This window comes from Falco biarmicus, chromosome 9 (genome assembly GCF_023638135.1).
Source record: "Falco biarmicus isolate bFalBia1 chromosome 9, bFalBia1.pri, whole genome shotgun sequence".
NCBI classification, from domain to species: domain Eukaryota; kingdom Metazoa; phylum Chordata; class Aves; order Falconiformes; family Falconidae; genus Falco; species Falco biarmicus.
The window spans coordinates 16,428,875-16,499,488 of record NC_079296.1 but is presented as its reverse complement, the minus strand read 5'-3'; the positions used below and the strand labels follow the sequence as shown (position 1 = coordinate 16,499,488).

At 47.7% G+C, this 70,614-nt stretch overlaps 1 protein-coding gene across 1 annotated transcript; it reads left to right on the top strand.

The window, feature by feature from the left end:
- Positions 1-19,504: 19,504 nt before the first annotated feature.
- LOC130154895 (golgin subfamily A member 2-like) lies at positions 19,505-48,828 on the top strand. The gene is made up of 6 exons (XM_056351577.1): positions 19,505-19,658; positions 20,207-20,265; positions 28,608-28,749; positions 30,070-30,132; positions 48,562-48,606; positions 48,703-48,828. The coding sequence occupies exons 2-6, from the start codon at positions 20,222-20,224 to the stop codon at positions 48,745-48,747; spliced, it is 339 nt and encodes a 112-aa protein (XP_056207552.1). The 5' UTR covers positions 19,505-19,658; positions 20,207-20,221; the 3' UTR covers positions 48,748-48,828.
- The last annotated feature ends 21,786 nt before the right edge of the window (positions 48,829-70,614 follow it).

Genomic DNA, 70,614 nt, shown 5'->3' with positions numbered 1-70,614 from the left:
GATCTGCCGGGTTCGGTTTGGCGGTTTTCCCTCCCCCTGGCCTCCCCCACACCCTTTTTTGGGTTTTTTTGGTCTCATGTTACTTATTTCCCCGGCCGCGGCGTGGGCGGCGTATGTGAAAGTCCTTGCGAGGGGAAAGTGTCCTGGAGCGGTTCGGGCTTCCATTTTGGAGTTCTGCCAATAACGGGTCCTTCTTTCCCCACCTGGAGGCCGAGGCGCGGCCCGGCCCGGCCCGGCGGGGGGGCGGAGGGCGGGCTGCGGGCTGGGGAAACGGGCAGTTGACCGAACTGCCTGGGGCTCGCTTGCCTGGGGGCTTCACCCTGCTGGAGCACGAACGATTCGGCTCGGAAGACCCAGCCGAATTCAAGCGAATGGCTTATCAGACTAGCTTCTCCGGGGTGAAGCGGGTGCGATTGAAAAATCCGTTGTAGGTTGCTTCTCCCCTTAGTTCACAGTGACTACGCTGCTTGTATTAACGTGGCGTTTGTCTGTAAGGACTGTAATGTTCCTTCTCAAAGTGTTTCACAGAGTGGGAGACCTTACTGTCAGGTGTTGATGTTTCACTTGACATTCAGATTTAATTGCCCTTTATTCATTTTTCCTTAATGCTCTTAGTTAGAACCCTAAAAAAACCCCACCCCAAGATACTTCTTTTCATCTCCTTGTAGTTGCAGGATGGAGTATCAAGTCGTTTCCCAAAAACTCTTAGCTGTATACAAAAGTTGAACACTCATTGCATTAGATCTTAGGTTAGCCTTTTCTGGACGTGTTTTGATTTTTATTTTTCTTCCGCCGGAGCGACAAACTCATTGAAGAGCATTTCTCTTGGTCTTTTTAGCCAGTGGAGTTGGGGCTGGGGGGTTGACATCATTCTCACGGAAGGCATATTCTGTTTGGATTTCAGATCATTATTATTATTATTTTTCACAGCTGAAGGAGTATCAGCAGAAGAAGAGCCCTGGAGCAGCTGCAGGAGCTAAGAAAAAACGCAAAACTAAAGACGACGGTCGGCCCGAGACTCCCACGGGCGATGACCAGCAGCCTCCAGAGAATGTGAGTGCCTCGGTCTTTGTCCCAGCTCATTTGCTACCTCCTTGCTCTTTGGTTTTTCTGAACAGCTGCCCTGAGGAAGCTGTCTAGTTACTCCTGCCAACCCGTTTTACAACAGGCAATGAAACTTGCGCAGGGGATGCACAGTCTGGCAAGTTCCAGTGCTGGGTTTAAATAGGTTTAGGCAGGAAGTCAGATCCTTTGAGTCAAGCATTTACAGGCTTTAGCGTCTTCATGTTGCCAGGCTTCTGAAGAGGAAAGGGCAGGAACTATGCCAATAAGTCACAGAAACGTGTTCAGGCACAAACATAAAACCCCAGCCTTTTTAAACCAATTCTTTTCAGGCAGTTTATTTAAATGTAAGGCTTGATCAAATTGGGATAGAAGCTCAGGGAAGTCAAATTTGGTAGCCCAGAGTTGTCTTCCGCTGTTGCTGTGGCAAAGCTCTGATTTTCGTTTCACTTGCTTCTTTTTGGTAGCTTATTTTCCTACCATTGCTTCAGTTCAGTTGTCATAAAGTAACTCGTATTTACTACATACCTGTGCGTCTTTTATCAATAAACGTAACTATAGTAATCACCAGCGGTACCAGGTAGATGCAGTGAAACCCGCAAGACGGAACAGAGTTCACTCCGATTTGCCTTTGGTATTCCTTTTCTCCTTTTTTTGTGTGATAATACAGCAGCCGTTCTGTCCAGCAGACAGAGTGAAAAGCTGAAAGTCCCTCCAGCTGGACCTTGTACGTGTAGGTTGCGTACCGGTAGAACCCGAGTGACGTGACATACTGTTAGCTCTGAGGGTGCTGGGTGTGCCTGTCTAGCACCAGAAAGCATGTATTTTGATTGGGGTTTTGCTCTTGTCACGGGGATTATTTTCAGTGAATGCTCGTAAGCTCAGTTTAAGTTAGATCTCAGAGAAAGAGGCTGGTTTCACACTGGAGGGTGAGGTGAAGATGGGTGGTCCGGTGCTGTTGCTGAGCTGGCATTTGGTCTTGCAGTGCAGGCCTACCTGCATCTGCAGTTTTAGTCCTGTTCTGAAAAAGGAGAATTATGTTCCTTCTTGTTTTCCCAGTTTTTTCCCCGCTCTCGTTTTCTTGGCACGGAGAGATACATTTTGATCTGATTGGCTGTTATGTGGACCGTTGTGCCTGGGGTTTCAGAAATCATTTGAAAACTAATCTTTAATTGCAATATGTCATGACAGATTTCTTTTTCCAGTTGCCGTCTTGTAAAAATCCTGCATCAGGAGAATGCTGTTCAGAAGCTCACTTGGCGCTAATAGGGCAGAAAAGCTGATTGTTGGCATGAGCTTCTGCTGCCATTGGTGTCTTAACGCGAGGCAGACCCTTCCCGTCTCAGCCACTTCAGCTTTCTTGGCTGTGAAACACAGAAATCTCCTTTCCTCCCTCTTTTTTTCTTTTTTTTTTTTTTTTTCCATTGGACATCACCGTGAGTCGGAGCACTTTAGGGTTGCAACATGGATCATAAGTGGCAGGTTACTGTCAGGGGAAAGGCTATGCAGAAGTGGCGTGTTAACATTTTGCCATGACTTTTTGATTTTTGTTGGCAGTTGTCAAATCAGGCAGGGAGTCTGGATGCAAAGCAGCAGTTGCAGGTGGCACTGGAGGAGAAGGCAGGCCTGGAAACCCAGGTTGCTCAGGGGTTGTACGAAATGACATTCAAATCTTCATGTCTGTAAAGAAACTTGTGTGGCAGAAGAATGCAGCCTGAGCTTTGTGTTAACACTGGTTTCTTCAGGCTTTATCCCTGAAGCAGTCACTGCCAAATTTATTTAGCCAATACGATTTTCTTTGTGTTTAATTTTGTTTTGAACAGCTCTCGGAGTCCGTTCACCAGCTCCAGGCAGAAAGAGAGCAGTATGTAGAGAAAGTGAAGGTGTGGAGCATTTGGCAGCAGCAGGTGCAGCAGCTCTCTGAACAGGTAACACCAGGGGCAGCATCACAGCTGCTTTAGACAAACACAGGCAGGAGTGAATGCACCATGAACGTTGTTTTAACTTTCATGGTGTGGCCTTGCAGGTCCATGCAATGGCAGACGAGAAGGAGGAGCATGTGGCCTGCGGAGATGATGACGTGGACTCCTGAGTTCGACCAGAAGACCTTTTATTAGTCCAGAACCCACGCTTATAATATCCTCGTTTGCTGTTCACGCGCCCCATACTAAAATATCCTTGGTTAATCAATACTGTTCACGCACTTCTTGGCCACGTATAATTGGTCAATTACTAAGCTGCAAATGCACTGAACTTCTTGCGGTTTTTTTCTCTCTTCTTTCTTATCTCTGCGGGTTTCATGTTCTCAGCCAGCCAGCCGCCGAGATGTGGCATCGCGCATCCGCTCTGGCCTTGCTTCATACCCCGTCTTCCTTCCAGGCGTTCAGCCAACCTTATCGTACTTTCTCTCTTCTTTAGCCTTCAAGGCCCTTCACAGGCATCGTGGCCTCCAGCACTGGCCATAAAGCTCTCTACACTTCCCCCGTCTTTATTTTGAACAGAAACAACATTAGAGGTTAAACTACTTTTGAATCATAGGTCTTACACAGTTCGGCATACAGGGAAAAATGGTCAATAAAACTACAATTACCAATAGCAATATTCCTCCGCGTGTTGTGAAGTCCTGCAACCATCTGGTGGTTCCCCAAGACTTGAAAAGATTCCGCAACCAATCTCCCAATAGTTCCTGCTGTAAGCCCTGTGACATGTCGTTCAGTTTTTGTAACTGACTGTGAATCGACGCGGAACAGCCCGGAAGGTTCGTACAACACATTCCTTAGCGCTGTGCACTGTAGGCTACTGCAGAGGAACGAAGCTGGGTTAATCAGCACTGACAATGTACAGCTGTGGGCTGGCTTCAGGGGCGGTGGGTTGGCTGGTGTAGACAAGGTGCAGCTGTGGCTGGTTCTGTGAAGCGGTTGGGCAGCCGAGGAAGAAGCAGAGAGGGTGAGCGTGCCCTGGATGAGGCGAGACTAGAAGGCAGCAGAGGGACTGCCATGGAGAGTGTGATGGTAAAAGACCTGGCTGCAGCTGGCTCCTTTGGAGAGTGCTGCGACAGGCCACTCTCTGCTGTTCACTTGCCTTCTACAGGTGAGATCACATCCCTCCTTTCTTTCTGTCTCATCCTGGTTTCTTCTCGTGCTCCCTCAAAGTTATGTGACTCTTTGCTGCAGGTTCTCAGCTGCACGTTATCGATGTCGAAACAACCCACTGTCTCTGTTCTCTACAATTCACCCCTGTTTGTGGTTTTTGGTTTTGTTTCTTTGCTGGGTTTTTGGGTTTTTTTTTTTGGTAAAAGGTTGCTTTACCATGTTATGGAGTTGTCATCCTTTTTCTTTTGTTTTCTGTCTCATGACTTAATTACCAGTTTTAGCCTTCTTTTATGTGTACGTTCGTACATTTCAGTCGGGTTCACAAAATGTTAAACTTGTTATCGGTGCATTTCCTACAGAGGTCAACATACAGGTTTATGATTATTTACAAGAACATGCAATAAGCTATGGAAGTGTTATGAAAATATTTTTCAGAAACTTCTAATCAAATAAACGAGCATGAGAAATTGTGTTTAACTTGTAAATTCTGTACGTAAGCTGTTAAGAAACATTTTCTCTCCTAAAATGAAAAGATAAAACCTACTTAAGAGCTCTTGAAATCTTGCCCTTGGGTGAGTGTTCCGCTGTGCCTCCATTCTAAAGCATGGAAGTGGAAGTTGCGTAGAGCAAAGTTTCACTTTAAATAACTGCTCGACTGTTATTGCTGCTTTTCAAAGAACCTGGGAGCACACAATGAAGACTTGGAACTAAGCAAACAGCTGAATGGACACCTCTAGATTGTTACTGGAATTAAATGCAGAAGTTAACTATAAAAGTTTCTCAAAATGTTCTGGTTGCTTTGTGTTGGTGGTTTATATCTAGATAGGTATAGAAAACTATACACAAACAGGGAAATAAAAAAATGCTTAAAAAATAAGGAAAGATAAGAGTATACAGTATTTACAGCTTAGTCACTTTTTTTTTTTAAATTGTAGAGAAACTATTACCTGAACATGCAGTACATCCACAACTCTGAATTAATACCGGTTTTGTAGTGTGATATAGTCCTGTATGAACCATAAATCAACTACGTGTTAAATCACTCTTCTCCATCACTGTTGTCACGATCTTTGAGCTTCGTAGCATTGCCTAGGTCACAATCCTTTAGCTTAGGGAACTTCGGCAGGTGAAAATGCAAACATCTATTTCTAATACAAGTTTGCAGAATGCGGTTTAGCCACAAGACACTTTATGGAGAGATATTACGTTGTATGGTGTATAATCTATGAGAAGTGGGAAAATGGTGTTCCTGAAAGAAAACGCTTCACTAGATCGTTACTTTGGAACGGGTTTTGCACCTGCTATACTGCAAGAATCCCCTAAGCAGTGATGTATCTTTGTGGACTTTGAGATATCTGTGTGATTAGGTTTAAACTTAACACGCAACCTGATTTCAAGTACAACTCTAGGCACAAGCGTGGGAAAGAGCATGCTGTCAGGACACAATCTTTCTCGCTTACAAGGTATCAAAGGGTATGTTACTCAAGTTAAAGTCTAACTTCTACGACAACTTCATTTCCACCAAAGGAGCTGCAGTTACGTACGCAAACTACTGCAGCTCAACTGAAGTTTCCCTGCTGCAACAGGGTACAGAATGCTTTTCCCACCGACCTTAAAGGTTGTGGTGGTGGGGATGAAGGTGTGACAGATACTTCTAACCCAAAACAAATGTTCAGCTGTGTTAAATTCACCTGTACACAAAGAACACGTTATTCCTTCTGAGGCAACAGCTGAGGATTTGAACAGTCTCTTTTCACCTTGAGCTGTTCCCAGTTTAGAGGTTATGAAAAAAAGAAATAACTCAAAAGGTATTCTGTCAATATGCTGATGCAGTTGCATGCTAAATTCTGGTCACACTGAAATAGAGTTATGTTCTAGCATTCATATATAGGTAGCACTCCATTACAACTTATGAACAAATTCAGAAGTTCATCTTATCTCACATTTCTTGGAATTCGATCAGGTTGCAGTCTTATTAAAGTCACTGTGGTTTTTGTTTTGTTTTGGTTTGGTTTGGTTTTTTAATGCAACCAGAGACACTTGACCATAACAGAGAAGCCCGTATTGACATCTCTGAGCCCGGACACAAACCACAGCTGCACGTACCACCAGGCTCAGGGCAGAAATCATTCACGCAGTTGCATAGCTATGTACCGCTACACGCATGCAGACACCTATTTGTCAGTAGATAACCGTGTTCGTCTTTCCTCCTCTCCTTCACAATACCTAGCTGTTCTCTCATCTCTCGTTAGGTCAGCCATTCCCTATTTTCCTCTCCTGTATATCTCTTCAGACGTTCTCTATCCTCCTCTTTTTTGCTTGTGAATTGCGACAAGGCAAAGGTTGTGTGTAGCTGGGTGCCCGTGACCTGATTTATGTCACACTCAGCTAAACGCTGAATACAGGACAAAAAGGCATAGGAGACGTAAGGCAAACATCAATACGGGGGTTAAGGCGATTATAATAAATCCTGGACTACTTTTGATCCACGGCCCAAAGTTTCCCAGCCGTGAGAAGAGACCAAAGGCCTCCCACCCCTGGCTCTGCTGCGGATCTTTGTTTTAAGTTTTGTATGCTTTTGTGGATTGATTCATGGTGGTCACTCAGACTGACGTAACGCAACCTATCAAAGCCTCCACACCCTTGTCCCTGCGCTAATAATAAAAATCAATAGCAACTCGGTTCTGTAGCAACATACGACGGACAGAATCGACACCTGTTAATAAGCCAGGAAAAATAAGAAATAGTATTGTAGCATTACTTTCTTTAGCAAGCCAGCAGCCTTATTTACGAAGCCAGTTAAGAGCGTGCACTATTCTTACAGAAGAGATTAGAGAAGCAAAAACGTGTCACGCTGCATTCCAGAACTCAACCTGGGAGTTACAGTCTGCTGTGAGTTCTGGGTTATAACCATTTGACACGTGTTGGGGTTGCGCCTGTGCAAGGGCTGCGATGCCCATGTTCACTTTTCATTGGCATTATCACAGCTAATTGTTTTAAAAGCAACCCTTGAGCTTCCTCATGCTCGACTTGTTGTTGCAAACTATTCTGAAGCCGATCAATAAAGTTAGTCTATGACTCTCTAGGACCCTGCAAGACCGTGGCGAAGGACGCACTAGAGGCTCGCCCAGACTCCCGTATCCCCCTACCCGGACTGCCTTCGTAGCCATCTCCTCCATCTGCAAATAGCTGTCCCTGGGATGCCTTGCCTGAGTCACAGGATCGGTCGGCACAATTATTTACTCCAGCCAACGGCTCACAGTTCACAGCAGTTCCCCGATTAAGCTTTTCAATCGAGGCCACTACACATAGCTCGCAAAAACCAGATAACCACATGCACTGCGTCGGTGTGCATACCACACAAAGCAATGACTTCCAATAATCACGTGGTGTGAGTGTATAAGGCTCTGCCATCACTCCAAGAAGGGACACAGCAAATGTGTTATGGATCCCCCCTTCCCGCACGGCTTTGCTTAACCCTTTAACAGCCTCGTATTGCACAGGCTGCCACTCTGCAGGTTGATTTGGCTGACAAAATAGTGAACGTGCCATGGCGCCTCCCAAATGCCCTCGCTTAAGCGCTTCCCGCCTGCATTGCTGCCACCGATCCCTCAGACCCCCTTTCACCCTCCCCGAACATACAGCCAGTGCATCAGGGGGAGGAGGAAAAAGGTCTAGCTCCTCTTCCGGGTCTATAGGACCTGGGTCCAAAGGTTTATCGGTGTCAATGGAATCATTGTCCGAGTTGTCCTGTTCCCGCGCTCGGTCCTGTGCTGTGAGGGTCGCTGCAATCAGTGACAGGAGCTCTGGGGGCAGAGGAGGTGTGGAGGGAATCGCCATCGCTGGCGGTGTGTTGAGAAGAGCCGCGCTGTCGGGGGGATTTACAGCCTCCCCTGGTTTAGCACCGTTAGTAGAATTAGCCCACGCTTGGCAAAAGAGGAGTCAGAATTTGCCAGCAAGGCGCTAAACACATGCCTGCCACGGAGTCCCCCTCCACGGCAGCATCAGACAATCGCCTGCCGACTGCTTGCCAGGCAGGAATTTTCCAGGTGCCATCAGGTGGAAAGTCCAGCACTTTGTCACGGATCCATTCTAGCAGAGTCACTAGCTGCGGACCCATCATCACGTTCTCTAACAAAATTTGTGTAAAAGGAGAATATAGTGCATTTTGCGTGACAGTTTTCCGTAGTTCCTTAATCATTTCCCAGTGAAATGCCTGATACTGGCCTGGGTGTCTATCTTGTAATATCACGGGAAACGCGTGCACTCCCTCTTTCATACTTTCCAAGCGCACTCTCCTCCACCCCTCTGTAACGCGTCTGCCGATAGCATTTTCATCATCGCCGCTGCTCCCCTTATTACCGCTCTGCCGCACCACTCGCTTCCTCCTTACTTTTGACTGTTCCTGTTTTAGCCGCAAGAACGAAATGTGCTGCTCCAGTTCCTCCAGGCTGTAGCCTCTGTAGCAGTAAAGGTAATTCGGCACCTACCCATTACTGGGTAGCGCTGCCACACCGTCACCATTGAGAGTCCTCAGAAAACATTTGAGTAATAGATGTTCCAGTTGTCTCAGAATAGAGGTTAAGAATTTGCTCCCAGGTTCACGCACTGTTTTATAGGCTCTTCAATAAGTGAATTCCTGAGAAATGTGACAGCTGCTTTATTCAGACAGGACAGTTCAATACAACTTCACCTTTTGCCATTCACCACAGAAATGATACAGAACCTCTAGATACCTGAGCAGTTAAGTACAAAAATGCAGAATACCCAGACTCACCCAGATGTGATCATAAAACAAAACCAACCCCCAAGCCACCACAAATTCAGCCTTCTTCCCTTGCTGCTTCCGAGGGTTTTTTCTTTTCTTTCAAAGCAGCTGTTACATTGCACGTTTGCATGCCCTCGCTTCCTCTATTATTCAGTAACCAAACAGCCCCTGGATGCTGGAGAGAAGCAAGGTCTCCACGGGAAGAGTCTTCACATCAACCTGAATTACGGCCTTTCCAACAAACGAAAAAAAATAAATACTGTCCCATCAGACAGGAGACAAAATTATCCAAAGTCCTACATCCCTTTCCCACAAGCAGGACACAGCTGACAGATTCAACAGCTTTCACGTTGTAAAGCTGCTCGGAAATAAGGCTGTTCATGCACGCGCTGTTGCAATTCCACACACAGCTTCTGAGGCCACCTTCTGTCCGTTCTGAACCAATACCACACCAAACCGTCACGGCCCAGTAAGTGTCAGCTTTGCAGGACGGGGCAATCTTCAGGTTCAATACTAGTCGCTAAGCTCCAGATCGTATGTATTCAGGGTAGAGCTGCTTTGTAGTAACCCCTCGGATAACAGCTGGAAAAGAAAGACCGCTATTTTCATTACAGAAGTATCAGACCAGTCAGAAAAGTTGTGTTTTCCTCCCAGTAGCCCCTAACTCTCTCACAGAACCTCCCATAGCTAAGGAACCAACCTAAGGTTTTGCAGCTGCGCTCTCTGCTTGTCTCAACACTCTTTTAAAGTATATGAAGAGCAAAACTGACAAAAATTGGTAAGACTGAACAAAGTTTGGCAGTACATAACACAGACTAAAATAGCAGTAGATGACAATTCTTTCGCATGTTCGGTTCTAAACACATCCTGCGAAAATAACGACAGAAGTGTTTGTGCCTGCACAAGTGGCTGGGCAATGAAAGCCCTAGAATTCAAGAATCTTTAAAACAAGCTCTGCCTTCGTGGCGTAGTACCTTCTCTCTCTCTGTCTACATGAAAACATTGACTGAGTTGTTCATCAACAGTTTTCCCCTTCCTTACCCAGTTTGCCCAGCAGCATCTGCCCAGCATCTTTAATATCATTGTACTCATGGAGCGAGCAGAGAAATGTGCTGCTCCAATTCCTCCAGGCTGTAGCCTCTGTAGCAATAAAAGCAGAAAAGGTCAAAAATGCCGCACGGCGAGTGTTGCCCCTACTGACCCAGCACAGCAAGGAGATTTGAGACGCTCAAGCCTGGCACTACCCAAAGCAGAATCCGAAGGCAGCAAGTACAGTTGCTGCAAGTCATCAACACGAAAGCTACAAATGAGCAGACCCTCATTTTGAGTGGGTTTTTTTTTGCTGCATCGACTTACAAAAAAACCCCAACCCACCCGAATTCTCAGAATCAAGTAGGAACAGGAATAGGCTGTGGTGAATTCAGTTTGTATCTGTATCTCTAATCTGTAGCTAGTGAAAAAAAAAGGCGTGGTGGTAAAGCAAAAAAGCTTTGGGAACAGCCTTTGTTGCTCTGCTGTTTCCATTCTCTGTACTACACGTGACCTTAGAAAATAACACTCCTTTGCAACAAATAACCCACAGAGATACCCTCTCTTTAAAAACCAAGCAGCAACTTGATCTCAAAAGAGCTGCTAATAAGCAGCTGCCACAGTAGGTCATAAGAAACCACAGTTAAAGCAGTTGCACTACCCTGTAAGCGGCACCCATCTCTTTCCAGGCCCTTCGCTTGCCTGGGAAACACCTCTGCTGCTTGAACACCAACGTTTAACCCACTCGCTTCAGACAGGAAATAAGTAGACACTTGATCGGGATGGAACAAACAAGGAAACCGTTTCATCCGGGGCTAAACCGGGCAGGTCATACAAGCCACAATCTCAATTTTAATTCTCACATGAACAAGGCCTTCTGGTAGCATGATGTGTCATAGCATCACGACGGTTAAAACCATTCATTCCCAGTTCACAGGTAATTTGCCTCAGCAACACCTGGGGTAAAGTTAAAATGCTCCTGTCCCAGCTCCTAGTGAAACCTGGGTTTGCTTTACCAAATAAAGTGGAAAGAATTCTCCCTTAACGGGTCCCATAAATCAAAACAACGCTGTAATCAACGTTGCACAACACCACGATAAAAACGGTGGCGTAAGAGGACGACTTTTAGCTCTAAGCCCTAGACCGTATTTTTTTTTTTAAACAAAACCAACTGAGGCATCACAGCGGACACTGAGCTGGCCAAGGACGTACTCGGACAAGAATTGTGCAGTTTCCTGGTCTAGAGCAAGGTCTTTCTGCTTCAGCTCTTCGATTTCATACTGCAGGGCTTCTTGGCTGGTTCCATTAGGTCGGCAGGACGCGGGACGGGGCATCTGTAGAGCACAGGAGACATTTCACGCTACCTCAGCCCAGGGGAAGATGCTGCGGTGCTGGGGGGCACTAACCAGAAAATCCTCTTATGTGTCTGTCAGTGGATAAAAGAGGAGAAAAAAGGGAAAACGTGTCTCCTGGGCAGGGAGGGGGGAAGCTCAGGTAAAAGACTGATGGGTTTCTGTAACGTTGCCCCCGCCCCCCATCATATTCTACGGCGTTTTGTAGATTTACAGCGTCAGGTGACAATAAGACCGTAACCCCCACAATTTCGGTGTTCAGAGGCGCTGCCAGGACGAGGCAGCGCCGGGGGGCGAGGCCGGCAGCTCCGCCCCAAGAAAACACACCCCCCGGCCGTGCCGTGCCGTGCCGGGCCGTGCCGGGCCACAGACGGCGGCCGGGGCAGCCCTGGAGCAGGGCCCGCTCCCCCGAGCCCGCGCAGGGCCTCACCGCGGACCTGCAGCCGGCCGCGCCGCTCCGCCGGCCGCCACCGGAGGCCCTGGCAGAGCAGAGCGGCGCCGCGTCAGGGGCCGGGCCGCGCCGCCTCAGCGCAGGCACGGCCCGCGGCGGGGGCGGGGAGCGGCTGGTACCGAAATCTCGGAATGAAAAACTTGCCGACCCCGATGTGAGGGAGATAAGCAGACACTTCTTTATGGACGGCCGGGTGCGTGAGTGAGTCCTCTCCCGACCAACGCACACCGGGCTTCGACATCATACAGCTCATCTAGGACTGAGTCATGCATATGCCGTAAGTATTCATGCATGAACATACTGTTTCCCCAAAATCATTAACAGACTCTCGCTTCGTATGTTAATCAGCTTCTCAGTCCTTCGCGCCTGCGCAAATCCTTCCAAGAACTGTGGGCAGGGGTCTGCGGGACGTGGGCAGTGGTCTCTGGGAGGAAGGCCGTAGGTCTTCCTCATGGGGTACTTTTCACCTTTTGCCTGGTATGTGATGGTCTTGCAAGTCTGCAGTGTTCTTGTCGGTCCGAGCTAATGGATGTCCTTGTCGACCATCTGGTCCTTCTGCTTGTTTCTTTTACTCGCTCCCTCTAGATAACTTATAAACAGGCCCCTTGTCAGAGAAAGTTAGAGAAACGGACTCCTTCTTTCGCTAGCTCTTTCATTAATTATTTCGTTCAAACTATGGTTCCATGACCTGATTACTAGACCTACATTCTTTGCGTATTTATTAAAATATATTAAAATACATTTACCCGTAACTGATTGTCCCCATTCCATGCCATTTCTTTATATCACTATTATTAAAGTTCACGGTTTCTTGGCAGGTAGCTACGAGTTGTTTCATTCGGTTGCTCTCAGTCCTTGGCCGTGGTACAGGGCTGTACAGAGGATTCCACAGCAGCTTGTGTGGTGCAGCTGCTAGTTCCACTAAAATATATTTCTTATTCCTCTACAGTTCTATGAAAATGATTTTATAAAATCAAATAAGGTTAGTTAATTGTAACCGTTAGCAAATCTGTAACACGGGGACCCGGCTCCTACCGGCCGGGCCCGGGCCGCGGCGGGGCGGGCGCGCTGCGACCCGCGCTCGGCGGGACCCGCTCGGCCAGGGCTGCCGCCTCCCGCCGGGCCGGCCGGGTGCGCGCGGGGCCGGCCGGGAGCGGCAGGCGCGGGCGCGCCGCGGGGCACGCTGGGAAGTGGAGTCTCCCAGCGACAGGGCCCACTGTGCCGTCAGCGCCGGGGAACAAACGTCTCCGGGAAGCTGCAGGTGAGCTCTGGGTGGGGCACGCCGGGCAGCCAGGTGTCACCCGAGCAGCGGGCGGTGCGGGCTGTCACCCGAGCAGCGGGCGGTGCGGGCTGTCACCCGAGCAGCGGGCGGTGCGGGCTCCAACACGGGGAGCAGGCACTGCAAGGTGGCACCTGCTCCTCCAGTCCCTGCAGTAAAAGCAGAGCCACCGGGCCCGGCAACCTCGAGGCGATGGAGCCCGGCCGCGAGCCCTGGCCGGTGGAGCCCGGCCACGAGCCACAGCCCGGCGCCGGTCCGGAGCCGGTGGAGCCCGGCCATGAGGCGGGGCCCGGCGATGAGCCGAGCACGTCGCGGCACGGCGATGGGCCGGGCCTCCAGGGCGGCAGCGCAGGCTGGGCGGGCCCTGGCTGCTGCCGCCGGCGGTGGGCGAAGCCAAGGCGGCCCAGGCGCGGGGCGGCCGTGGCGGACGGCAGCGGGCAGAGCTGGCTGGCGGCGGGCAAGGAGAAGGTGAGGGGCGGCGGGGGTCGGGGCGGGCCGGGCCGGCGGTGCCGTGGGTCCGCCGGGTTCGGTTTGGCGGTTTTCCCTCCCCCTGGCCTCCCCCACACCCTTTTTTGGGGGGTTTTGGTCTCATTTTACTTAGTTCCCCGGCCGCGGCGTGGGCGGCGTATGTGAAAGTCCTTGCGAGGGGAAAGTGTCCTGGAGCGGTTCGGGCTTCCATTTTGGAGTTCGGCCAATAACGGGGCCTTCTTTCCCCACCTGGAGGCCGAGGCGCGGCCAAAGCCAAAGCCGTGTCTGATCATGCGGTGCTGTCACGCAGCCCTGGGTGTGCCCAGAGCTGCTGCTTTGAGCTGCGTGCTCCTGGCCAGCCGGAGGATGCCGGTTTCTTTGGCTGCCTTCGATTGACACTTTCTCTCTGTCCTTTTCTGAGCCGTTCCCCCTTTTCTTTCACCTCCTTCAGATTCAGAACATTCTGAAGGTGCCGGTGTCGGACCTGAAGCGCTCCAATGGGGTAGCCATACCCTCATTGGACAGGAGGAAGGTGAGGCAGTGCTCGTGTCCCTCGCAGTGACTCGCTCTCCCTACTGCATGCTTCAGGTTCTGTTTACGCTGGCCTCGATTTCTTGGGTGGAGCCTTGTCCTGACATAGCCCCTGTCAGTTGCTTGAGTTTTGTTGCTGTTTTTATTATCATGGAGCTAGTTGATACCATGCGTTGCCATTGCTCGTAAAGTGCTTGCGCCCTTCTGGTTTGTGTTGAACTGAACGTGTGAAAAAGTGAACCTTGTCAAAACCTCTTCCGCGAGACAGCTGAGCTTTGAGGAAAAGGAGGAGTGTGGGGTGAGGCGATAAACTAACTGAGCTGCTGAGGGCAAGTGCAGTAGGGAGAGGCAGTGTTTTCTTAGTCTGTATTTCTCCCGCTGTGCGTGTCGTTGCTGTATTCCCTAGGGCCTTGCTTCTGAAGGGCATGACTCTGCTGATCTCCAGGCAAGCAGCTGCCCTGAGGAAGCTGTCTAGTTACTCCTGCCAACCCGTTTTACAACAGGCGATGAAACTTGCGCAGGGGATGTACAGTCTGGCAAGTTCCAGTGCTGGGTTTAAATAGGTTTAGGCAGGAAGTCGGATCCTTTGAGTCAAGCGTTTACAGGCTTTAGCATCTTCACGTTGCCAGGCTTCTGAAGAGGAAAGGGCAGGAACTATGCCGATAAGCAATAGAAACGTGTTCAGGCACAAACATAAAACCCCAGCCTTTTTAAAACAATTCTTTTCAGGCAGTTTATTTAAACGGAAGGCTTGATCAAATTGTGATAGAAGCTCAGGGAAGTCAAATTTGGTAGCCCAGAGTTGTCTTCCGCTGTTGCTGTGGCAAAGCTCTGATTTTCGTTTCACTTGCATCATTTTGGTAGCTTATTTTCCTACCATTGTTTCAGTTCAGTTGTCATAAAGTAACTCCTATTTACTACATATCCGTGCGTCTCTTATCAATAAACGTAACTATAGTAATCACCAGCGGTACCAGTTAGATGCAGTGAAACCTGTAAGATGGAATGGAGTTCACTCTGATTTGCCTTTGTATTCCTTTTGTCCTGTTAATTCTCTTGATATTTGATGTGGAGCTTTAAGCAGTCAGCTCAAGAAAACACTCCTGGATCTCAGCGGTGTCTGCAGTCATCCTACTGAACAATATGATATTTAAGCATTGAGAAGCAAAAAATCCTGGTTTAGAACGTAAACTTTCAGCAGTGGGAAGAAAAGCTGAGTGGGATGAATGGACAGCATGTATGCATGGAAAGATGTATTCTTGCTTTAGTGGGAAAGAATGGGAAATCAACCTGCATCATTGACATTAGCTTGTCGCAGAGGGAGTCTGCATCTCTCCTTACCCAGAAAAGGATGTTTTCTCTGTGTGGTACTTTGGAGTGAAAGGCGCTATAAGGAGCATTATTGTGATAGTCAGTTCTTCCTTAGTAGTGACTTGTTTCCGTGGGGAATAAAACTGGCTGACTTGACTGCTTTGCTTGTAGTCTACATCATATGTGAATGGAGAAAGTGCTGTTTCTTCCACAAATATTAAGGAAACGGAAGGAGGTTGTTCTCAGTGTCCCCGTCCCCCCCCGCCCCCTTTCTTATTTGCTACTGTTGATAACTTACTGGGACTCTGCTTTCGGCAGTGTTAGCGAGACCTAATTGAATGCACAGTTCTCGTTCACTGCTGTCTAGTGTTGTCTTGTGCTATCATCGGGTAGTTGTGATCAACACTGGGAGGCAGGTATCGGAGGTGTTTCCAGTTTGGGGACTGCGGATAATCTGGCTTCCGTGCAGCTGCCGTTCTTATTTCTGAGTCACTGTTGGGTCAAAATGAAGCCTTGGCAGAATGGATAAAATGTGTTGATGTCTCAGCTGCTTTTGTTGAAACGGTAGATTTTTGTTTTGTTTGGAGAATCTGATTATCACAGTTCGATAGGATTTATTTTTCTGTCCTCTTTAATTCCTGCTTTTTTTCCTCCCCTCCTCCTCTTCTGCTCCTTCCTTTTTCTCCTGTCTGCATGTGCCCATCAGACACGTTACCGGGAGCTGGCAGTAGCCCTGGATTCCAGCAATCTTAACGAACAAGCAGTTCGTTACACAGATAGAGGAACTGGTAAGAAACAACCCAACCAACCAGTCTGACATGGTCCTCGCTGCTCCTCCAAGCTCTTTGGGTGTCTGCAAAGTTATGGGTTCTCTCCTAGTGCCACAAGGAAGGCTGCTTACACGGCACTCTGTAGGGAACAAAATGAGCTGCACGGAAAACCTGTTAAGGGGCTCAAAGTCTAAGGCCGCTGGTGAATGTATTGGCTCAACTGAGGAACAAGAAACGGAGTTTTGTTGTTTCCATTTAAGTGTGCTCTGCTGATCTCATCAGGCTTTCCCTGGATGATAAGCATCCTGATAAAACAGCTATTTCTGCGCCTGGTCCGAATCCTTGAAACACACAACTCTGGTGCTGGCAGCAGTGTGAAAACCTGTTTCTGCAGGTGGTGCTGCTGGTCTAACGATATCGGCAGAGTGGGAGCAGTAGGCCTGAGAGGGTCTGGGGCTGGTTTCTGATCATATCCTCAGCTTCTCTTGGCGCGATGAGTGAACTGCTTTGTCCTGTGGCCTGCATGGATTCCCGCTGCAGCTTTTCAGCCTTCAGCTTTAACACTGCAAGAAATGCAGCCAAGTGGACTTGTTTCAGTCTGACAAGAGCCTTTCTTGTGTGAAATGCTTTTCCCCATTTTGTTCCTCTGTAAAAGTACACTTTTTGCAAAGTTCAGCATTTCCCAGTGTACCCCGTGACCCCCCCTTGTTGTTTTCCTTTGGGCTTTGGGTTATTTTTGTTCCATTCTGTTTCTTTTTGTGTTTTAGCTGGGCTGCAGAGGAACTTGGCATAGTGCATTGCCCACCCAAGATTCTCCTTGTTTGCCTGCTTTTACGCTGGCCTGCAACTGTGTAGGGCCTTTGCTGCATTTGTGGTCTTGCCTTTGCTTTTGCTGGTTATGTTGTGCATGGGCATTGCTAGAACCAAAACCTCTCGCTCATCGCTCTTCCATCTGTAGTCACCTTTCAAAATGCATTGAAGTAGTAGCAGCAGTAGTAAAGAAAGAGCTTGGACAATGCTCATTCTTTGGGAAGGCAAAAAAGCCCTGCTTATGTAGTTAGTTACGAGGCATCTGTGAAGAAGCTGTCAGGGAGACAACAAGCAAATAGCAAACACAGCAGCACAGTTGTGTGGCGGCCTGGGTAGGCAGCTGCCACCTTTGTCTCCTTCACTTCCTATCTAAAGGTGCATTACCTACGGACAACAAATCTCCAAATACTTCACCGCTAAGATGGAAATGGGCTAGGACAGAATTACCCCTTCTCTTTGTATCTGGCTTCAGCCCTCCCATACCACCTCCTGCAGAAGTCTGCCAACACAAGTGCGGCTCTGCGTGACTTAAGGCCAGCTCTTCAGTGGAAGAAAGGTCTGAGGTCTCAGGTCAAGGAAAAGACTATGTTTTTCTTTGGGGTTATTGGTTGGTTGTTTTTTTTATTTATTGGTGGTGTTTTTTAAAAAAACCCCAGCATTTCTGGCGATCATCCCAATACACCAGGATTACTGCCATCAGTTGCACAGATGTGGGGGTGCGAGTTTAACTGAAGGTGGTAGATGCTCAGATGTAGACATGGAGGGGTTTCAGCAGCGGTGTTGGAGAACAACTGTGGCAATCTACTGAGCGATGAAAAAGATGCCTGGCATATGAAGTACATTAGTGAAGGCAGCTCCAGATCTCGTATTTTTAATAGCTAAGATGAACTTCCTAGTCCTCTACAGAAAGGACTACAGAAAGTGGAAATTCTGTTTGCGTGAATTGGGCATGTATCCTACTTTGCTGAAGTGAAAATGTGTTTCAGATGTATGAGAGTATTTTCTCTGGTGCATCACTTTTCTTCCACAGAAAGAGCAGAGCCAGGAGGCAGTGGATCAGCTGGAGAAGGTAAAGTGTGTCCTCTTTTTGGACAGGCAGAAAAATAGTATCTCTTCCTTGGCGGCGCAGAGAGTATAGTGGGCTGTGGCCCAGGCACGTGTGGTCTTGTCTTATGTTAGATTCAGTTTCATTTGTAGCGTAGGGTTGAATGATTTGACTTCATGAGTTAGGCCTGCCTGGCAGGTAGCGTTCTTATTTTGACACAAGCGAACGTTTAAATACTCAAGTATTAGAGGAGTGTGGTGGAGGCAGGAGAATACAAGTCCTTGCCAGTAGCTTGCTTCCAAGCACTACCGTTTTTATGCTAGCAGCGATTGTGCTATGCTGTTACTGCCAATCTAGGATGGATAAATAGTGAAGGCGTTCAAATAACGCAAGGCTGAAGTATGTCTTTAAAAGGCTGCTGTCGTTTCGATGCTGCAAGTCCTACCAATGTATCACTGCTTTTTTAGTTTGACACAAAACAAGGGTTACCTATCTACATTTTTGTGCTAAATAGGCATCATTTCTTTATACAGGAAAAGGAGTTGGAAAATACGTTTTCTGAAGAGCAAGCTGCACTGAGGAAGCTACGGGTAAGGAAGAGCCTCCATTACAGTAACACCACCTGCCTTCTGCTGTTCTCTGGATTACTGACCATTCATAGTCTTTACCCGGGAAGCCGCGAGCGCGTTCCTTCAGGAAAACTGGGAGTCAGCCCGACTGTGCTTAACTGCACGAGCTCTTTCCCTTTACTGAGTTAGCCTTTTGTGGCAACAGTGATGTTGCAATTACAAGCAAAGAAGTTTCGTGCTGAGCCGATTTTCCTTTCCCAAAGGTTCGTATCCAGACTATTGGAATTCTAGCTTCTGAGAAGTCTGAGTTGCAGGCGGCCCTTGCACATACTCGAGAAGCTGCAGGGGAGAAATCAGGTAATTGACTGTGGGCACTCCAGCTCAAGCTGTTGGTCAAAGTGTGAATTTCAAGCCAGAGGCATGACAGTTGCTGGCAGCCAGCTCACAGCAGTGGCCGACTCCTCGGTGGGCAATACTTGGCACCATCGCTGCCTCTGTCGCCAGAGCTGCCCCCAAGTGGGAGCATGTTGATCCCATGGCAGTTGAGGTTCTTTTGTGCATCGCTAAAGCCTTGTCAGCCCTGTTCAGCCCCAGTGACTACCCCAGGCTGTTCCTTTCTGACTTTCTTCTGATCCTTTTAAAACTTAGTTCCCTTTTTGCCACCCTCCCTCCCACACAGCTATCGCGTAAAGGTAGGTTTTACCCGAGCCCTTCATTCTGCACCAAGTTTGAGCGACTTCTTCTATTAGAAAGAAAGATCCCAACCAACATATTGCCTATTCTGCAGAGGAAGTTTCGTCATCTCCCTCAAAGTGAGGATGGTAGTTACAGAGAGCTTTACTGCCCAGAGCTGCTAGTGAGCCACCTGTAGAGCCAGGGGCGGAACCAGGTCTGCTGACTTGCAAAGCTCTGTGCTGCCTTAAGAGCTTGTTGACAAAGTAGAAAGTGCTGTTTAGCAGTTCCAAAAAGCTCTTTGTGGTCCAGCCTCAACTCACTCTGTTCTGACTTGTTCAGGAGAAGCCGAGAGCCTTGCTGCTCGTTTACGTTCATCTCACCAGAGGGTAGTGGAGCTGGAACGTACTTTGGCCTCCGTCTCTCTGCAGCAAAAACAGGCAGAGAAGGTAAGAGTCACCTCTGCTTATGCTTCACCAGCAGCTCTGCCTTTGGCTATTTGCTTGTCAGTACACTAATGCAAAGTCTGTAGTCCCTGCTCGGAGAAGAGGCAGAAATTAACATTCTGAATTGTTAATTAACCTTGTAAAGCCCTGTGTTCTCCATGGTCAAGGCAAAGTTCATTCAGGTTTCTGTGACCACTAATCATATGGTCCAGTTGCTGTCTTCAGATCCGGCACCTTACTTCATTAGTCTTGCCAGCTCCACACGCAACAGAAGCGCCACCGAGACCTTGTCTCAGGAGGGTCTCCATCAGGCAGACACTTCAGTATTGATATTCATCCAGAAGTCTGCAGAAATGACCTCACGTTCAGTTAGTAGCATCGCGTTTGAAAAGGCTGAGCAGATTTATTCCTGGCAAATTCAGGAGGTTCTAAGCAACCTGTCCTGAAGGGTTTTGCCAAAGTTCTGATGCTTTCCACTTCAGCTGATGTGCTAAAGGTGAAATATTTTGCTGAAGTCTGCAGCTGAATCGGTCATTTCTTTTTTTCTGCAGCGTAATGAAGAGTTAATGAAGGAGCGAAAAGACCTGAAACAGGAGCTGTACAAACAAAGGTAAGTCCATTTGCTGCTTGTTACTGCAGAGTAACACTGCTCTTCCCGGTAGAGCCACAAAACATCACAAGGGGCATGCACCACAGGTGGTGACTTGGGAGGCTGGATATTCAGCTTAAAAAAAGTGACTGGATGTGATGTTTCTGTGATTCTGTTAACGACTAGCTGGACTGTAAATTTATGACATGTACTTGCCCAGACCCATAGTACATACAGTGATGCTGCTTTAATTTTGGTTTGTTTCAGCAAAAGTAATGAGGTAATTAATCAGAAGAATTTAGAGCTGTCAGAGAAGATTCACTGCCTGTCTTCCAAAATCTCAGCTAAGAATTTGCGTCTGGATGACTTGGATCAGAAACTGGACATGGCTGAACGGAGGATCCAACAGGTGCCCATACTGCTTCCAGGCTGTGAGGGTAGATCACACTGACCGTTGTAAGACTTTGCTTCTGAGAGTGGGGGCAAGGCTTAACTCTTGTTCGGAAAGGAAGGCACAAAACCTCATCGAGGCATCCTCTTGGTCAAAGGCCTTCAGCGAGGCCTCTGAGGAACAGAAGGTCTGTTTGAAGGAGCTGGAGCAGTAGACTGAAAGCTGTTGTGACGCTGGTCTGCGAAAAGAATGTTGTACAATATGAGAGGGTGACTGAACATACAGTGCGTGACAATACGAAGACTTTTCCTGCTTTGTATCTGTTTGGCATTTTGGTTACGCAGCTGTCTCGTGGTCTCACTGAGAAGCCAGTTGAATAGGGGTGGTGTTTGTACCCACCCTTGCAGAAGGTGAATTGGACAATGGTAACTTGAAGGTCAGCTGGGGAAAGTTAAGAGAAGCAGCCAGTTAGGAAGGGAATTCAGGAAGCCAGCTGTTAGCAGTTCAGAGAGCAAGCCGGTGTGAACCTGAGCCTGTGAGGGAAGAAACTGCTCTTTTGTTTATTTTTGGGTTTGTTTTTTTTTTCCTCCCCAGACAGTGGCTTAAGTTACCCTTGAAATAAAGGCAGCTGCTCCTCTTCTGGGAAAAGTACTGTGTGCCAACTGACATGCTCCAGACACTGGCTTTAAATTCCTGACGTGTTTGACAACTTTTAAAATCACAAGCTTTTAGACCATCTGGTCTGGCTGTGTAATACAGACTCTGGAAATGCACAAAGTTTCTGAGCCCAGTTTTTTCTCTGCTGTCGTTTTCTTAGCACGGAGAGATACATTTTGATCTGATTGGCTGTTATGTGGACCGTTGTGTCTGAGGTTTCAGAAATAATTTGTAAACTGATCTTTACTTGCAATATGTCATGACAGATTTCTTTTTCCAGTTGCCGTCTTGTAAAAATCCTGTGTTCAGGAAAATGCTGTTCAGAAGCTCACTTGGCGCTAATAGGGCAGAAAAGCTGATTGTTGGCATGAGCTTCTGCTGCCATTGGTGTCTTCATGCGAGGCAGACCCTTCCCGTCTCAGCCACTTCAGCTTTCTTGGCTGTGAAACGCAGAAAGCCCAGCAAAATAGGACTCCGTGTGTGAAAGCAAATGGATCAAGCATGGCGTTCCAAGCTGAGCAGAATTACTAACTTTTTTTTGCTATGTTATTAGAATCTCACAATGCATAATTTCCCGAGAAGTGTCTTGTTCCTAATTCTCTCTGTTTCCAACAAATCCAGCTGTTCAAGTAGTTTATTGAGTTGTTGGTTGTTTTTTTTTTATTTATTTCACAACTGATGGTGGAGGAAGAAGGAAGTTCTTGTGGTTAAGGCACATTACAGTTCTTTGCATCTTGAAGCGTTAAGCAAACAGAATGTCTGGACCGGAAGAAATGAAGGAAACATTTTTGACAGGTACTGGTGAAGGTATTGCTCTTGTCCATCTGATGTTTCATATTGAGGAGTGTTTGAACCAATAAGGGTGAGGTGACCTGTAGCTGGAAGAAGTAAGGGAGTTCCTGACCTTCCTAGAAGCACCTAACATACGTTTTCCCTTGAGAGCACAAGTATCTGTCCTGCTAAAAAGAAACGGAGAAAATTCTGTTAGTTTCCCTCTGCAGTCTTCCACTTTATTGCTTTCCTTAAATGTCTTCACCATTACCGTATTCTTGCTGCTCGATTCACGAGAAAAGTGCTGAGCAGGTAGACGGGGAATGCCAAGAGAGAGATTTCTTGTTTCCCGTGAAGTGCCAAGAAGGAAGCGACTGAAGTAAGAGGGAACCCTTGCAGGTGGCATTGCAAAGAGCTGTGATACATTGCTGGGGTTGGATGTTGAAAACGATTATCTCGTTTGTTTTGTAGTGTTTTTAAATTATGGCTTAGCAGAGCTGGATGATGAAATAATTTGCCATGAAACGCTAGAGCACTGCTCCGGGTCTTCATGGCGCTCTGATGCTGTACAAGATAAATGAAGTTGTTAGTTCACGGTGGGTAGAGGTGTGGTCAGATGCTGTTCATCCTCCCACGAAGGCTGGATGAGAACTTGCATTGCTGTCCAGGAACAGGTTTTTGGCCCTTTTCCGTTTAGTTTCTTCTAGTCATGGGATTCATCGCTCCATGAGGGCCACTGGCACCTGCTCCCAGCCACGCTGAGTTTGGCCTGTTCGTAAATGTCCTCCTTCTAAACTTGTGGTTCATAGCGTGCCACACATCTCACCAAGTTTTACAGGGAGCGTTTGAGTTTGACTCAAAAAACCAGCAGTTTTCAGGTAGTCGCTGACCGGTTCTTTTCTATCTTAATCTGCATCCAGCGATCTCTGTTTTCCCCAGATACGTCCTGAAGGTAGCGCTTTTCAGAGCAGAGTGGCCACCATCTGGCTTTGCCCTCGCTTGCTTCTTGGTGCATCCTTTGCCATTAATCTAGTGTGTGAACTTGAAGAGTTGGGTGACGTTACTGCCCCGTGTTCTCGGGTACAGCCTCGTTTTGATCCTTTTGTCCTATTAATTCTCTTGATATTTGATGTGGAGCTTTAAGCAGTCAGCTCAAGAAAACACTCCTGGATCTCAGCGGTGTCTGCAGTCATCCTACTGAACAATATGATATTTAAGCATTGAGAAGCAAAAAATCCTGGTTTAGAACGTAAACTTTCAGCAGTGGGAAGAAAAGCTGAGTGGGATGAATGGACAGCATGTATGCATGGAAAGATGTATTCTTGCTTTAGTGGGAAAGAATGGGAAATCAACCTGCATCATTGACATTAGCTTGTCGCAGAGGGAGTCTGCATCTCTCCTTACCCAGAAAAGGATGTTTTCTCTGTGTGGTACTTTGGAGTGAAAGGCGCTATAAGGAGCATTATTGTGATAGTCAGTTCTTTCTTAGTAGTGACTTGTTGCCTTGGGGAATAAAACTGGCTGACTTGACTGCTTTGCTTGTAGTCTACATCATATGTGAATGGAGAAAGTGCTGTTTCTTCCACAAATATTAAGGAAACGGAAGGAGGTTGTTCTCAGTGTCCCCGTCCCCCCCCGCCCCCTTTCTTATTTGCTACTGTTGATAACTTACTGGGACTCTGCTTTCGGCAGTGTTAGCGAGACCTAATTGAATGCACAGTTCTCGTTCACTGCTGTCTAGTGTTGTCTTGTGCTATCATCGGGTAGTTGTGATCAACACTGGGAGGCAGGTATCGGAGGTGTTTCCAGTTTGGGGACTGGGGATAATCTGGCTTCCGTGCAGCTGCCGTTCTTATTTCTGAGTCACTGTTGGGTCAAAATGAAGCCTTGGCAGAATGGATAAAATGTGTTGATGTCTCAGCTGCTTTTGTTGAAACGGTAGATTTTTGTTTTGTTTGGAGAATCTGATTATCACAGTTCGATAGGATTTATTTTTCTGTCCTCTTTAATTCCTGCTTTTTTCCTCCCCTCCTCCTCTTCTGCTCCTTCCTTTTTCTCCTGTCTGCATGTGCCCATCAGACACGTTACCGGGAGCTGGCAGTAGCCCTGGATTCCAGCAATCTTAACGAACAAGCAGTTCGTTACACAGATAGAGGAACTGGTAAGAAACAACCCAACCAACCAGTCTGACATGGTCCTCGCTGCTCCTCCAAGCTCTTTGGGTGTCTGCAAAGTTATGGGTTCCCTCCTAGTGCCACAAGGAAGGCTGCTTACACGGCACTCTGTAGGGAACAAAATGAGCTGCACGGAAAACCTGTTAAGGGGCTCAAAGTCTAAGGCCGCTGGTGAATGTATTGGCTCAACTGAGGAACAAGAAACGGAGTTTTGTTGTTTCCATTTAAGTGTGCTCTGCTGATCTCATCAGGCTTTCCCTGGATGATAAGCATCCTGATAAAACAGCTATTTCTGCGCCTGGTCCGAATCCTTGAAACACACAACTCTGGTGCTGGCAGCAGTGTGAAAACCTGTTTCTGCAGGTGGTGCTGCTGGTCTAACGATATCGGCAGAGTGGGAGCAGTAGGCCTGAGAGGGTCTGGGGCTGGTTTCTGATCATATCCTCAGCTTCTCTTGGCGCGATGAGTGAACTGCTTTGTCCTGTGGCCTGCATGGATTCCCGCTGCAGCTTTTCAGCCTTCAGCTTTAACACTGCAAGAAATGCAGCCAAGTGGACTTGTTTCAGTCTGACAAGAGCCTTTCTTGTGTGAAATGCTTTTCCCCATTGTGTTCCTCTGTAAAAGTACACTTTTTGCAAAGTTCAGCATTTCCCGGTGTACCCCGTGACCCCCCCCTTGTTGTTTTCCTTTGGGCTTTGGGTTATTTTTGTTCCATTCTGTTTCTTTTTGTGTTTTAGCTGGGCTGCAGAGGAACTTGGCACAGTGCATTGCCCACCCAAGATTCTCCTTGTTTGCCTGCTTCTGCGCTGGCCTGCAACTGTGTAGGGCCTTTGCTGCATTTGTGGTCTTGCCTTTGCTTTTGCTGGTTATGTTGTGCATGGGCATTGCTAGAACCAAAACCTCTCGCTCATCGCTCTTCCATCTGTAGACACCTTTCAAAATGCATTGAAGTAGTAGCAGTAGTAGTAAAGAAAGAGCTTGGACAATGCTCGTTCTTTGGGAAGGCAAAAAAGCCCTGCTTATGTAGTTAGTTACGAGGCATCTGTGAAGAAGCTGTCAGGGAGACAACAAGCAAATAGCAAACACAGCAGCACAGTTGTGTGGCGGCCTGGGTAGGCAGCTGCCACCTTTGTCTCCTTCACCTCCTATCTAAAGGTGCATTACCTACGGACAACAAATCTCCAAATACTTCACCGCTAAGATGGAAATGGGCTAGGACAGAATTACCCCTTCTCTTTGTATCTGGCTTCAGCCCTCCCATACCACCTCCTGCAGAAGTCTGCCAACACAAGTGCGGCTCTGCGTGACTTAAGGCCAGCTCTTCAGTGGAAGAAAGGTCTGAGGTCTCAGGTCAAGGAAAAGACTACGTTTTTCTTTGGGGTTATTGGTTGGTTGTTTTTTTTTTAATTTATTGGTGGTGTTTTTTAAAACCCCCCAGCATTTCTGGCGATCATCCCAATACACCAGGATTACTGCCATCAGTTGCACAGATGTGGGGGTGCGAGTTTAACTGAAGGTGGTAGATGCTCAGATGTAGACATGGAGGGGTTTCAGCAGCGGTGTTGGAGAACAACTGTGGCAATCTACTGAGCGATGAAAAAGATGCCTGGCATATGAAGTACATTAGTGAAGGCAGCTCCAGATCTCGTATTTTTAATAGCTAAGATGAACTTCCTAGTCCTCTACAGAAAGGACTACAGAAAGTGGAAATTCTGTTTGCGTGAATTGGGCATGTATCCTACTTTGCTGAAGTGAAAATGTGTTTCAGATGTATGAGAGTATTTTCTCTGGTGCATCACTTTTCTTCCACAGAAAGAGCAGAGCCAGGAGGCAGTGGATCAGCTGGAGAAGGTAAAGTGTGTCCTGGTTTTGGATAGGCAGAAAAATAGTATCTCTTCCTTGGCGGCGCAGAGAGTATAGTGGGCTGTGGCCCAGGCACGTGTGGTCTTGTCTTATGTTAGATTCAGTTTCATTTGTAGCGTAGGGTTGAATGATTTGACTTCATGAGTTAGGCCTGCCTGGCAGGTAGCGTTCTTATTTTGACACAAGCGAACGTTTAAATACTCAAGTATTAGAGGAGTGTGGTGGAGGCAGGAGAATACAAGTCCTTGCCAGTAGCTTGCTTCCAAGCACTACCGTTTTTATGCTAGCAGCGATTGTGCTATGCTGTTACTGCCAATCTAGGATGGATAAATAGTGAAGGCGTTCAAATAACGCAGGGCTGAAGTATGTCTTTAAAAGGCTGCTGTCGTTTCGATGCTGCAAGTCCTACCAATGTATCACTGCTTTTTTAGTTTGACACAAAACAAGGGTTACCTATCTACATTTTTGTGCTAAATAGGCATCATTTCTTTATACAGGAAAAGGAGTTGGAAAATACGTTTTCTGAAGAGCAAGCTGCACTGAGGAAGCTACGGGTAAGGAAGAGCCTCCATTACAGTAACACTACCTGCCTTCTGCTGTTCTCTGGATTACTGACCATTCATAGTCTTTACCCGGGAAGCCGCGAGCGCGTTCCTTCAGGAAAACTGGGAGTCAGCCCGACTGTGCTTAACTGCACGAGCTCTTTCCCTTTACTGAGTTAGCCTTTTGTGGCAACAGTGATGTTGCAATTACAAGCAAAGAAGTTTCATGCTGAGCCGATTTTCCTTTCCCAAAGGTTCGTATCCAGACTATTGGAATTCTAACTTCTGAGAAGCCTGAGTTGCAGGCGGCCCTTGCACATACTCGAGAAGCTGCAGGGAAGAAATCAGGTAATTGACTGTGGGCACTCCAGCTCAAGCTGTTGGTCAAAGTGTGAATTTCAAGCCAGAGGCATGACAGTTGCTGGCAGCCAGCTCACAGCAGTGGCCGACTCCTCGGTGAGCAATACTTGGCACCATCGCTGCCTCTGTCGCCAGAGCTGCCCCCAAGTGGGAGCATGTTGATCCCATGGCAGTTGAGGTTCTTTTGTGCATCGCTAAAGCCTTGTCAGCCCTGTTCAGCCCCGGTGACTACCCCAGGCTGTTCCTTTCTGACTTTCTTCTGATCCTTTTAAAACTTAGTTCCCTTTTCGCCACCCTCCCTCCCACACAGCTATCGCGTAAAGGTAGGTTTTACCCGAGCCCTTCATTCTGCACCAAGTTTGAGCGACTTCTTCTATTAGAAAGAAAGATCCCAACCAACATATTGCCTATTCTGCAGAGGAAGTTTCGTCATCTCCCTCAAAGTGAGGATGGTAGTTACAGAGAGCTTTACTGCCCAGAGCTGCTAGTGAGCCACCTGTAGAGCCAGGGGCGGAACCAGGTCTGCTGACTTGCAAAGCTCTGTGCTGCCTTAAGAGCTTGTTGACAAAGTAGAAAGTGCTGTTTAGCAGTTCCAAAAAGCTCTTTGTGGTCCAGCCTCAACTCACTCTGTTCTGACTTGTTCAGGAGAAGCCGAGAGCCTTGCTGCTCGTTTACGTTCATCTCACCAGAGGGTAGTGGAGCTGGAACGTACTTTGTCCTTCGTCTCTATGCTGCAAGAACAGGCAGAGAAGGTAAGAGTCACCTCTGCTTATGCTTCACCAGCAGCTCTGCCTTTGGCTATTTGCTTGTCAGTACACTAATGCAAAGTCTGTAGTCCCTGCTCGGAGAAGAGGCAGAAATTAACATTCTGAATTGTTAATTAACCTTGTAAAGCCCTGTGTTCTCCATGGTCAAGGCAAAGTTCATTCAGGTTTCTGTGACCACTAATCATATGGTCCAGTTGCTGTCTTCAGATCCGGCAGCTTACTTCATTAGTCTTGCCAGCTCCACACAACAGAAGCGCCACCGAGACCTTGTCTCAGGAGGGTCTCCATCAGGCAGACACTTCAGTATTGATATTCATCCAGAAGTCTGCAGAAATGACCTCACGTTCAGTTAGTAGCATCGCGTTTGAAAAGGCTGAGCAGATTTATTCCTGGCAAATTCAGGAGGTTCTAAGCAACCTGTCCTGAAGGGTTTTGCCAAAGTTCTGATGCTTTCCACTTCAGCTGATGTGCTAAAGGTGAAATATTTTGCTGAAGTCTGCAGCTGAATCAGTCATTTCTTTTTTCTCCAGCATAACGAAGAGTTAATGAAGGAGCTAGAAGACCTGAAACAGGAGCTGTACAAACAAAGGTAAGTCCATTTGCTGCTTGTTACTGCAGAGTAACACTGCTCTTCCCGGTAGAGCCACAAAACATCACAAGGGGCATGCACCACAGGTGGTGACTTGGGAGGCTGGATATTCAGCTTAAAAAAAGTGACTGGATGTGATGTTTCTGTGATTCTAACTGTTACGACTAGCTGGATTGTAAATGTATGACATGTACTTGCCCAGACCCATAGTACATACAGTGATGCTGCTTTAATTTTGGTTTGTTTCAGCAAAAGCAGTGAGGAAATGAAGCAGAAGAATTCAGAGCTGTCACAGAAGATTCGCTGCCTGTCTTCCAAGATCTCAGCTAAGGATTTGCGTATGGATGATTTGCATCAGAAACTGGAAATGGCTAAACTGAGGATCCAACAGGTGCCCATACTGCTTCCAGGCTGTGAGGGTAGATCACACTGACCGTTGTAAGACTTTGCTTCTGAGAGTGGGGGCAAGGCTTAACCCTTGTTCGGAAAGGAAGGCACAAAACCTCATCAAGGCATCCTCTTGGTCAAAGGCCTTCAGCGAGGCCTCTGAGGAACAGAAGGTCTGTTTGAAGGAGCTGGAGCAGTAGACTGAAAGCTGTTGTGACGCTGGTCTGCGAAAAGAATGTTGTACAATATGAGAGGGTGACTGAACATACAGCGCGTGACAATACGAAGACTTTTCCTGCTTTGTATCTGTTTGGCATTTTGGTTACGCAGCTGTCTCGTGGTCTCACTGAGAAGCCAGTTGAATAGGGGTGGTGTTTGTACCCACCCTTGCAGAAGGTGAATTGGACAATGGTAACTCGAAGGTCAGCTGGGGAAAGTTAAGAGAAGCAGCCAGTTAGGAAGGGAATTCAGGAAGCCAGCTGTTAGCAGTTCAGAGAGCAAGCCGGTGTGAACCTGAGCCTGTGAGGGAAGAAACTGCTCTTTTGTTTATTTTTGGGTTTGTTTTTTTTTTCCTCCCCAGACAGTGGCTTAAGTTACCCTTGAAATAAAGGCAGCTGCTCCTCTTCTGGGAAAAGTACTGTGTGCCAACTGACATGCTCCAGACACTGGCTTTAAATTCCTGACGTGTTTGACAACTTTTAAAATCACAAGCTTTTATACCATCTGGTCTGGCTGTGTAATACAGACTCTGGAAATGCAAAAAGTTTCTGAGCCCAGTTTTTAGATTAAGAAAATAGGTTTTAATCAAACAAGTTGTAAATACAAAATTGGTAGGGAGGAGCTGTCTAGCTCAGCCTGTTTTACAGGGCTAAAATCTAAGCTTTTTGATTTTAATCTCCTTCCCCCCTCCTCTTTTTTTTTTTTTCATTGAACATCACCATGAGTTGGAGCACTTTAAGGTTGCAACATGGATCATGTGGCAGGTTACTATCAGGGGAAAGGCTATGCAGAAGTGGCGTGTTAACATTTTGCCATGACTTTTTGATTTTTCTTGGCAGTTGTCAAATCAGGCAGGGAGTCTGGATGCAAAGCAGCAGTTGCAGGTGGCACTGGAGGAGAAGGCAGGCCTGGAAACCCGGGTTGCTCAGGGGTTGTACGGAATGACATCCAGATCTTCATGTCTGTAAAGAAACTTGTGTGGCAGAAGAATGCAGCCTGAGCTTTGTGTTAACACTGGTTTCTTCAGGCTTTATCCCTGAAGCGGTCACTGCCAAATTTATTTAGCCAATATGATTTTCTTTGTGTTTTGTTTTGTTTTGAACAGCTCTCAGGGTCAGTTCACCAGCTCCAGGCAGAAAGAAATCAGTATGGAGAGAAACTGAAGGAGGTGCGGAGAATGTGGCAGCAGTAGGTGCAGCAGTTCTCTGAGCAGGTAACACCAGGGGCAGCGTCACAGCTGCTCTAGACAAACACAGGCAGGAGTGAATGCACCATGAACGTTGTTTTAACTTTCATGGTGTGGCCTTGCAGGTCCGTGCAATGGCAGACGAGGAGGCGGAGGAGCATATGGCCTGAGGAGACGATGACGTGGACTCCCGAGTTCAACCAGAAGACCTTTTATTAGTCCAGAACCCACGCTTATAATATCCTCGTTTGCTGTTCATGCGCCCCATTCTAAATTATCATTGGTTAATCAATGCTGTTCACGCACGTCTTGGCTACATATAATTGGTCAATTACTAAGCTGCAAATGCACTGAACTTCTTGCGTTTTTTTTCCTCTCTTCCTTCTTATCTCTGTGGGTTTCATGTTCTCAGCCAGCCACGGAGATGTGGCATCGCGCATCCGCTCTGGCCTTGCTTCATACCCCGTCTTTCTTCCAGGCGTTCAGCCAACCTTATCGTACTTTCTCTCTTCTTTAGCCTTCAAGGCCCTTCACAGGCATCGTGGCCTCCAGCACTGGCCATAAAGCTCTCTACACTTCCCCCGTCTTTATTTTGAACAGAAACATTAGAGGTTAAACTACTTTTGAATCATAGGTCTTATACAGTTCAGCATACAGGGAAAAATGGTCAATATAACTACAATTACCAATAGCAATATTCCTCCGCGTGTTGTGAAGTCCTGCAACCGTCTGGTGGTTCCCCGAGACTTGAAAAGATTCCGCAACCAATCTCCCAAAAGTTCCTGCCGTAAGCCCTCTGACATGTCCTTCAGTTTTTGTACACTGACTGTGAATCGACGCGGAACAGCCCGGAAGGTTCGTACAACACATTCCTTAGCGCTGTGCACTGTAGGCTACTGCAGAGGAACGAAGCTGGGTTAATCAGCACTGACAATGTACAGCTGTGGGCTGGCTTCAGGGGCGGTGGGTTGGCTGGTGTAGACAAGGTGCAGCTGTGGCTGGTTCTGTGAAGCGGTTGGGCAGCCGAGGAAGAAGCAGAGAGGGTGAGCGTGCCCTGGATGAGGCGAGACTAGAAGGCAGCAGAGGGACTGCCATGGAGAGTGTGATGGTAAAAGACCTGGCTGCAGCTGGCTCCTTTGGAGAGTGCTGCGACAGGCCACTCTCTGCTGTTCACTTGCCTTCTACAGGTGAGATCACATCCCTCCTTTCTTTCTGTCTCATCCTGGTTTCTTCTCGTGCTCCCTCAAAGTTATGTGACTCTTTGCTGCAGGTTCTCAGCTGCACGTTACCAATGTCAAAACAACCCACTGTCTCTGTTCTCTACAATTCACCCCTGTTTGTGGTTTTTGGTTTTGTTTCTTTGTTGGTTTTTATTTTGTAAAAGGTTGCTTTACCATGTTATGGAGTTGTCATCTCTTTTTCTTTTGTTTTCTTTCTCACTACTTAATTACCGATTTTGGCCGCCTTTTATGTGTACGTTTGTACATTTCAGTCGGGTTCACAAAATGTTAAACTTGTTATCGGTGCATTTCCTACAGAGGTCAACATACAGGTTTATGATTATTTAGAAGAACATGCAATAAGCTATGGAAGTTTTATGAAAATATTTTTCAGGAACTTCTAATCAAATAAATGAGCATGAGAAATTGTGTTTAACTTGTAAATTCTATATGTAAGCTGTTAAGAAACATTTTCTATCCTAAAATGAAAAGATAAAACCTACTTAAGAGCTCTTGAAATCTTGCCCTTGGGCGAGTGTTCCGCTGTGCCTCCATTCTAAGGCATGGAAGTGGAAATTGTGTAGGGCAAAGTTTCACTTTAAATAACTGCTCAACTGTTACTGCTGCTTTTCAAAGAACCTGAAAGCATACAGTGAAGACTTGGAACTAAGCAAACAGCTGAATGGACACCTCTAGATTGTTACTGGAATTAAATGCAGAAGTTAACTATAAGTTTCTCAAAATGTTCTGGTTGCTTTGTGTTGGTTGTTTATATAGAGATAGATAGATAAAACTATACACAAACAGGGAAATAAAAAAATGCTTAAAAAAATAGGGAAAGATAATAGTATACGGTATTTATAGCTTAGGCACCTTTTTAAAAAAAAAAAAAAATTGTAGAGAAACTATTACGTGAACATGCAGTACATCCACAACTCTGAATTCATACCGGTTTTGTAGTGTGATATAGTCCTGTATGAACCATAAATCAACTACGTGTTAAATCACTCTTCTCCATCGCTGTTGTCACGATCTTTGAGCTTCGTCGCAATGCCTAGGTCACAATCCTTTAGCTTAGGGAACTTGGGCAGGTGAAAATGCAAGCATCTATTTCTAACACAAATTTGCCGAATGCAGTTTAGCCACAAGAGACTTGATGGAGAGATATTACGTTGTATGGTGTATAACCTATGAGAAGTGGGAAAATGGTGTTCCTGAAAGAAAACGCTTCACTAGATCGTTACTTTGGAACGGGTTTTGCACCTGCTATACTGCAAGAATCCCCTAAGCAGTGATGTATCTTTGTGGACTTTGAGATATCTGTGTGATTAGGTTTAAACTTAACACGCAACCTGATTTCAAGTACAACTCTAGGCACAAGCGTGGGAAAGAGCATGCTGTCAGGACACAATCTTTCTCGCTTACAAGGTATCAAAGGGTATGTTACTCAAGTTAAAGTCTAACTTCTACGACAACTTCATTTCCACCAAAGGAGCTGCAGTTACGTACGCAAACTACTGCAGCTCAACTGAAGTTTCCCCGCTGCAACAGGGTACAGAATGCTTTTCCCACCGACCTTAAAGGTTGTGGTGGTGGGGATGAAGGTGTGACAGATACTTCTAACCCAAAACAAATGTTCAGCTGTGTTAAATTCACCTGTACACAAAGAACACGTTATTCCTTCTGAGGCAACAGCTGACGATTTGAACAGTCTCTTTTCACCTTGAGCTGTTCCCAGTTTAGAGGTTATGAAAAAAAGAAATAACTCAAAAGGTATTCTGTCAATATGCTGATGCAGTTGCATGCTAAATTCTGGTCACACTGAAATAGAGTTATGTTCTAGCATTCATATATAGGTAGCACTCCATTACAACTTATGAACAAATTCAGAAGTTCATCTTATCTCACATTTCTTGGAATTCGATCAGGTTGCAGTCTTATTAAAGTCACTGTGTTTTTTGTTTTGTTTTGGTTTGGTTTGGTTTGGTTTTTTAATGCAACCAGAGACACTTGACCATAACAGAGAAGCCCGTATTGACATCTCTGAGCCCGGACACAAACCACAGCTGCACGTACCACCAGGCTCAGGGCAGAAATCATTCACGCAGTTGCATAGCTATGTACCGCTACACGCATGCAGACACCTATTTGTCACTAGATAACCGTGTTCATCTTTCCTCCTCTCCTTCACAATACCTAGCTGTTCTCTCATCTCTCGTTAGGTCAGCCATTCCCTATTTTCCTCTCCTGTATATCTCTTCAGACGTTCTCTATCCTCCTCTTTTTTGCTTGTGAATTGCGACAAGGCAAAGGTTGTGTGTAGCTGGGTGCCCGTGACCTGATTTATGTCACACTCAGCTAAACGCTGAATACAGGACAAAAAGGCATAGGAGACGTAAGGCAAACATCAATACGGGGGTTAAGGCGATTATAATAAATCCTGGACTACTTTTGATCCACGGCCCAAAGTTTCCCAGCCGTGAGAAGAGACCAAAGGCCTCCCACCCCTGGCTCTGCTGCGGATCTTTGTTTTAAGTTTTGTATGCTTTTGTGGATTGATTCATGGTGGTCACTCAGACTGACGTAACGCAACCTATCAAAGCCTTCACACCCTTGTCCCTGCGCTAATAATAAAAATCAATAGCAACTCGGTTCTGTAGCAACATACGACGGACAGAATCGACACCTGTTAATAAGCCAGGAAAAATAAGAAATAGTATTGTAGCATTACTTTCTTTAGCAAGCCAGCAGCCTTATTTACGAAGCCAGTTAAGAGCGTGCACTATTCTTACAGAAGAGATTAGAGAAGCAAAAACGTGTCACGCTGCATTCCAGAACTCAACCTGGGAGTTACAGTCTGCTGTGAGTTCTGGGTTATAACCATTTGACACGTGTTGGGGTTGCGCCTGTGCAAGGGCTGCGATGCCCATGTTCACTTTTCATTGGCATTATCACAGCTAATTGTTTTAAAAGCAACCCTTGAGCTTCCTCATGCTCGACTTGTTGTTGCAAACTATTCTGAAGCCGATCAATAAAGTTAGTCTATGACTCTCTAGGACCCTGCAAGACCGTGGCGAAGGACGCACTAGAGGCTCGCCCAGACTCCCGTATCCCCCTACCCGGACTGCCTTCGTAGCCATCTCCTCCATCTGCAAATAGCTGTCCCTGGGATGCCTTGCCTGAGTCACAGGATTGGTCGGCACAATTATTTTCTCCAGCCAACGGCTCACAGTTCACAGCAGTTCCCCGATTAAGCTTTTCAATCGAGGCCACTACACATAGCTCGCAAAAACCAGATAACCACATGCACTGCGTCGGCGTGCGTACCACACAAAGCAATGACTTCCAATAATCACGTGGTGTGAGTGTATAAGGCTCTGCCATCACTCCAAGAAGGGACACAGCAAATGTGTTATGGATCCCCCCTTCCCGCACGGCTTTGCTTAACCCTTTAACAGCCTCGTATTGCACAGGCTGCCACTCTGCAGGTTGATTTGGCTGACAAAATCGTGAACGTGCCATGGCGCCTCCCAAATGCCCTCGCTTAAGCGCTTCCCGCCTGCATTCCTGCCACTGATCCCTCAGACCCCCTTTCACCCTCCCCGAACATACAGCCAGTGCATCAGGGGGAGGAGGAAAAAGGTCTAGCTCCTCTTCCGGGTCTATAGGACCTGGGTCCAAAGGTTTATCGGTGTCAATGGAATCATTGTCCGAGTTGTCCTGTTCCCGCGCTCGGTCCTGTGCTGTGAGGGTCGCTGCAATCAGTGACAGGAGCTCTGGGGGCAGAGGAGGTGTGGAGGGAATCGCCATCGCTGGCGGTGTGTTGAGAAGAGCCGCGCTGTCGGGGGGTTTTACAGCCTCCCCTGGTTTAGCACCGTTAGTAGAATTAGCCCACGCTTGGCAAAAGAGGAGTCAGAATTTGCCAGCAAGGCGCTAAACACATGCCTGCCACGGAGTCCCCCTCCACGGCAGCATCACACAATCGCCTGCCGACCGCTTGCCAGGCAGGAATTTGCAAAGTGCCATCAGGTGGAAAGTCCAGCACTTTGTCACGGATCCATTCTAGCAGAGTCACTAGCTGCGGACCCATCATCACGTTCTCTAACAAAATTTGTGTAAAAGGAGAATATAGTGCATTTTGCGTGACAGTTTTCCGTAGTTCCTTAATCATTTCCCAGTGAAATGCCTGATACTGGCCCGGGTGTCTATCTTGTAATATCACGGGAAACGCGTGCGCTCCCTCTTTCATACTTTCCAAGCGCACTCTCCTCCACCCCTCTGTAACGCGTCTGCCGATAGCATTTTCATCATCGCCGCTGCTCCCCTTATTACCGCTCTGCCGCACCACTCGCTTCCTCCTTACTTTTGACTGTTCCTGTTTTAGCCGCAAGAACGAAATGTGCTGCTCCAGTTCCTCCAGGCTGTAGCCTCTGTAGCAGTAAAGGTAATTCGGCACCTACCCATTACTGGGTAGCGCTGCCACACCGTCACCATTGAGAGTCCTCAGAAAACATTTGAGTAATAGATGTTCCAGTTGTCTCAGATTAGAGGTTAAGAATTTGCTCCCAGGTTCACGCGCTGTTTTATAGGCTCTTCAATAAGTGAATTCCTGAGAAATGTGACAGCTGCTTTATTCAGACAGGACAGTTCAATACAACTTCACCTTTTGCCATTCACCACAGAAATGATACAGAACCTCTAGCTACCCGAGCAGTTAAGTACAAAAATGCAGAATACCCAGACTCACCCAGATGTGATCATAAAACAAAACCAACCCCCAAGCCACCACAAATTCAGCCTTCTTCCCTTGCTGCTTCCGAGGGTTTTTTCTTTTCTTTCAAAGCAGCTATTACATTGCACGTTTGCATGCCCTCGCTTCCTCTATTATTCAGTAACCAAACAGCCCCTGGATGCTGGAGAGAAGCAAGGTCTCCACGGGAAGAGTCTTCACATCAACCTGAATTACGGCCTTTCCAACAAACGAAAAAAAAAATATACTGTCCCATCAGACAGGAGACAAAATTATCCAAAGTCCTACATCCCTTTCCCACAAGCAGGACACAGCTGACAGATTCAACAGCTTTCACGTTGTAAAGCTGCTCGGAAATAAGGCTGTTCATGCATGCGCTGTTGCAATTCCACACACAGCTTCTGAGGCCACCTTCTGTCCGTTCTGAACCAATACCACACCAAACCGTCACGGCCCAGTAAGTGTCAGCTTTGCAGGACGGGGCAATCTTCAGGTTCAATACTAGTCGCTAAGCTCCAGGTCGTATGTATTCAGGGCAGAGCTGCTTTGTAGTAACCCCTCGGATAACAGCTGGAAAAGAAAGACGGCTATTTTCATTACAGAAGTATCAGACCAGTCAGAAAAGTTGTGTTTTCCTCCCAGTAGCCCCTAACTCTCTCACAGAACCTCCCATAGCTAAGGAACCAACCTAAGGTTTTGCAGCTGCGCTCTCTGCTTGTCTCAACACTCTTTTAAAGTATATGAAGAGCAAAACTGACAAAAATTGGTAAGACTGAACAAAGTTTGGCAGTACATAACACAGACTAAAATAGCAGTAGATGACAATTCTTTCGCATGTTCGGTTCTAAACACATCCTGCGAAAATAACGACAGAAGTGTTTGTGCCTGCACAAGTGGCTGGGCAATGAAAGCCCTAGAATTCAAGAATCTTTAAAACAAGCTCTGCCTTCGTGGCGTAGTACCTTCTCTCTCTCTGTCTACATGAAAACATTGACTGAGTTGTTCATCAACACTTTTCCCCTTCCTTACCCAGTTTGCCCAGCAGCATCTGCCCAGCATCTTTAATATCATTGTACTCATGGAGCGAGCAGAGAAATGTGCTGCTCCAATTCCTCCAGGCTGTAGCCTCTGTAGCAATAAAAGCAGAAAAGGTCAAAAATGCCGCACGGCGAGTGTTGCCCCTACTGACCCAGCACAGCAAGGAGATTTGAGACGCTCAAGCCTGGCACTATCCAAAGCAGAATCCGAAGGCAGCAAGTACAGTTGCTGCAAGTCATCAACACGAAAGCTACAAATGAGCAGACCCTCATTTTGAGTGGGTTTTTTTTTGCCGCATCGACTTACCAAAAAACCCCAACCCACCCGAATTCTCAGAATCAAGTAGGAACAGGAATAGGCTGTGGTGAATTCAGTTTGTATCTGTATCTCTAATCTGTAGCTAGTGAAAAAAAAAGGCGTGGCGGTAAAGCAAAAAAGCTTTGGGAACAGCCTTTGTTGCTCTGCCGTTTCCATTCTCTGTACTACACGTGACCTTAGAAAATAACACTCCTTTGCAACAAATAACCCACAGAGATACCCTCTCTTTAAAAACCAAGCAGCAACTTGATCTCTAAAGAGCTGCTAATAAGTAGCTGCCACAGTAGGTCATAAGAAACCACAGTTAAAGCAGTTGCACTACCCTGTAAGCGGCACCCATCTCTTTCCAGGCCCTTCGCTTGCCTGGGAAACACCTCTGCTTCTTGAACACCAACGTTTAACCCACTCGCTTCAGACAGGAAAGAAATAGACACTTGATCGGGATGGAACAAACAAGGAAACCGTTTCATCCGGGGCTAAACCGGGCAGGTCATACAAGCCACAATCTCAATTTTAATTCTCACATGAACAAGGCCTTCTGGTAGCATGATGTGCCATAGCATCACGACGGTTAAAACCATTCATTCCCAGTTCACAGGTAATTTGCCTCAGCAACACCTGGGGTAAAGTTAAAATGCTCCTATCCCAGCTCCTAGTGAAACCTGGGTTTGCTTTACCAAATAAAGTGGAAAGAGTTCTCCCTTAACGGGTCCCATAAATCAAAACAACGCTGTAATCAACGTTGCACAACACCACGATAAAAGCGGTGGCGTAAGAGGACGGCTTTTAGCTCTAAGCCCTAGACCGTATTTTTTTTTTTAAACAAAACCAACTGAGGCATCACAGCGGACACTGAGCTCGCCAAGGACATACTCGGACAATAATTGTGCAGTTTCCTGGTCTAGAGCAAGGTCTTTCTGCTTCAGCTCTTCGATTTCATACTGCAGGGCTTCTTGGCTGGTTCCATTAGGTCGGCAGGACGCGGGACGGGGCATCTGTAGAGCACAGGAGACATTTCACGCTACCTCAGCCCAGGGGAAGATGCTGCGGTGCTGGGAGGCACTAACCAGAAAATCCTCTGATGTGTCTGTCAGTGGATAAAAGAGGAGAAAAAAGGGAAAACGTGTCTCCTGGGCAGGGAGGGGGGAAGCTCAGGTAAAAGACTGATGGGTTTCTGTAACGTTGCCCCGCCCCCCATCATATTCTACGGCGTTTTGTAGATTTACAGCGTCAGGTGACAATAAGACCGTAACCCCCACAATTTCGGTGTTCAGAGGCGCTGCCAGGACGAGGCAGCGCCGGGGGGCGAGGCCGGCAGCTCCGCCCCAAGAAAACACACCCCCGGCCGGGCCGTGCCGTGCCGTGCCGGGCCGGGCCGTGCCGTGCCGGGCCGGGCCGGGCCACAGACGGCGGCCGGGACAGCCCTGGAGCAGGGCCCGCTCCCCCCAGCCCGCGCAGGGCCTCACCGCGGACCTGCAGCCGGCCGCGCCGCTCCGCCGGCCGCCACCGGAGGCCCTGGCAGAGCAGAGCGGCGCCGCGTCAGGGGCCGGGCCGCGCCGCCTCAGCGCAGGCACGGCCCGCGGCGGGGGCGGGGAGCGGCTGGTACCGAAATCTCGGAATGAAAAACTTGCCGACCCCGATGTGAGGGAGATAAGCAGACACTTCTTTATGGACGGCCGGGTGCGTGAGTGAGTCCTCTCCCGACCAACGCACACCGAGCTTCGACATCATACAGCTCATCTAGGACTGAGTCATGCATATGCCGTAAGTATTCATGCATGAACATACTGTTTCCCCAAAATCATTAACAGACTCTCGCTTCGTATGTTAATCAGCTTCTCAGTCCTTCGCGCCTGCGCAAATCCTTCCAAGAACTGTGGGCAGGGGTCTGCGGGACGTGGGCAGTGGTCTCTGGGAGGAAGGCCGTAGGTCTTCCTCATGGGGTACTTTTCACCTTTTGCCTGGTATGTGATGGTCTTGCAAGTCTGCAGTGTTCTTGTCGGTCCGAGCTAATGGATGTCCTTGTCGACCATCTGGTCCTTCTGCTTGTTTCTTTTACTCGCTCCCTCTAGATAACTTATAAACAGGCCCCTTGTCAGAGAAAGTTAGAGAAACGGACTCCTTCTTTCACTAGCTCTTTCATTAATTATTTCGTTCAAACTATGGTTCCATGACCTGATTACTAGACCTACATTCTTTGCGTATTTATTAAAATATATTAAAATACATTTACCCGTAACTGATTGTCCCCATTCCATGCCATTTCTTTATATCACTATTATTAAAGTTCACGGTTTCTTGGCAGGTAGCTACGAGTTGTTTCATTCGGTTGCTCTCAGTCCTTGGCCGTGGTACAGGGCTGTACAGAGGATTCCACAGCAGCTTGTGTGGTGCAGCTGCTAGTTCCACTAAAATATATTTCTTATTCCTCTACAGTTCTATGAAAATGATTTTATAAAATCAAGTAAGGTTAGTTAATTGTAACCGTTAGCAAATCTGTAACACGGGGACCCGGCTCCTACCGGCCGGGCCCGGGCCGCGGCGGGGCGGGCGCGCTGCGACCCGCGCTCGGCGGGACCCGCTCGGCCAGGGCTGCCGCCTCCCGCCGGGCCGGCCGGGTGCGCGCGGGGCCGGCCGGGAGCGGCAGGCGCGGGCGCGCCGCGGGGCACGCTGGGAAGTGGAGTCTCCCAGCGACAGGGCCCACTGTGCCGTCAGCGCCGGGGAACAAACGTCTCCGGGAAGCTGCAGGTGAGCTCTGGGTGGGGCACGCCGGGCAGCCAGGTGTCACCCGAGCAGCGGGCAGTGCGGGCTGTCACCCGAGCAGCGGGCGGTGCGGGCTGTCACCCGAGCAGCGGGCGGTGCGGGCTCCAACATGGGGAGCAGGCACTGCAAGGTGGCACCTGCTCCTGAGGAGAAGGAGGCAAAAGCAGAGTTGCCGGGCCCGGCGGGGCACGGACATGGGCCGCAGCCCGGCGACGTGGCCGAGCCGGTGGAGCCCGGCCATGAGGCGGAGCCCGGCGGTGGGCCGAGCACGTCGCGGCACGGCGATGGGCCGGGCCTCCAGGGCGGCAGCGCAGGCTGGGCGGGCCCTGGCTGCTGCCGCCGGCGGTGGGCGAAGCCAAGGCGGCCCAGGCGCGGGGCGGCCGTGGCGGACGATAGCGGGCAGAGCTGGCTGGCGGCGGGCAAGGAGAAGGTGAGGGGCGGCGGGGGCCGGGGCGGGCCGGGCCGGCGGTGCCGTGGGTCCCCCGGGTTCGGTTTGGCGGTTTTCCCTCCCCCTGGCCTCCCCCACACCCTTTTTGGGGGGGGGGGTTGGTGTCATTTTACTTAGTTCCCCGCCCTTGGTTTTCTCCCCGGCCGCGGCGGCGGCGTATGTGAAAGTCCTGGGGAGGGGAAAGTGTCCTGGAGCGGTTCGGGCTTCCATTTTGGAGTTCTGCCAATAACGGGTCCTTCTTTCCCCACCTGGAGGCCGAGGCGCGGCCCGGCCCGGCCCGGCCCGGCGGGGGGGCGGAGGGCGGGCTGCGGGCTGGGGAAACGGGCAGTTGACCGAACTGCCTGGGGCTCGCTTGCCTGGGGGCTTCACCCTGCTGGAGCACGAACGATTCGGCTCGGAAGACCCAGCCGAGTTCAAGCGAACGGCTTATCCGACTAGCTTCTCCGGGGTGAAGCGGGTGCGATTGAAAAATCCGTTGTAGGTTGCTTCTCCCCTTAGTTCACAGTGACTACGCTGCTTGTATTAACATGGCATTTGTCTGTAAGGACTGTAATGTTCCTTCTCAAAGTGTTTCACAGAGTGGGAGACCTTACTGTCAGGTGTTGATGTTTCACTTAACATTCAGATTTCATTGCCCTTTACTCATTTTTCCTCAATGCTCTTAGTTAGAACCCTAAAAAAACCCCACCCCAAGATACTTCTTTTCATCTCCTTGTAGTTGCCGGATGGAGTATCAAGTCGTTTCCCAGCAACTCTTAGCTGTGTACAAAAGTTGAACATTTGCAGCTCTGAGTCTCTTGTCGTAAACTCATCACATTAGATCTTACTTTAGCCTTTTTTTTGGACGTGTTTTGATTTTTATTTTTCTTCCCCCCCCCCCCTGGGCGACAAACTCATTGAAGAGCGTTTCTCTTGTCCTTACACTTGGTCTTTTTACCCAGTGGAGTTGGGCCTGGGGGGTTGACATCATTCTCACAGAAGGCATGTTCTGTTTGGATTTCAGATTATTATTATTTTTCACAGCTGAAGGAGTATCAGCAGAAGAAGAGCCCTGGAGCAGCTGCTGGAAGTAAGGAAAACCACAAAACTAAAGGAGACGGTCGACCTGAGACTCCCCCGGGCGATGACCAGCAGCCTCCAGAGAACGTGAGTGCCTCGGTCTTTGTCCCAGCTCATTTGCTACCTCCTTGCTCTTTGGTTTTCTGAACAACGTGACTAGAGCCAGGAAATGGTTATGCGGGTGTAATGGATGACTGGCGCAGCTGCCTGTATCGCCAGCACGCGAAGCGTGCCACAATAGTTAGCAGCTACCGCTGCTGGAAGGTGCACACTAGAGCTCAGGGTACGTGCCAAAGCCGTGTCTGATCATGCGGTGCTGTCACGCAGCCCTGGGTGTGCCCAGAGCTGCTGCTTTGAGCTGCGTGCTCCTGGCCAGCCGGAGGATGCCGGTTTCTTTGGCTCCCTCCGATCGACACTTTCTCTCTGTCCTTTTCTGAGCCGTTCCCCCTTTTCTTTCACCTCCTTCAGATTCAGAACATTCTGAAGGTGCCGGTGTCGGACCTGAAGCGCTCCAATGGGGTAGCCATACCCTCATTGGACAGGAGGAAGGTGAGGCAGTGCTCTGTGTCCCTCGCAGTGACTCGCTCTCCCTACTGCATGCTTCAGGTTCTGTTTACGCTGGCCTCGATTTCTTGGGTGGAGCCTTGTCCTGACATAGCCCCTGTCAGTTGCTTGAGTTTTGTTGCTGTTTTTATCATCATGGAGCTAGTTGATACCATGCGTTGCCATTGCTCGTAAAGTGCTTGCGCCCTTCTGGTTTGTGTTGAACTGAACGTGTGAAAAAGTGAACCTTGTCAAAACCTCTTCCGCGAGACAGCTGAGCTTTGAGGAAAAGGAGGAGTGTGGGGTGAGGCGATAAACTAACTGAGCTGCTGAGGGCAAGTGCAGTAGGGAGAGGCAGTGTTTTCTTAGTCTGTATTTCTCCCGCTGTGCGTGTCGTTGCTGTATTCCCTAGGGCCTTGCTTCTGAAGGGCATGACTCTGCTGATCTCCAGGCAAGCAGCTGCCCTGAGGAAGCTGTCTAGTTACTCCTGCCAACCCGTTTTACAACAGGCGATGAAACTTGCGCAGGGGATGTACAGTCTGGCAAGTTCCAGTGCTGGGTTTAAATAGGTTTAGGCAGGAAGTCGGATCCTTTGAGTCAAGCGTTTACAGGCTTTAGCGTCTTCACGTTGCCAGGCTTCTGAAGAGGAAAGGGCAGGAACTATGCCGATAAGCAATAGAAACGTGTTCAGGCACAAACATAAAACCCCAGCCTTTTTAAACCAATTCTTTTCAGGCAGTTTATTTAAACGGAAGGCTTGATCAAATTGTGATAGAAGCTCAGGGAAGTCAAATTTGGTAGCCCAGAACTGTCTTCCGCTGTTGCTGTGGCAAAGCTCTGATTTTCGTTCCACTTGCATCATTTTGGTAGCTTATTTTCCTACCATTGTTTCAGTTCAGTTGTCATAAAGTAACTCCTGTTTACTACATATCCATGCGTCTCTTATCAATAAACGTAACTATAGTAATCACCAGGGGTACCAGTTAGATGCAGTGAAACCTGCAAGTTGGAATGGAGTTCACTCTGATTTGCCTTTGTATTCCTTTTGTCCTATTAATTCTCTTGATATTTGATGTGGAGCTTTAAGCAGTCAGCTCAAGAAAACACTCCTGGATCTCAGCGGTGTCTGCAGTCATCCTACTGAACAATATGATATTTAAGCATTGAGAAGCAAAAAATCCTGGTTTAGAACGTAAACATTCAGCAGTGGGAAGAAAAGCTGAGTGGGATGAATGGACAGCATGTATGCATGGAAAGATGTATTCTTGATTTAGTGGGAAAGAATGGGAAATCAACCTGCATCATTGACATTAGCTTGTCGCAGAGGGAGTCTGCATCTCTCCTTACCCAGAAAAGGATGTTTTCTCTGTGTGGTACTTTGGAGTGAAAGGCGCTATAAGGAGTATTATTGTGATAGTCAGCAAATAGCAAACACAGCAGCACAGTTGTGTGGCGGCCTGGGTAGGCAGCTGCCACCTTTGTCTCCTTCACCTCATATCTAAAGGTGCATTACCTACGGACAACAAATCTCCAAATACTTCACCGCTAAGATGGAAATGGGCTAGGACAGAATTACCCCTTCTCTTTGTATCTGGCTTCAGCCCTCCCATACCACCTCCTGCAGAAGTCTGCCAACACAAGTGCGGCTCTGCGTGACTTAAGGCCAGCTCTTCAGTGGAAGAAAGGTCTGAGGTCTCAGGTCAAGGAAAAGACTATGTTTTTCTTTGGGGTTATTGGTTGGTTGGTTTTTTTTTTAATTTATTGGTGGTGTTTTTTAAAACCCCCCAGCATTTCTGGCGATCATCCCAATACACCAGGATTACTGCCATCAGTTGCACAGATGTGGGGGTGCGAGTTTAACTGAAGGTGGTAGATGCTCAGATGTAGACATGGAGGGGTTTCAGCAGCGGTGTTGGAGAACAACTGTGGCAATCTACTGAGCGATGAAAAAGATGCCTGGCATATGAAGTACATTAGTGAAGGCAGCTCCAGATCTCGTATTTTTAATAGCTAAGATGAACTTCCTAGTCCTCTACAGAAAGGACTACAGAAAGTGGAAATTCTGTTTGCGTGAATTGGGCATGTATCCTACTTTGTTGAAGTGAAAATGTGTTTCAGATGTATGAGAGTATTTTCTCTTGATACTGGTGCATCACTTTCCTTCCACAGAAAGAGCAGAGCCAGGAGGCAGTGGATCAGCTGGAGAAGGTAAAGTGTGTCCTGGTTTTGGATAGGCAGAAAAATAGTATCTCTTCCTTGGCGGCGCAGAGAGTATAGTGGGCTGTGGCCCAGGCACGTGTGGTCTTGTCTTATGTTAGATTCAGTTTCATTTGTAGCGTAGGGTTGAATGATTTGACTTCATGAGTTAGGCCTGCCTGGCAGGTAGCGTTCTTATTTTGACACAAGCGAACGTTTAAATACTCAAGTATTAGAGGAGTGTGGTGGAGGCAGGAGAATACAAGTCCTTGCCAGTAGCTTGCTTCCAAGCACTACCGTTTTTATGCTAGCAGTGATTGTGCTATGCTGTTACTGCCAATCTAGGATGGATAAATAGTGAAGGCGTTCAAATAACGCAGGGCTGAAGTATGTCTTTAAAAGGCTGCTGTCGTTTCGATGCTGCAAGTCCTACCAATGTATCACTGCTTTTTTAGTTTGCTACAAAACAAGGGTTACCCATCTATGTTTTTGTGCTAAATAGGCATCATTTCTTTATACAGGAAAAGAAGGAGTTGGAAAAGAAATTTTCTGAAGAGCAAGCCGCGCTGAGGGAACAGCTACAGGTAAGGCAGAGCCTCCATTACAGTAACACCGCCTGCCTTCTGCTGTTCTCTGGATTACTGACCATTCATAGTCTTTACTCGGGAAGCCGCGAGCGCATTCCTTCAGGAAAACTGGGAGTCAGCCCGACTGTGCTTAACTACACGAGCTCTTTCCCGTTTACTGAGTTAGCCTTTTGTGGCAACAGTGATGTTGCAATTACAAGCAAAGAAGTTTCATGCTGAGCCGATTTTCCTTTCCCAAAGGTTTGTATCCAGACTATTGGAATTCTAGCTTCTGAGAAGCCTGAGTTGCAGGCGGCCCTTGCACATACTCGAGAAGCTGCAGGGAAGAAATCAGGTAATTGACTGTGGGCGCTCCAGCTCAAGCTGTTGGTCAAAGTGTGAATTTCAAGCCAGAGGCATGACAGTTGCTGGCAGCCAGCTCACAGCAGTGGCCGACTCCTCGGTGAGCAATACTTGGCACCATCGCTGCCTCTGTCGCCAGAGCTGCCCCCAAGTGGGAGCATGTTGATCCCATGGCAGTTGAGGTTCTTTTGTGCATCGCTAAAGCCTTGTCAGCCCTGTTCAGCCCCGGCGACTACCCCAGGCTGTTCCTTTCTGACTTTCTTCTGATCCTTTTAAAACTTAGTTCCCTTTTCGCCACCTTCCCTCCCACACAGCTATCACGTGAAGGTAGGTTTTACCCGAGCCCTTCATTCTGAACCAAGTTTGAGCGACTTCTTCTATTAGAAAGAAAGATCCCAACCAACATATTGCCTATTCTGCAGAGGAAGTTTCATCATCTCCCTCAAAGTGAGGATGGTAGTTACAGAGAGCTTTACTGCCCAGAGCTGCTAGTGAGCCACCTGTAGAGCCAGGGGCAGAACCAGGTCTACTGACTTGCAAAGCTCTGTGCTGCCTTAAGAGCTTGTTGACAAAGCAGAAAGTGCTGTTTAGCAGTTCCAAAAAGCTCTTTGTGGTCCAGCCTCAACTCACTCTGTTCTGACTTGTTCAGGAGAAGCCGAGAGCCTTGCTGCTCGTTTACGTTCATCTCACCAGAGGGTAGTGGAGCTGGAACGTACTTTGGCCTCCGTCTCTCTGCAGCAGAAACAGGCAGAGAAGGTAAGAGTCACCTCTGCTTATGCTTCACCAGCAGCTCTGCCTTTGGCTATTTGCTTGTCAGTATACTAATGTTTGCATTCTGTAGTCCCTGCTCGGAGAAGAGGCAGAAATTAACATTCTGAATTGTTAATTAACCTTGTAAAGCCCTGTGTTCTCCATGGTCAAGGCAAAGTTCATTCAGGTTTCTGTGACCACTAATCATGTGGTCCAGTTGCTGTCTTCAGATCCGGCAGCTTACTTCATTAGTCTTGCCAGCTCCACGCAACAGAAGCGCCACCGAGACCTTGTCTCAGGAGGGTCTCCATCAGGCAGACACTTCAGTATTGATATTCATCCAGAAGTCTGCAGAAATGACCTCACGTTCAGTTAGTAGCATCGCATTTGAAAAGGCTGAGCAGATTTATTCCTGGCAAATTCAGGAGGTTCTAAGCAACCTGTCCTGAAGGGTTTTGCCAAAGTTCTGATGCTTTCCACTTCAGCTGATGTGCTAAAGGTGAAATATTTTGCTGAAGTCTGCAGCTGAATCAGTCATTTCTTTTTTTCTGCAGCGTAATGAAGAGTTAATGAAGGAGCTAGAAGACCTGAAACAGGAGCTGTACAAACAAAGGTAAGTCCATTTGCTGCTTGTTACTGCAGAGTAACACTGCTCTTCCCGGTAGAGCCACAAAACATCACAAGGGGCATGCACCACAGGTGGTGACTTGGGAGGCTGGATATTCAGCTTAAAAAAAGTGACTGGATGTGATGTTTCTGTGATTCTAACTGTTACGACTAGCTGGATTGTAAATGTATGACATGTACTTGCCCAGACCCATAGTACATACAGTGATGCTGCTTTAATTTTGGTTTGTTTCAGCAAAAGCAGTGAGGAAATGAAGCAGAAGAATTCACAGCTGTCAGAGAAGCTTCTCTACCTGGATAAGAAAAGCAAAGTTAAGGAGCTGCAATTGGAATATTTGCAGAACAAGCGGGAAATGGCTAAACAGAGGATCCACCAGGTGCCCATACTGCTTCCAGGCTGTGAGGGTAGATCACACTGACCGTTGTAAGACTTTGCTTCTGAGAGTGGGGGCAAGGCTTAACCCTTGTTCGGAAAGGAAGGCACAAAACCTCATCAAGGCATCCTCTTGGTCACAGGCCTTCAGCGAGGCCTCTGAGGAACAGAAGGTCTGTTTGAAGGAGCTGGAGCAGTAGACTGAAAGCTGTTGTGACGCTGGTCTGCGAAAAGAATGTTGTACAATATGAGAGGGTGACTGAACATACAGCGCGTGACAATACAAAGACTTTTCCTGCTTTGTATCTGTTTGGCATTTTGGTTACGCAGCTGTCTCGTGGTCTCACTGAGAAGCCAGTTGAATAGGGGTGGTGTTTGTACCCACCCTTGCAGAAGGTGAATTGGACAATGGTAACTCGAAGGTCAGCTGGGGAAAGTTAAGAGAAGCAGCCAGTTAGGAAGGGAATTCAGGAAGCCAGCTGTTAGCAGTTCAGAGAGCAAGCCGGTGTGAACCTGAGCCTGTGAGGGAAGAAACTGCTCTTTTGTTTATTGTTGGTTTTGGGTTTTTTTTCCTCCCCAGTCAGTGGCTTAAGTTACCCTTGAAATAAAGGCAGCTGCTCCTCTTCTGGGAAAAGTACTGTGTGCCAACTGACATGCTCCAGACACTGGCTTTAAATTCCTGACGTGTTTGACAACTTTTAAAATCACAAGCTTTTATACCATCTGGTCTGGCTGTGTAACACAGACTCTGGAAATGCACAAAGTTTCTGAGCCAGATTTTTAGATTAAGAAAATAGGTTTTAATCAAACAAGTCGTAAATACAAAATTGGTAGGGAGGAGCTGTCTAGCTCAACCTGTTTTACAGGGCTAAAATCTAAGCTTTTTGATTTTAATCTCCTTCCCCCCTCTTTTTTTTTTTTTTTTTTTTTTTTTTCATTGAACATCACCATGAGTTGGAGCACTTTAAGGTTGCAACATGGATCATGTGGCAGGTTGCTATCAGGGGAAAGGCTATGCAGAAGTGGCGTGTTAACATTTTGCCATGACTTTCTGATTTTTCTTGGCAGTTGTCAAATCAGGCAGGGAGTCTGGATGCAAAGCAGCAGTTGCAGGTGGCACTGGAGGAGAAGGCAGGCCTGGAAACCCAGGTTGCTCAGGGCTTGTACGGAATGACATCCAGATCTTCATGTCTGTAAAGAAACTTGTGTGGCAGAAGAATGCAGCCTGAGCTTTGTGTTAACACTGGTTTCTTCAGGCTTTATCCCTGAAGCGGTCACTGCCAAATTTATTTAGCCAATATGATTTTCTTTGTGTTTTATTTTGTTTTGAACAGCTCTCAGGGTCAGTTTTCGAGCTCCAGTTCGAAAGAGATCAGTATGCAAAGAAACTGAAGGAGGTGCAGAGAATGTGGCAGCAGCAGGTGCAGCAGTTCTCTGAGCAGGTAACACCAGGGGCAGCGTCACAGCTGCTCTAGACAAACAGGCAGGAGTGAATGCACCATGAACGTTGTTTTAACTTTCATGGTGTGGCCTTGCAGGTCCGTGCAATGGCAGACGAGGAGGCGGAGGAGCATATGGCCTGAGGAGACGATGACGTGGACTCCCGAGTTCAACCAGAAGACCTTTTATTAGTCCAGAACCCACGCTTATAATATCCTCGTTTGCTGTTCCCGCGCCCCATTCTAAATTATCATTGGTTAATCAATGCTGTTCACACACATCTTGGCTACATATAATTGGTTAATTACTAAGCTGCAAATGCACTGAACTTCTTGCCTTTTTTTTCCTCTCTTCCTTCTTATCTCTGTGGGTTTCATGTTCTCAGCCAGCCGCCGAGATGTGGCATCGCGCATCCGCTCTGGCCTTGCTTCATACCCCGTCTTCCTTCCAGGCGTTCAGCCAACCTTATCGTACTTTCTCTCTTCTTTAGCCTTCAAGGCCCTTCACAGGCATCGTGGCCTCCAGCACTGGCCATAAAGCTCTCTACACTTCCCCCGTCTTTATTTTGAACAGAAACAACATTAGAGGTTAAACTACTTTTGAATCATAGGTCTTATACAGTTCGGCATACAGGGAATAATGGTCAATATAACTACAATTACCAATAACAATATTCCTCCGCGTGTTGTAAACTCCTGCAACCGTCTGGTGGTTCCCCGAGACTTGAAAAGATTCCGCAACCAATCTCCCAAAAGTTCCTGCCGTAAGCCCTGTGACATGTCCTTCAGTTTTTGTAACTGACTGTGAATCGACGCGGAACAGCCCGGAAGGTTCGTACAACACATTCCTTAGCGCTGTGCACTGTAGGCTACTGCAGAGGAACGAAGCTGGGTTAATCAGCACTGACAATGTACAGCTGTGGGCTGGCTTCAGGGGCGGTGGGTTGGCTGGTGTAGACAAGGTGCAGCTGTGGCTGGTTCTGTGAAGCGGTTGGGCAGCCGAGGAAGAAGCAGAGAGGGTGAGCGTGCCCTGGATGAGGCGAGACTAGAAGGCAGCAGAGGGACTGCCATGGAGAGTGTGATGGTAAAAGACCTGGCTGCAGCTGGCTCCTTTGGAGAGTGCTGCGACAGGCCACTCTCTGCTGTTCACTTGCCTTCTACAGGTGAGATCACATCCCTCCTTTCTTTCTGTCTCATGCTGGTTTCTTCTCGTGCTCCCTCAAAGTTATGTGACTCTTTGCTGCAGGTTCTCAGCTGCACGTTATCAATGTCAAAACAACCCACTGTCTCTGTTCTCTACAATTCACCCCTGTTTGTGGTTTTTGGTTTTGTTTCTTTGCTGGTTTTTATTTTGTAAAAGGTTGCTTTACCATGTTACGGAGTTGTCATCTCTTTTTCTTTTGTTTTCTTTCTCACTACTTAATTACCGATTTTGGCCGCCTTTTATGTGTACGTTTGTACATTTCAGTCGGGTTCACAAAATGTTAAACTTGTTATCGGTGCATTTCATGCAGAGGTCAACATACAGGTTTATGATTATTTAGAAGAACGTGCAATAAGCTATGGAAGTGTTATGAAAATATTTTTCAGGAACTTCTAATCAAATAAATGAGCATGAGAAATTGTGTTTAACTTGTAAATTCTATATGTAAGCTGTTAAGAAACATTTTCTCTCCTAAAATGAAAAGATAAAACCTACTTAAGAGCTCTTGAAATCTTGCCCTTGGGCGAGTGTTCCGCTGTGCCTCCATTCTAAGGCATGGAAGTGGAAGTTGCGTAGAGCAAAGTTTCACTTTAAATAACTGCTCGACTGTTATTGCTGCTTTTCAAAGAACCTGGGAGCACACAATGAAGGCTTGGAACTAAGCAAACAGCTGAATGGACACCTCTAGATTGTTACTGGAATTAAATGCAGAAGTTAACTATAAAAGTTTCTCAAAATGTTCTGGTTGCTTTGTGTTGGTTGTTTATATAGAGATAGATAGATAAAACTATACACAAACAGGGAAATAAAAAATGCTTAAAAAAATAGGGAAAGATAATAGTATACGGTATTTATAGCTTAGGCACCTTTTTTAAAAAAAAAAAAAAATTGTAGAGAAACTATTACGTGAACATGCAGTACATCCACAACTCTGAATTCATACCGGTTTTGTAGTGTGATATAGTCCTGTATGAACCATAAATCAACTACGTGTTAAATCACTCTTCTCCATCGCTGTTTTCACGATCTTTGAGCTTCGTAGCATTGCCTAGGTCACAATCCTTTAGCTTAGGGAACTTCGGCAGGTGAAAATGCAAACATCTATTTCTAACACAAATTTGCCGAATGCAGTTTAGCCACAAGAGACTTGATGGAGAGATATTACGTTGTATGGTGTATAACCTATGAGAAGTGGGAAAATGGTGTTCCTGAAAGAAAACGCTTCACTAGATCGTTACTTTGGAACGGGTTTTGCACCTGCTATACTGCAAGAATCCCCTAAGCAGTGATGTATCTTTGTGGACTTTGAGATATCTGTGTGATTAGGTTTAAACTTAACACGCAACCTGATTTCAAGTACAACTCTAGGCACAAGTGTGGGAAAGAGCATGCTGTCAGGACACAATCTTTCTCGCTTACAAGGTATCAAAGGGTATGTTACTCAAGTTAAAGTCTAACTTCTACGACAACTTCATTTCCACCAAAGGAGCTGCAGTTACGTACGCAAACTACTGCAGCTCAACTGAAGTTTCCCTGCTGCAACAGAGTACAGAATGCTTTTCCCACCGGCCTTAAAGGTTGTGGTGGTGGGGATGAAGGTGTGACAGATACTTCTAACCCAAAACAAATGTTCAGCTGTGTTAAATTCACCTGTACACAAAGAACACGTTATTCCTTCTGAGGCAACAGCTGAGGATTTGAACAGTCTCTTTTCACCTTGAGCTGTTCCCAGTTTAGAGGTTATGAAAAAAAAGAAATAACTCAAAAGGTATTCTGTCAATATGCTGATGCAGTTGCATGCTAAATTCTGGTCACACTGAAATAGAGTTATGTTCTAGCATTCATATATAGGTAGCACTCCATTACAGCTTATGAACAAAATTCAGAAGTTCATCTTATCTCACATTTCTTGGAATTCGATCAGGTTGCAGTCTTATTAAAGTCACTGTTTTGTTTTGTTTTGTTTTGTTTGGTTTTGTTTTTTAATGCAACCAGAAAGACTTGACCGTAACAGAGAAGCCCGTATTGACATCTCTGAGCCCGGACACAAACCGCAGCTGCACGTACCACCAGGCTCAGGGCTGAGCTCATTCACGCAGTTACATAGCTATGTACCGCTACACGCATGCAGACACCTATTTGCAAAAGTACTATGGATCCCCCCTTCCCGCACGGCTTTGCTTAACCCTTTAACAGCCTCGTATTGCACAGGCTGCCACTCTGCAGGTTGATTTGGCTGACAAAATCGTGAACATGCCATGGCGCCTCCCAAATGCCCTCGCTTAAGCGCTTCCCGCCTGCATTCCTGCCACTGATCCCTCAGACCCCCTTTCACCCTCCCCGAACATACAGCCAGTGCATCAGGGGGAGGAGGAAAAAGGTCTAGCTCCTCTTCCGGGTCTATAGGACCTGGGTCCAAAGGTTTATCGGTGTCAATGGAATCATTGTCCGAGTTGTCCTGTTCCCGCGCTCGGTCCTGTGCTGTGAGGGTCGCTGCAATCAGTGACAGGAGCTCTGGGGGCAGAGGAGGTGTGGAGGGAATCGCCATCGCTGGCGGTGTGTTGAGAAGAGCTGCGCTGTCGGGGGGTTTTACAGCCTCCCCTGGTTTAGCACCGTTAGTAGAATTAGCCCACGCTTGGCAAAAGAGGAGTCAGAATTTGCCAGCAAGGCGCTAAACACATGCCTGCCACGGAGTCCCCCTCCACGGCAGCATCACACAATCGCCTGCCGACCGCTTGCCAGGCAGGAATTTGCAAAGTGCCATCAGGTGGAAAGTCCAGCACTTTGTCACGGATCCATTCTAGCAGAGTCACTAGCTGCGGACCCATCATCACGTTCTCTAACAAAATTTGTGTAAAAGGAGAATATAGTGCATTTTGCGTGACAGTTTTCCGTAGTTCCTTAATCATTTCCCAGTGAAATGCCTGATACTGGCCCGGGTGTCTATCTTGTAATATCACGGGAAACGCGTGCGCTCCCTCTTTCATACTTTCCAAGCGCACTCTCCTCCACCCCTCTGTAACGCGTCTGCCGATAGCATTTTCATCATCGCCGCTGCTCCCCTTATTACCGCTCTGCCGCACCACTCGCTTCCTCCTTACTTTTGACTGTTCCTGTTTTAGCCGCAAGAACGAAATGTGCTGCTCCAGTTCCTCCAGGCTGTAGCCTCTGTAGCAGTAAAGGTAATTCGGCACCTACCCATTACTGGGTAGCGCTGCCACACCGTCACCATTGAGAGTCCTCAGAAAACATTTGAGTAATAGATGTTCCAGTTGTCTCAGAACAGAGGTTAAGAATTTGCTCCCAGGTTCACGCACTGTTTTATAGGCTCTTCAATAAGTGAATTCCTGAGAAATGTGACAGCTGCTTTATTCAGACAGGACAGTTCAATACAACTTCACCTTTTGCCATTCACCACAGAAATGATACAGAACCTCTAGCTACCCGAGCAGTTAAGTACAAAAATGCAGAATACCCAGACTCACCCAGATGTGATCATAAAACAAAACCAACCCCCAAGCCACCACAAATTCAGCCTTCTTCCCTTGCTGCTTCCGAGGGTTTTTTCTTTTCTTTCAAAGCAGCTATTACATTGCACGTTTGCATGCCCTCGCTTCCTCTATTATTCAGTAACCAAACAGCCCCTGGATGCTGGAGAGAAGCAAGGTCTCCACGGGAAGAGTCTTCACATCAACCTGAATTACGGCCTTTCCAACAAACGAAAAAAAAATAAAAATACTGTCCCATCAGACAGGAGACAAAATCATCCAAAGTCCTACATCCCTTTCCCACAAGCAGGACACAGCTGACAGATTCAACAGCTTTCACGTTGTAAAGCTGCTCGGAAATAAGGCTGTTCATGCATGCGCTGTTGCAATTCCACACACAGCTTCTGAGGCCACCTTCTGTCCGTTCTGAACCAATACCACACCAAACCGTCACGGCCCAGTAAGTGTCAGCTTTGCAGGACGGGGCAATCTTCAGGTTCAATACTAGTCGCTAAGCTCCAGGTCGTATGTATTCAGGGCAGAGCTGCTTTGTAGTAACCCCTCGGATAACAGCTGGAAAAGAAAGACGGCTATTTTCATTACAGAAGTATCAGACCAGTCAGAAAAGTTGTGTTTTCCTCCCAGTAGCCCCTAACTCTCTCACAGAACCTCCCATAGCTAAGGAACCAACCTAAGGTTTTGCAGCTGCGCTCTCTGCTTGTCTCAACACTCTTTTAAAGTATATGAAGAGCAAAACTGACAAAAATTGGTAAGACTGAACAAAGTTTGGCAGTACATAACACAGACTAAAATAGCAGTAGATGACAATTCTTTCGCATGTTCGGTTCTAAACACATCCTGCGAAAATAACGACAGAAGTGTTTGTGCCTGCACAAGTGGCTGGGCAATGAAAGCCCTAGAATTCAAGAATCTTTAAAACAAGCTCTGCCTTCGTGGCGTAGTACCTTCTCTCTCTCTGTCTACATGAAAACATTGACTGAGTTGTTCATCAACACTTTTCCCCTTCCTTACCCAGTTTGCCCAGCAGCATCTGCCCAGCATCTTTAATATCATTGTACTCATGGAGCGAGCAGAGAAATGTGCTGCTCCAATTCCTCCAGGCTGTAGCCTCTGTAGCAATAAAAGCAGAAAAGGTCAAAAATGCCGCACGGCGAGTGTTGCCCCTACTGACCCAGCACAGCAAGGAGATTTGAGACGCTCAAGCCTGGCACTATCCAAAGCAGAATCCGAAGGCAGCAAGTACAGTTGCTGCAAGTCATCAACACGAAAGCTACAAATGAGCAGACCCTCATTTTGAGTGGGTTTTTTTTTGCCGCATCGACTTACAAAAAAACCCCAACCCACCCGAATTCTCAGAATCAAGTAGGAACAGGAATAGGCTGTGGTGAATTCAGTTTATATCTGTATCTCTAATCTGTAGCTAGTGAAAAAAAAATGTGTGGTGGTAAAGCAAAAAAGCTTTGGGAACAGCCTTTGTTGCTCTGCCGTTTCCATTCTCTGTACTACACGTGACCTTAGAAAATAACACTCCTTTGCAACAAATAACCCACAGAGATACCCTCTCTTTAAAAACCAAGCAGCAACTTGATCTCAAAAGAGCTGCTAATAAGCAGCTGCCACAGTAGGTCATAAGAAACCACAGTTAAAGCAGTTGCGCTACCCTGTAAGCGGCACCCATCTCTTTCCAGGCCCTTCGCTTGCCTGGGAAACACCTCTGCTTCTTGAACACCAACGTTTAACCCACTCGCTTCAGACAGGAAAGAAATAGACCCTTGATCGGGATGGAACAAACAAGGAAACCGTTTCATCCGGGGCTAAACCGGGCAGGTCATACAAGCCACAATCTCAATTTTAATTCTCACATGAACAAGGCCTTCTGGTAGCATGATGTGCCATAGCATCACGACGGTTAAAACCATTCATTCCCAGTTCACAGGTAATTTGCCTCAGCAACACCTGGGGTAAAGTTAAAATGCTCCTATCCCAGCTCCTAGTGAAACCTGGGTTTGCTTTACCAAATAAAGTGGAAAGAGTTCTCCCTTAACGGGTCCCATAAATCAAAACAACGCTGTAATCAACGTTGCACAACACCATGATAAAAGCGGTGGCGTAAGAGGACAGCTTTTAGCTCTAAGCCCTAGACCGTAATTTTTTTTTTTAAACAAAACCAACTGAGGCATCACAGCGGACACTGAGCTGGCCAAGGACGTACTCGGACAAGAATTGTGCAGTTTCCTGGTCTAGAGCAAGGTCTTTCTGCTTCAGCTCTTCGATTTCATACTGCAGGGCTTCTTGGCTGGTTCCATTAGGTCGGCAGGACGCGGGACGGGGCATCTGTAGAGCACAGGAGACATTTCACGCTACCTCAGCCCAGGGGAAGATGCTGCGGTGCTGGGAGGCACTAACCAGAAAATCCTCTGATGTGTCTGTCAGTGGATAAAAGAGGAGAAAAAAGGGAAAACGTGTCTCCTGGGCAGGGAGGGGGGAAGCTCAGGTAAAAGACTGATGGGTTTCTGTAACGTTGCCCCGCCCCCCATCATATTCTACGGCGTTTTGTAGATTTACAGCGTCAGGTGACAATAAGACCGTAACCCCCACAATTTCGGTGTTCAGAGGCGCTGCCAGGACGAGGCAGCGCCGGGGGGCGAGGCCGGCAGCTCCGCCCCAAGAAAACACACCCCCGGCCGGGCCGTGCCGTGCCGTGCCGGGCCGGGCCGTGCCGTGCCGTGCCGTGCCGGGCCGGGCCACAGACGGCGGCCGGGACAGCCCTGGAGCAGGGCCCGCTCCCCCCAGCCCGCGCAGGGCCTCACCGCGGACCTGCAGCCGGCCGCGCCGCTCCGCCGGCCGCCACCGGAGGCCCTGGCAGAGCAGAGCGGCGCCGCGTCAGGGGCCGGGCCGCGCCGCCTCAGCGCAGGCACGGCCCGCGGCGGGGGCGGGGAGCGGCTGGTACCGAAATCTCGGAATGAAAAACTTGCCGACCCCGATGTGAGGGAGATAAGCAGACACTTCTTTATGGACGGCCGGGTGCGTGAGTGAGTCCTCTCCCGACCAACGCACACCGAGCTTCGACATCATACAGCTCATCTAGGACTGAGTCATGCATATGCCGTAAGTATTCATGCATGAACATACTGTTTCCCCAAAATCATTAACAGACTCTCGCTTCGTATGTTAATCAGCTTCTCAGTCCTTCGCGCCTGCGCAAATCCTTCCAAGAACTGTGGGCAGGGGTCTGCGGGACGTGGGCAGTGGTCTCTGGGAGGAAGGCCGTAGGTCTTCCTCATGGGGTACTTTTCACCTTTTGCCTGGTATGTGATGGTCTTGCAAGTCTGCAGTGTTCTTGTCGGTCCGAGCTAATGGATGTCCTTGTCGACCATCTGGTCCTTCTGCTTGTTTCTTTTACTCGCTCCCTCTAGATAACTTATAAACAGGCCCCTTGTCAGAGAAAGTTAGAGAAACGGACTCCTTCTTTCGCTAGCTCTTTCATTAATTATTTCGTTCAAACTATGGTTCCATGACCTGATTACTAGACCTACATTCTTTGCGTATTTATTAAAATATATTAAAATACATTTACCCGTAACTGATTGTCCCCATTCCATGCCATTTCTTTATATCACTATTATTAAAGTTCACGGTTTCTTGGCAGGTAGCTACGAGTTGTTTCATTCGGTTGCTCTCAGTCCTTGGCCGTGGTACAGGGCTGTACAGAGGATTCCACAGCAGCTTGTGTGGTGCAGCTGCTAGTTCCACTAAAATATATTTCTTATTCCTCTACAGTTCTATGAAAATGATTTTATAAAATCAAGTAAGGTTAGTTAATTGTAACCGTTAGCAAATCTGTAACACGGGGACCCGGCTCCTACCGGCCGGGCCCGGGCCGCGGCGGGGCGGGCGCGCTGCGACCCGCGCTCGGCGGGACCCGCTCGGCCAGGGCTGCCGCCTCCCGCCGGGCCGGCCGGGTGCGCGCGGGGCCGGCCGGGAGCGGCAGGCGCGGGCGCGCCGCGGGGCACGCTGGGAAGTGGAGTCTCCCAGCGACAGGGCCCACTGTGCCGTCAGCGCCGGGGAACAAACGTCTCCGGGAAGCTGCAGGTGAGCTCTGGGTGGGGCACGCCGGGCAGCCAGGTGTCACCCGAGCAGCGGGCAGTGCGGGCTGTCACCCGAGCAGCGGGCGGTGCGGGCTGTCACCCGAGCAGCGGGCGGTGCGGGCTCCAACATGGGGAGCAGGCACTGCAAGGTGGCACCTGCTCCTGAGGAGAAGGAGGCAAAAGCAGAGTTGCCGGGCCCGGCGGGGCACGGACATGGGCCGCAGCCCGGCGACGTGGCCGAGCCGGTGGAGCCCGGCCATGAGGCGGAGCCCGGCGGTGGGCCGAGCACGTCGCGGCACGGCGATGGGCCGGGCCTCCAGGGCGGCAGCGCAGGCTGGGCGGGCCCTGGCTGCTGCCGCCGGCGGTGGGCGAAGCCAAGGCGGCCCAGGCGCGGGGCGGCCGTGGCGGACGGCAGCGGGCAGAGCTGGCTGGCGGCGGGCAGGGAGAAGGTGAGGGGCGGCGGGGGCCGGGGCGGGCCGGGCCGGCGGTGCCGTGGGTCCCCCGGGTTCGGTTTGGCGGTTTTCCCTCCCCCTGGCCTCCCCCACACCCTTTTTGGGGGGGGGGGTTGGTGTCATTTTACTTAGTTCCCCGCCCTTGGTTTTCTCCCCGGCCGCGGCGGCGGCGTATGTGAAAGTCCTGGGGAGGGGAAAGTGTCCTGGAGCGGTTCGGGCTTCCATTTTGGAGTTCTGCCAATAACGGGTCCTTCTTTCCCCACCTGGAGGCCGAGGCGCGGCCCGGCCCGGCCCGGCCCGGCGGGGGGGCGGAGGGCGGGCTGCGGGCTGGGGAAACGGGCAGTTGACCGAACTGCCTGGGGCTCGCTTGCCTGGGGGCTTCACCCTGCTGGAGCACGAACGATTCGGCTCGGAAGACCCAGCCGAGTTCAAGCGAACGGCTTATCCGACTAGCTTCTCCGGGGTGAAGCGGGTGCGATTGAAAAATCCGTTGTAGGTTGCTTCTCCCCTTAGTTCACAGTGACTACGCTGCTTGTATTAACATGGCATTTGTCTGTAAGGACTGTAATGTTCCTTCTCAAAGTGTTTCACAGAGTGGGAGACCTTACTGTCAGGTGTTGATGTTTCACTTAACATTCAGATTTCATTGCCCTTTACTCATTTTTCCTCAATGCTCTTAGTTAGAACCCTAAAAAAACCCCACCCCAAGATACTTCTTTTCATCTCCTTGTAGTTGCCGGATGGAGTATCAAGTCGTTTCCCAGCAACTCTTAGCTGTGTACAAAAGTTGAACATTTGCAGCTCTGAGTCTCTTGTCGTAAACTCATCACATTAGATCTTACTTTAGCCTTTTTTTTGGACGTGTTTTGATTTTTATTTTTCTTCCCCCCCCCCCCCGGGCGACAAACTCATTGAAGAGCGTTTCTCTTGTCCTTACACTTGGTCTTTTTACCCAGTGGAGTTGGGCCTGGGGGGTTGACATCATTCTCACAGAAGGCATGTTCTGTTTGGATTTCAGATTATTATTATTTTTCACAGCTGAAGGAGTATCAGCAGAAGAAGAGCCCTGGAGCAGCTGCTGGAAGTAAGGAAAACCACAAAACTAAAGGAGACGGTCGACCTGAGACTCCCCCGGGCGATGACCAGCAGCCTCCAGAGAACGTGAGTGCCTCGGTCTTTGTCCCAGCTCATTTGCTACCTCCTTGCTCTTTGGTTTTCTGAACAACGTGACTAGAGCCGGGAAATGGTTATGCGGGTGTAATGGATGACTGGCGCAGCTGCCTGTATCGCCAGCACGCGAAGCGTGCCACAATAGTTAGCAGCTACCGCTGCTGGAAGGTGCACACTAGAGCTCAGGGTACGTGCCAAAGCCGTGTCTGATCATGCGGTGCTGTCACGCAGCCCTGGGTGTGCCCAGAGCTGCTGCTTTGAGCTGCGTGCTCCTGGCCAGCCGGAGGATGCCGGTTTCTTTGGCTGCCTTCGATTGACACTTTCTCTCTGTCCTTTTCTGAGCCGTTCCCCCTTTTCTTTCACCTCCTTCAGATTCAGAACATTCTGAAGGTGCCGGTGTCGGAGCTGAAGCGCTCCAATGGGGTAGCCATACCCTCATTGGACAGGAGGAAGGTGAGGCAGTGCTCGTGTCCCTCGCAGTGACTCGCTCTCCCTACTGCATGCTTCAGGTTCTGTTTACGCTGGCCTCGATTTCTTGGGTGGAGCCTTGTCCTGACATAGCCCCTGTCAGTTGCTTGAGTTTTGTTGCTGTTTTTATTATCATGGAGCTAGTTGATACTATGCGTTGCCATTGCTCGTAAAGTGCTTGCGCCCTTCTGGTTTGTGTTGAACTGAACGTGTGAAAAAGTGAACCTTGTCAAAACCTCTTCCGCGAGACAGCTGAGCTTTGAGGAAAAGGAGGAGTGTGGGGTGAGGCGATAAACTAACTGAGCTGCTGAGGGCAAGTGCAGTAGGGAGAGGCAGTGTTTTCTTAGTCTGTATTTCTCCCGCTGTGCGTGTCGTTGCTGTATTCCCTAGGGCCTTGCTTCTGAAGGGCATGACTCTGCTGATCTCCAGGCAAGCAGCTGCCCTGAGGAAGCTGTCTAGTTACTCCTGCCAACCCGTTTTACAACAGGCGATGAAACTTGCGCAGGGGATGTACAGTCTGGCAAGTTCCAGTGCTGGGTTTAAATAGGTTTAGGCAGGAAGTCGGATCCTTTGAGTCAAGCGTTTACAGGCTTTAGCGTCTTCACGTTGCCAGGCTTCTGAAGAGGAAAGGGCAGGAACTATGCCGATAAGCAATAGAAACGTGTTCAGGCACAAACATAAAACCCCAGCCTTTTTAAACCAATTCTTTTCAGGCAGTTTATTTAAACGGAAGGCTTGATCAAATTGTGATAGAAGCTCAGGGAAGTCAAATTTGGTAGCCCAGAGTTGTCTTCCGCTGTTGCTGTGGCAAAGCTCTGATTTTCGTTCCACTTGCATCATTTTGGTAGCTTATTTTCCTACCATTGTTTCAGTTCAGTTGTCATAAAGTAACTCCTGTTTACTACATATCCGTGCGTCTCTTATCAATAAACGTAACTATAGTAATCACCAGGGGTACCAGTTAGATGCAGTGAAACCTGCAAGTTGGAATGGAGTTCACTCTGATTTGCCTTTGTATTCCTTTTGTCCTATTAATTCTCTTGATATTTGATGTGGAGCTTTAAGCAGTCAGCTCAAGAAAACACTCCTGGATCTCAGCGGTGTCTGCAGTCATCCTACTGAACAATATGATATTTAAGCATTGAGAAGCAAAAAATCCTGGTTTAGAACGTAAACATTCAGCAGTGGGAAGAAAAGCTGAGTGGGATGAATGGACAGCATGTATGCATGGAAAGATGTATTCTTGCTTTAGTGGGAAAGAATGGGAAATCAACCTGCATCATTGACATTAGCTTGTCGCAGAGGGAGTCTGCATCTCTCCTTACCCAGAAAAGGATGTTTTCTCTGTGTGGTACTTTGGAGTGAAAGGCGCTATAAGGAGCATTATTGTGATAGTCAGTTCTTCCTTAGTAGTGACTTGTTTCCGTGGGGGATAAAACTGGCTGACTTGACTGCTTTGCTTGTAGTCTACATCATATGTGAATGGAGAAAGTGCTGTTTCTTCCACAAATATTAAGGAAACGGAAGGAGGTTGTTCTCAGTGTCCCCGTCCCCCCCGCCCCCTTTCTTATTTGCTGCTGTTGATAACTTACTGGGACTCTGCTTTCGGCAGTGTTATCGAGACCTAATTGAATGCACAGTTCTCGTTCACTGCTGTCTAGTGTTGTCTTGTGCTATCATCGGGTAGTTGTGATCAACACTGGGGGGCAGGTATCGGAGGTGTTTCCAGTTTGGGGACTGGGGATAATCTGGCTTCCGTGCAGCTGCCGTTCTTATTTCTGAGTCACTGTTGGGTCAAAATGAAGCCTTGGCAGAATGGATAAAATGTGTTGATGTCTCAGCTGCTTTTGTTGAAACGGTAGATTTTTGTTTTGTTTGGAGAATCTGATTATCACAGTTCGATAGGATTTATTTTTCTGTCCTCTTTAATTCCTGCTTTTTTTCCTCCCCTCCTCCTCTTCTGCTCCTTCCTTTTTCTCCTGTCTGCATGTGCCCATCAGACACGTTACCGGGAGCTGGCAGTAGCCCTGGATTCCAGCAATCTTAACGAACAAGCAGTTCGTTACACAGATAGAGGAACTGGTAAGAAACAACCCAACCAACCAGTCTGACATGGTCCTCGCTGCTCCTCCAAGCTCTTTGGGTGTCTGCAAAGTTATGGGTTCTCTCCTAGTGCCACAAGGAAGGCTGCTTACACGGCACTCTGTAGGGAACAAAATGAGCTGCACGGAAAACCTGTTAAGGGGCTCAAAGTCTAAGGCCGCTGGTGAATGTATTGGCTCAACTGAGGAACAAGAAACGGAGTTTTGTTGTTTCCATTTAAGTGTGCTCTGCTGATCTCATCAGGCTTTCCCTGGATGATAAGCATCCTGATAAAACAGCTATTTCTGCGCCTGGTCCGAATCCTTGAAACACACAACTCTGGTGCTGGCAGCAGTGTGAAAACCTGTTTCTGCAGGTGGTGCTGCTGGTCTAACGATATCGGCAGAGTGGGAGCAGTAGGCCTGAGAGGGTCTGGGGCTGGTTTCTGATCATATCCTCAGCTTCTCTTGGCGCGATGAGTGAACTGCTTTGTCCTGTGGCCTGCATGGATTCCCGCTGCAGCTTTTCAGCCTTCAGCTTTAACACTGCAAGAAATGCAGCCAAGTGGACTTGTTTCAGTCTGACAAGAGCCTTTCTTGTGTGAAATGCTTTTCCCCATTGTGTTCCTCTGTAAAAGTACACTTTTTGCAAAGTTCAGCATTTCCCGGTGTACCCCGTGACCCCCCCTTGTTGTTTTCCTTTGGGCTTTGGGTTATTTTTGTTCCATTCTGTTTCTTTTTGTGTTTTAGCTGGGCTGCAGAGGAACTTGGCATAGTGCATTGCCCACCCAAGATTCTCCTTGTGTGCCTGCTTTTACGCTGGCCTGCAACTCTGTAGGGCCTTTGCTGCATTTGTGGTCTTGCCTTTGCTTTTGCTGGTTATGTTGTGCATGGGCATTGCTAGAATCAAAACCTCTCACTCATCGCTCTTCCATCTGTAGTCACCTTTCAAAATGCATTGAAGTAGTAGCAGTAGTAGTAAAGAAAGAGCTTGGACAATGCTCGTTCTTTGGGAAGGCAAAAAAGCCCTGCTTCTGTAGTTAGTTACGAGGCATCTGTGAAGAAGCTGTCAGGGAGACAACAAGCAAATAGCAAACACAGCAGCACAGTTGTGTGGCGGCCTGGGTAGGCAGCTGCCACCTTTGTCTCCTTCACCTCATATCTAAAGGTGCATTACCTACGGACAACAAATCTCCAAATACTTCACCGCTAAGATGGAAATGGGCTAGGACAGAATTACCCCTTCTCTTTGTATCTGGCTTCAGCCCTCCCATACCACCTCCTGCAGAAGTCTGCCAACACAAGTGCGGCTCTGCGTGACTTAAGGCCAGCTCTTCAGTGGAAGAAAGGTCTGAGGTCTCAGTTCAAGGAAAAGACTACGTTTTTCTTTGGGGTTATTGGTTGGTTGGTGTTTTTTTTATTTATTGGTGGTGTTTTTTAAAACCCCCCAGCATTTCTGGCGATCATCCCAATACACCAGGATTACTGCCATCAGTTGCAGAGATGTGGGGGTGCGAGTTTAACTGAAGGTGGTAGATGCTCAGATGTAGACATGGAGGGGTTTCAGCAGCGGTGTTGGAGAACAACTGTGGCAATCTACTGAGCGATGAAAAAGATGCCTGGCATATGAAGTACATTAGTGAAGGCAGCTCCAGATCTCGTATTTTTAATAGCTAAGATGAACTTCCTAGTCCTCTACAGAAAGGACTACAGAAAGTGGAAATTCTGTTTGCGTGAATTGGGCATGTATCCTACTTTGCTGAAGTGAAAATGTGTTTCAGATGTATGAGAGTATTTTCTCTGGTGCATCACTTTTCTTCCACAGAAAGAGCAGAGCCAGGAGGCAGTGGATCAGCTGGAGAAGGTAAAGTGTGTCCTCTTTTTGGACAGGCAGAAAAATAGTATCTCTTCCTTGGCGGCGCAGAGAGTATAGTGGGCTGTGGCCCAGGCACGTGTGGTCTTGTCTTATGTTAGATTCAGTTTCATTTGTAGCGTAGGGTTGAATGATTTGACTTCATGAGTTAGGCCTGCCTGGCAGGTAGCGTTCTTATTTTGACACAAGCGAACGTTTAAATACTCAAGTATTAGAGGAGTGTGGTGGAGGCAGGAGAATACAAGTCCTTGCCAGTAGCTTGCTTCCAAGCACTACCGTTTTTATGCTAGCAGCGATTGTGCTATGCTGTTACTGCCAATCTAGGATGGATAAATAGTGAAGGCGTTCAAATAACGCAGGGCTGAAGTATGTCTTTAAAAGGCTGCTGTCGTTTCGATGCTGCAAGTCCTACCAATGTATCACTGCTTTTTTAGTTTGCTACAAAACAAGGGTTACCCATCTATGTTTTTGTGCTAAATAGGCATCATTTCTTTATACAGGAAAAGAAGGAGTTGGAAAAGAAATTTTCTGAAGAGCAAGCCGCGCTGAGGGAACAGCTACGGGTAAGGCAGAGCCTCCATTACAGTAACACCACCTGCCTTCTGCTGTTCTCTGGATTACTGACCATTCATAGTCTTTACTCGGGAAGCCGCGAGCGCGTTCCTTCAGGAAAACTGGGAGTCAGCCCGACTGTGCTTAACTGCACGAGCTCTTTCCCTTTACTGAGTTAGCCTTTTGTGGCAACAGTGATGTTGCAATTACAAGCAAAGAAGTTTCGTGCTGAGCCGATTTTCCTTTCCCAAAGGTTCGTATCCAGACTATTGGAATTCTAGCTTCTGAGAAGTCTGAGTTGCAGGCGGCCCTTGCACATACTCGAGAAGCTGCAGGGAAGAAATCAGGTAATTGACTGTGGGCACTCCAGCTCAAGCTGTTGGTCAAAGTGTGAATTTCAAGCCAGAGGCATGACAGTTGCTGGCAGCCAGCTCACAGCAGTGGCCGACTCCTCGGTGAGCAATACTTGGCACCATCGCTGCCTCTGTCGCCAGAGCTGCCCCCAAGTGGGAGCATGTTGATCCCATGGCAGTTGAGGTTCTTTTGTGCATCGCTAAAGCCTTGTCAGCCCTGTTCAGCCCCGGTGACTACCCCAGGCTGTTCCTTTCTGACTTTCTTCTGATCCTTTTAAAACTTAGTTCCCTTTTCGCCACCCTCCCTCCCACACAGCTATCGCGTAAAGGTAGGTTTTACCCGAGCCCTTCATTCTGAACCAAGTTTGAGCGACTTCTTCTATTAGAAAGAAAGATCCCAACCAACATATTGCCTATTCTGCAGAGGAAGTTTCGTCATCTCCCTCAAAGTGAGGATGGTAGTTACAGAGAGCTTTACTGCCCAGAGCTGCTAGTGAGCCACCTGTAGAGCCAGGGGCGGAACCAGGTCTGCTGACTTGCAAAGCTCTGTGCTGCCTTAAGAGCTTGTAGACAAAGCAGAAAGTGCTGTTTAGCCAGTTCCAAAAAGCTCTTTGTGGTCCAGCCTCAACTCACTCTGTTCTGACTTGTTCAGGAGAAGCCGAGAGCCTTGCTGCTTGTTTACGTTCATCTCTCCAGAGGGAGTCGGAGCTGGAACGTACTTTGGCCTCCGTCTCTCTGCAGCAGAAACAGGCAGAGAAGGTAAGAGTCACCTCTGCTTATGCTTCACCAGCAGCTCTGCCTTTGGCTATTTGCTTGTCAGTACACTAATGCAAAGTCTGTAGTCCCTGCTCGGAGAAGAGGCAGAAATTAACATTCTGAATTGTTAATTAACCTTGTAAAGCCCTGTGTTCTCCATGGTCAAGGCAAAGTTCATTCAGGTTTCTGTGACCGCTAATCATATGGTCCAGTTGCTGTCTTCAGATCCGGCACCTTACTTCATTAGTCTTGCCAGCTCCACACGCAACAGAAGCACCACCGAGACCTTGTCTCAGGAGGGTCTCCATCAGGCAGACACTTCAGTGTTGATATTCATCCAGAAGTCTGCAGAAATGACCTCACGTTCAGTTAGTAGCATCGCGTTTGAAAAGGCTGAGCAGATTTATTCCTGGCAAATTCAGGAGGTTCTAAGCAACCTGTCCTGAAGGGTTTTGCCAAAGTTCTGATGCTTTCCACTTCAGCTGATGTGCTAAAGGTGAAATATTTTGCTGAAGTCTGCAGCTGAATCAGTCATTTCTTTTTTTCTCCAGCATAACGAAGAGTTAATGAAGGAGCTAGAAGACCTGAAACAGGAGCTGTACAAACAAAGGTAAGTCCATTTGCTGCTTGTTACTGCAGAGTAACACTGCTCTTCCCGGTAGAGCCACAAAACATCACAAGGGGCATGCACCACAGGTGGTGACTTGGGAGGCTGGATATTCAGCTTAAAAAAAGTGACTGGATGTGATGTTTCTGTGATTCTAACTGTTACGACTAGCTGGATTGTAAGTTTATGACATGTACTTGCCCAGACCCATAGTACATACAGTGATGCTGCTTTAATTTTGGTTTGTTTCAGCAAAAGCAGTGAGGAAATAAAGCAGAAGAATTCACAGCTGTCACAGCAATTTTGCTGCCTGGTTTCCAAGTACTCGGCCTTGCAGTTATATATAAAGGATTGGGATCAGAAACTGGAAATGGCTGAACGGAGGATCCAACAGGTGCCCATACTGCTTCCAGGCTGTGAGGGTAGATCACACTGACCGTTGTAAGACTTTGCTTCTGAGAGTGGGGGCAAGGCTTAACCCTTGTTCGGAAAGGAAGGCACAAAACCTCATCAAGGCATCCTCTTGGTCAAAGGCCTTCAGCGAGGCCTCTGAGGAACAGAAGGTCTGTTTGAAGGAGCTGGAGCAGTAGACTGAAAGCTGTTGTGACGCTGGTCTGCGAAAAGAATGTTGTACAATATGAGAGGGTGACTGAACATACAGCGCGTGACAATACGAAGACTTTTCCTGCTTTGTATCTGTTTGGCATTTTGGTTACGCAGCTGTCTCGTGGTCTCACTGAGAAGCCAGTTGAATAGGGGTGGTGTTTGTACCCACCCTTGCAGAAGGTGAATTGGACAATGGTAACTTGAAGGTCAGCTGGGGAAAGTTAAGAGAAGCAGCCAGTTAGGAAGGGAATTCAGGAAGCCAGCTGTTAGCAGTTCAGAGAGCAAGCCGGTGTGAACCTGAGCCTGTGAGGGAAGAAACTGCTCTTTTGTTTATTGTTGGTTTTGGTTTTTTTTTCCTCCCCAGTCAGTGGCTTAAGTTACCCTTGAAATAAAGGCAGCTGCTCCTCTTCTGGGAAAAGTACTGTGTGCCAACTGACATGCTCCAGACACTGGCTTTAAATTCCTGACGTGTTTGACAACTTTTAAAATCACAAGCTTTTATACCATCTGGTCTGGCTGTGTAACACAGACTCTGGAAATGCACAAAGTTTCTGAGCCAGATTTTTAGATTAAGAAAATAGGTTTTAATCAAACAAGTCGTAAATACAAAATTGGTAGGGAGGAGCTGTCTAGCTCAACCTGTTTTACAGGGCTAAAATCTAAGCTTTTTGATTTTAATCTCCTTCCCCCCTCCTCTTTTTTTTTTTTTTCATTGAACATCACCATGAGTTGGAGCACTTTAAGGTTGCAACATGGATCATGTGGCAGGTTGCTATCAGGGGAAAGGCTATGCAGAAGTGGCGTGTTAACATTTTGCCATGACTTTTTGATTTTTCTTGGCAGTTGTCAAATCAGGCAGGGAGTCTGGATGCAAAGCAGCAGTTGCAGGTGGCACTGGAGGAGAAGGCAGGCCTGGAAACCCGGGTTGCTCAGGGCTTGTACGGAATGACATCCAGATCTTCATGTCTGTAAAGAAACTTGTGTGGCAGAAGAATGCAGCCTGAGCTTTGTGTTAACACTGGTTTCTTCAGGCTTTATCCCTGAAGCGGTCACTGCCAAATTTATTTAGCCAATACGATTTTCTTTGTGTTTTATTTTGTTTTGAACAGCTCTCAGGGTCAGTTTTCAAGCTCCAGGCAGAAAGAGATCACTATGCGGAGAAACTGAAGGAGGTGCGGAGAATGTGGCAGCAGTAGGTGCAGCAGTTCTCTGAGCAGGTAACACCAGGGGCAGCGTCACAGCTGCTCTAGACAAACACAGGCAGGAGTGAATGCACCATGAACGTTGTTTTAACTTTCATGGTGTGGCCTTGCAGGTCCGTGCAATGGCAGACGAGGAGGCGGAGGAGCATATGGCCTGAGGAGACGATGACGTGGACTCCCGAGTTCAACCAGAAGACCTTTTATTAGTCCAGAACCCACGCTTATAATATCCTCGTTTGCTGTTCCCGCGCCCCATTCTAAATTATCATTGGTTAATCAATGCTGTTCACACACGTCTTGGCTACATATAATTGGTTAATTACTAAGCTGCAAATGCACTGAACTTCTTGCCTTTTTTTTCCTCTCTTCCTTCTTATCTCTGTGGGTTTCATGTTCTCAGCCAGCCGCCGAGATGTGGCATCGCGCATCCGCTCTGGCCTTGCTTCATACCCCGTCTTCCTTCCAGGCGTTCAGCCAACCTTATCGTACTTTCTCTCTTCTTTAGCCTTCAAGGCCCTTCACAGGCATCGTGGCCTCCAGCACTGGCCATAAAGCTCTCTACACTTCCCCCGTCTTTATTTTGAACAGAAACAACATTAGAGGTTAAACTACTTTTGAATCATAGGTCTTACACAGTTCGGCATACAGGGAAAAATGGTCAATATAACTACAATTACCAATAACAATATTGCTCCGCGTGTTGTGAACTCCTGCAACCGTCTGGTGGTTCCCCGAGACTTGAAAAGATTCCGCAACCAATCTCCCAAAAGTTCCTGCCGTAAGCCCTGTGACATGTCCTTCAGTTTTTGTAACTGACTGTGAATCGACGCGGAACAGCCCGGAAGGTTCGTACAACACATTCCTTAGCGCTGTGCACTGTAGGCTACTGCAGAGGAACGAAGCTGGGTTAATCAGCACTGACAATGTACAGCTGTGGGCTGGCTTCAGGGGCGGTGGGTTGGCTGGTGTAGACAAGGTGCAGCTGTGGCTGGTTCTGTGAAGCGGTTGGGCAGCCGAGGAAGAAGCAGAGAGGGTGAGCGTGCCCTGGATGAGGCGAGACTAGAAGGCAGCAGAGGGACTGCCATGGAGAGTGTGATGGTAAAAGACCTGGCTGCAGCTGGCTCCTTTGGAGAGTGCTGCGACAGGCCACTCTCTGCTGTTCACTTGCCTTCTACAGGTGAGATCACATCCCTCCTTTCTTTCTGTCTCATGCTGGTTTCTTCTCGTGCTCCCTCAAAGTTATGTGACTCTTTGCTGCAGGTTCTCAGCTGCACGTTACCAATGTCAAAACAACCCACTGTCTCTGTTCTCTACAATTCACCCCTGTTTGTGGTTTTTGGTTTTGTTTCTTTGCTGGGTTTTTGGGGTTTTTTTTGGTAAAAGGTTGCTTTACCATGTTACGGAGTTGTCGTCTCTTTTTCTTTTGTTTTCTTTCTCACTACTTAATTACCGATTTTGGCCGCCTTTTATGTGTACGTTTGTACATTTCAGTCGGGTTCACAAAATGTTAAACTTGTTATCGGTGCATTTCATGCAGAGGTCAACATACAGGTTTATGATTATTTAGAAGAACGTGCAATAAGCTATGGAAGTGTTATGAAAATATTTTTCAGGAACTTCTAATCAAATAAATGAGCATGAGAAATTGTGTTTAACTTGTAAATTCTATATGTAAGCTGTTAAGAAACATTTTCTCTCCTAAAATGAAAAGATAAAACCTACTTAAGAGCTCTTGAAATCTTGCCCTTGGGCGAGTGTTCCGCTGTGCCTCCATTCTAAAGCATGGAAGTGGAAGTTGCGTAGAGCAAAGTTTTACTTTAAATAACTGCTCGACTGTTATTGCTGCTTTTCAAAGAACCTGGGAGCACACAATGAAGGCTTGGAACTAAGCAAACAGCTGAATGGACACCTCTAGATTGTTACTGGAATTAAATGCAGAAGTTAACTATAAAAGTTTCTCAAAATGTTCTGGTTGCTTTGTGTTGGTTGTTTATATAGAGATAGATAGATAAAACTATACACAAACAGGGAAATAAAAAATGCTTAAAAAAATAGGGAAAGATAATAGTATACGGTATTTATAGCTTAGGCACCTTTTTTAAAAAAAAAAAAAAAATTGTAGAGAAACTATTACGTGAACATGCAGTACATCCACAACTCTGAATTCATACCAGTTTTGTAGTGTGATATAGTCCTGTATGAACCATAAATCAACTACGTGTTAAATCACTCTTCGCCATCGCTGTTGTCACGATCTTTGAGCTTCGTAGCATTGCCTAGGTCACAATCCTTTAGCTTAGGGAACTTCACCGGGTGAAAATGCAAGCATCTATTTCTAACACAAATTTGCAGAATGCAGTTTAGCCACAAGAGACTTGATGGAGAGATATTGTGTTGTATGGTGTATAACCTATGAGAAGTGGGAAAATGGTGTTCCTGAAAGAAAACGCTTCACTAGATCGTTACTTTGGAACGGGTTTTGCACCTGCTATACTGCAAGAATCCCCTAAGCAGTGATGTATCTTTGTGGACTTTGAGATATCTGTGTGATTAGGTTTAAACTTAACACGCAACCTGATTTCAAGTACAACTCTAGGCACAAGTGTGGGAAAGAGCATGCTGTCAGGACACAATCTTTCTCGCTTACAAGGTATCAAAGGGTATGTTACTCAAGTTAAAGTCTAACTTCTACGACAACTTCATTTCCACCAAAGGAGCTGCAGTTACGTACGCAAACTACTGCAGCTCAACTGAAGTTTCCCCGCTGCAACAGAGTACAGAATGCTTTTCCCACCGGCCTTAAAGGTTGTGGTGGTGGGGATGAAGGTGTGACAGATACTTCTAACCCAAAACAAATTTTCAGCTGTGTTAAATTCACCTGTACACAAAGAACACGTTATTCCTTCTGAGGCAACAGCTGAGGATTTGAACAGTCTCTTTTCACCTTGAGCTGTTCCCAGTTTAGAGGTTATGAAAAAAAGAAATGACTCAAAAGGTATTCTGTCAATATGCTGATGCAGTTGCATGCTAAATTCTGGTCACACTGAAATAGAGCTATGTTCTAGCATTCATATATAGGTAGCACTCCAT

Bases quoted from the DNA above. Each gene is read 5' to 3' on its own strand.
- LOC130154895 (XM_056351577.1), top strand. From the start codon at position 20,222: ATGAAGGAGCGAAAAGACCTGAAACAGGAGCTGTACAAACAAAG. The intron at 28,750-30,069 runs GTGCCCATACTG...TGTTTTGAACAG, and splicing joins CTAAACTGAGGATCCAACAG to CTCTCAGGGTCAGTTCACCA. The intron at 48,607-48,702 runs GTAACACCAGGG...GTGGCCTTGCAG, and splicing joins TGCAGCAGTTCTCTGAGCAG to GTCCGTGCAATGGCAGACGA.